This window comes from Callospermophilus lateralis, chromosome 7 (assembly GCF_048772815.1).
Source record: "Callospermophilus lateralis isolate mCalLat2 chromosome 7, mCalLat2.hap1, whole genome shotgun sequence".
NCBI classification, from domain to species: domain Eukaryota; kingdom Metazoa; phylum Chordata; class Mammalia; order Rodentia; family Sciuridae; genus Callospermophilus; species Callospermophilus lateralis.
In genome coordinates, this window is record NC_135311.1 from 60594226 (window position 1) to 60666314 (window position 72089).

Consider the following 72089-nt stretch of genomic DNA (forward strand, 5'->3'; position numbering starts at 1 on the left):
CCCAAACTGGCAGAAAGAAATAATAAAGATTAGAGCAGAGGTAAATGAAATAGATAAATAAAAATTGATAGAGAAATATATGTGAAACTAAGAGTCATTCCTGAAGATAAACAAAACTGACAAACCCTGAGATAAAGAAAATAGAGAAGACTCAAATACATATAATTATAAATGAAAAAGAAGACATTATGACTGATCCCACAGAAATACATGGCATCTTAAGAGGTTACTATAAATAATTATATATCACCAAATTCAATAACCTAGAAAACATGGAGAAATTTCTAGAAACATACAACCAAGATTGAATCATGAACAGAAAGCCTATACATACTTATTATAAGTAAGGAAATTGAATCAGTAATCCAACAAACAAAGAAAATCCAGACCCAATGAATACATTTATTAATTCTAAAAGCCTATTGACAGTAAAATTAACCCCAATATTCTTAAGAGTTCTCAAATTCTTCCAAAATAATCAGAGAGGAGGGAACACACCAAAACATACCACAGATATACAAAGACAATACAAGAATGTAAACTGTAGGCCAGTATTTCTGATGAACATGGACACAAAACTCCTCAACAAAATACCAGCAGCACAAATTCAATAGCACATGAAAAGGATCATTCAACATCAAGTGGGACTTATCCCTGGGGTACAAGAATAGTTAAATATGTGCAAATCAATAAATGTGATATATCACAATAACATAATGAAGGATAAAAATCATTAAATCACCTTAATAGATTATAGAAAACAATTTGATAAACTTTGACTTTTTCAAGACGAAAAGATTTGACTCCAGATAAAAAGACAAAGTCAACACACAAAATTCAGTTGCATTTCTATACACTGACAATGAACAACTTGAAAAGAAAATTACAAAAACACGTTTCTCAAAGCAATATCTTTATTTTATTTTTATGTGGTGCTGAGGATCGAACCCAGTGCCTCACGCATGCTAGGCGAGTACTATACCTCTGAGCCACCTCCCCAGCCCCATCAAAGCAATATCAAAAAGAATAAAATACTTAGGAATTAACCAAAGATGTGAAAGACTTGTTCAATGAAAACCACACAAAAATTGTTTTAAAAAATAAGGACATAAATTACTGAAAATACAGTCCATGATCATGGATGAGAAGACTCATTATTGTTAAAATGTCAATAGTACCCACAATAATCTCCAGATTCAATAAAATTCCTATCAAAATTATAATGATGCTGGGAAAGATGGTGCAGACCTATAATCTCACTGATTCAGGAAGTTGAAGTAGGAGGACTGCAAGTTTGAAGCAAACCTCAACAACTTAGTGAGACCCTATTTCAAAATAAAAAGTGCCAGGGAGGCGGCTCAGTGATAAACTACTCTTGCATTCAATCCCCAGAATCCCCCCAAAATAAATCCTAAAATCTGAATAATACGTTTTTACAAAATCAGGAAAACACAGCTTAAAATTCACATGAAATCTCAAGAGAGCCTGAATAGCCAGAACAAGTCTGGAGGACACACACTTCCTTATTTCATTCTATAAAGCTACAATAATCAAAACAGTTTGGTACTGGCATAAGGGCAAATGAACCAAAGAAGTAGAATAGAGATTTCAGACACAAACACTTTCCTGTATGTTCAAATAATTTTTAGAAGATGTTAAGACCATTCTATGGAGATATGAGAGTTCTTTCAACAGATAGTGTTGAGAAGAGTGAATATCCATATGCAAAAGAATTAAGTTAGAACTTAATCGTACATACAAAATTTAACTCAAAATGAATCAAAGTCCAGAGATAAAGAAAGAGAGAGAAGGGAAAAAAGAGAGGGGAAAAAATCTCTTAGAAAAACACAAAGAACAAAATCTCCACAGCATTGAATTTGGCAAAAATTTCTTGGATATGGGCAATGAAAAACAAAATAGACAAAATGTTCTTCATAAAATTTTTAAAAATTAAAAAAAATTCCCATCAAAGATAGTATCAACAGAGTAACAAGGCAACCTACAGAATGATAAAAATATTTGCAAATCATGACTCTTAGACGGAATTAATATGTATTATATAGAGAGAATCCTTAAAAGTCAGCAGCAACAATAACAGCAACAAAACCCAAAACCAAATAATACAATTCAAAAATGGGCAAAGGAATTTAGACGTTTCTCCAAATAGTTTACACAAATGGCAAATAAGTACATGCAAAGTTGCTCAACATCCCTAATCATCAGGGAAGTGCAAATGGAAAGTACAATAAGATACCACCTCATACCCATTTAGATGCATGGATGAATGGATGGATAGACATACAGACAGAAACAGAAAATAACAAGTGTTAATGAGGATGTGGAGAAAATGGACCCCAGTGACTCTTGGAGGGAATGTAAAATCATACAACCATTGTGGAAAACAGTATGAACCATTCCTTAGAAAATCAAAAATATAATTACCACAATATTCAGCAGTTCCACTTCTAGGTATATGCCAAACAGAAATGAAAGTAAAGTCTCAAAGAGATATCTTATTTACCCATGTTTACATTATCCCAATAGCTAAAAAATGGAAGAAACACAGTTGGATGAATAGATAAGCAAAACATGCCATATCTATGCTATGGAATATTCGGGCTTGAGAAGAAGTGAAATTCTGATACATGTTACCACATGGATTTGTCCTGAGGACATAATGATATGTGAAATCAGTGAGTCACAAAATGACAAATCCCATCAAGATACTTAAGAGTGATTAGATCACAAAGATAGAAAGTACAATAAAGATGATTGCTTGCAAAGGGTGGTGGGAGGGGCAAATGAGGAGTTATTTTTAAACATATAGACGTTCAGTTTTATAAGATTTAAAGAGTTATGGACATGGATGGTGGCAATGATTGCACAAAATTATAAATGGATTTTATAATAGTAAATAGTATACATAAAAATGGTTGTGATGCTAAGTTTTATATGTTATGCATTTTACTACAATGAAAAAATGGAAAAAAAATCAGTACGTCACTACCATTTAATGACAATAATATAATACTGTAACATTTGGTGGGGGGAACAATGCATGTTGAATGACAATCTATATCAATTAAAGACCATTTTTATTTAATGTCCTTTCATGCTGGAAAGCATGCTAAGATATACCAGACTTCAGTCTAAATACCAAATGTGTCATGATTATATTTCTGTTGCTCTCCATAAAGATCATGAACCCCGGCAGTTTGTCCAAGGCTTCAGGAAAGAATCAGAAACGAGCTTTGTGCACTCCTCAGATTACTTTCATGTTACTCACACCCAGCCTCTGGCTATCTGCAACCTTTATTTCTCCAAAATTAAAACCTTGGACCTGAATGAATGGCTTTCATATTTCATAAGTCTAACCATGTTGATTTGTCCTTCACCTCAAGACATACATGATATATCACACTTTATAACGTTAGGTCTGGTTTCCCAAGCCATCACCAATAGGCTGGATCACTCAACTCGAGATGATATAGTTGACAATGGAATTTGACCATGGGAAACAGAGGATGGAATGCAGCCAGGTAAATTAGTTTTTCTTCCTTTCATCTTTCTAATGATCTACTTCAATATTCTTGTTTGTAATATGTTAGAAACATTCATATGTTGAGCTAATACAACTATTAACTGAGTCATTTCTGTTCACAGCTGGTGATAAGCAATAACCAGTATGGTCAAAGATCATACACTGCTTCAAGTTACTCAATACCTCACTTTCCTTTTTCCTTACCTTGCTTGTTCCTCCTACAAGAATATCTATACTATCTTCTAGAGATCTCTTTTCTAGAGAATATGAATGTAGTTATTAACATTTATTTACAGGATTCCATATGTATCAGTTTCTTGTGACTGCTGTAACAAATTACCATAAACAGGGTCTCTCAATACAACAGAAATGTACTCTTTCAGAGCACTGGAGGTCAAATATCCAAAATCAATGTGTCAACATGGTAATGTTCCATCTGAAGGATGTAGAGGAGAATCTCTTCCTTGCCTCTTTCAGCTACTGGCTATAAGAGTTCCTTGGCTTATAGACACATCACTAATCTCTGTCTCCATGGTCATATTGCTCCTTCTTCAAAAATGTCTCTACCTCTTTCTTACAAGGACACATGTGATAGCATTTGAACTCACCTGGACAATCCAGGGCAAGTTTCTCTCTCAAGGTCCTTAACTTATTCCCACTATTTACCATATAAGATCACATTCACAAGCCTGGGGGTTAAGACATGGACATATCTTTTTGAAAGGCAATGTTTAGTTCACTACACCATGAGGGAAAAAAAAGGAATCTCTTAGTTACAAGTCAACGATATAATAAGAAATTGGAGATTTTTTTCTGTTCTACATGATTTTTGTACATTTTTCAGAGCATGATAAACTGGTGGCAGCATAATTAGATAGACATTTATTCAAACAAAATGCAAAAATCAAGCACAAGAGAAAAAAGATTAACCAATGCAAAAATTTTTATCCTGTTATTCATCCACTTACACATTAGGGTCATATCAACTGCTCTAACATGCACAGAAGACAATGGCTGCCTTTGAAATGCAGAATAAGTGTTTTGAAGTGGTACTGGTTTGAAGGGAAAGAGTTTCTAATTTTTAAAGTAAAATCATGTTTTTAAAAAAATAACTGCTTAGGGTTTGCCTTCGCCTTTATAGTGTTTTTCTTTACACAAAAGGTTTTGGCTTCATTTCTGCATTCTCAAAAAAAGGAGGAAATCTAGTGTGAAGGGTTAGTGGAGGGAAAGGGAAAAGAGGAGGAGGCAGGCTCTGTAAAGGGAGCAGCTGGGGTGTGCCTGATCTGAGGGTGGCTGCTAATATTACATTGTCTAAGATCCCAGTGTGAATTCCAGCTGTGATCATGTAACTCAGTTCTTCCCTCTACAGTGTGTACAAAAGAAATAGTTACCATTTGCATATTTGAATTCCACATGTATTTTTATTCATTTCTGAGTGTCTTCAATTTTTCTTCCTCAATTTGCTTTATAAGAATAGTCCCCCTTTTCTGGGCTGGGAGGTGGGGGGGAATCTCAGCACAAAATAATATGATGTGTTTATATTTGAGTTTCTAAATATAATTCATACCATGCTCATCTATCATTGTCTCATTTATCATTTATTCTTTGTGTTGTAGTTACAGCTACAACATCTAGAAGAACGTCAGGTTTCTGACTCCTAAATGCCCCTGGGTCTTTCCTTGATCACTGAGCAGTTATATATGAAATAAGTTAAATTCACTGGATTGTACAGTTCTTCAATGCAATTTTCAGTTTACAGGTAGAGCCAGTTATCATTAGAAGCTGGTAACAAACTGTGCTAGCAGAGTCATTTAGGAAGAAAATGCTTCTATTTTGGAAATCTTTGCATTAACTTCTATTTCAGTAAATATGTTTTACAACTTAAGTTTCTCATATTACCCAAGATGACTGTGACCATAGCTTACTCTTTCATAACTACTGGAACTCAAACAAGTTTAGCTTTATAAAGTAGATTTGTCTTTGATTCTCATTGTTACCATTTAACAGCCCCATTACATATTGATTGAGAGTGCACCTAAGTGCCCTGGACCTATCTCACACATCCCTTGTGAATATTTGGAGATAATGCTTACCAGAAGCCTGCAAAGTGTTACAGAGCAATATTGAAGGTCCCAATCTCCTTGGTAAAGGCTCATACTTTTAGAAGTTCGCAAACTTCTACTTTTCAGGTTTTTTGATTGAAAGACAAAAATCATGTGTATTATTATCCTGTACAACATGATGTCAAAGTAAAAATACACAGTAGGATGGGTAAGTCTAGCTATTTAACAAATACATTATGCATATCTTATGCACAATTTTACCAGCATTTCCCAATCCTCCTCCCCTGTAACCATTCCTACCTCTAGTATTCACCATTGTGGCTCTACTTCTATGAGATCAACTTTTTTAGATTTCACTTATGAGTGAGATCATATGGTACTTATCTTTCTGTGCCTGGCTTATTTTGCTTAACATCATGTCTTCCAGGTTTATCTATGTTGTTGCAAATGACCATATTTCCTTCTTTTTTAAGACTAAATAATATTGTATTGGGTATAAATACAAAACATTTTCTTTATCCATTTATCTATCGATGGATACTTTCATATCCTGACTATTATGAATACTGCTATAGTAAAAATGGAAGTACAGATACTTATTTGACAAGTCTGATTTCATTTCCTTTAGATACATACCCAGTAATAGGATTGCTATATCATAAAGTAGTATTTTTTTAATTTTAAGAAGCTTGCATCCTGTTTTCTATGACCATACTAATTTACATTTCTATCAACACTGAGTAAGAGTTACCAAGGGGCCACCTTTGGTTATTGCAATAGTCATACCTTGATGTTTGGTGTCATGCATTGTTACACATACATATGTATATACCAATTGTTTTAGTTAGCTTTTTCACAGCTGTCACTAAAGGATCTGATCAGAAAAACTGTAGAGGAGAAAAAGTTTATTTGAGGGCTCACGGTTTCAGAGGTCTTAGTCCATAGAAGGCTGGCTCCATTTCTCGGAGTTTGAGATAAGGCTGAACATCATGGCATAGTGTGTGGCAGAGAGAAGCAACTCACATCATTGTGATCAAGAAGCAGAGAAGAAAACTCCACTCTCCGGATACAAATATATACTCAAAGTCACACCCCAATTCCCACCTCCAGTCACACTCTACTACTTTAGTTAGTACCATCAGGGATTAACTCACTGAGTAGGCTAAGGCAATAGCCCAATCATTTCTCCTCCAAACTTTTTGCATTGTCTCACATGTGAGCTTTTGAAGGACATCTCACATTCAAACCATAACACCAATCTTATACAAGAAAATATAAACCACTGGAAGACAAGGATTATATCTTATTCAGATAATTCACTACAATATGGTTGGTACTTGAATATTTTATGAGTGACCACAGGGTTAGTAGCTACACAGAAAAGGCTGGTTAAGAATAAAAATTGGAATGTTCAATTAACTTTCTTAAAAAAGACATTAGTAATGATTAGAATTCATGTATCTTTTTTGTTATTGTTGCAGTGCCTCAAACATGCACTGTACCACTGAGCTACATTCCTGGGCCTCTTATATCATTTCTGAAAGATAATTTCTAGCAGTGTAACTCAAAACTCTAAATTTTCTCTATTATTTGATGTAAATATTTTGTTATAAATTAATCCTAAAAATTAACAGATATGACAAAAATACAAATGTGTAAAGATGTTCAGTACAGAATTATTTATAATAATGAAACATTATTAAAAAACTAATAGTTCATTAATAAGAGACTGTTTAAACTGTGGTGCATAATATCAATAGAGTACTAGTACTATAACAAAAATGATATACAAAGTATTTGTTCACATAGAAAGCAATTTGAGATCTAACTATGAAAGACAATTGACTACAGAACAAGGATTAACTTCCACACTAGATGAGAAGATTAAGGATCTATGTGTGAAAACTGGATTAATTAAGTCAATCAATGAAATCACATTGACATGCTGAGGAAGAAAAATCATATGATCCTGCCTTAGGAAAAACGTATTTGAAAATTCCAAAACCAATTCAACATGAAAACTCTTAGAAAAATAAAAATAGACTATTTTTCAGTTTAATGAAGAATATATACCAAAGATCTACAGCTGACATTGTACTTACTAGTAAAAACAATAGTCTTTTCCTTCCTAATACCAAAAATAAGGTGAGGATAGCCCTTCTCATGAGTCATATTCAATACCTTGGTTAATATAATTATACAACAAAAAAGGAAATAAAACATATAGACTAGAAAGAAAATAAAGCTGACTTTGTTCCTAGAGGACTTAAATTTTTACATAGAAAATCCCAGCCGGCATGATGGCTCATACCTGTAATCCCAGTAGCTCAGAAGGCTGAGGCAGGAAAATTGCAAGTTCAAAGCCAACCTCAGTAATGGCAGAGGCACTAAGCAACTCAGTGAGATGCTGTCTCTAAATAAAATACAAAAAAGGGCTGGGGATGTGGCTGAGTGCTTGAGTGCTCCTGATTTCACTCCCCAATACAAAAAAAAAAAAAAAATCCAAAGAATCAATTTAAGAAAACCTCCTAAAATAATGATCAATTAAAGGAAAGTTGCAGGATTCTTTTATTCTGCAATTTTTATACTTTTATTCTTTTTAATACATAAAAGAAAACTGCTTACTTACATACCTGCAATGAACAATTATAATTTGAATTAAAACATAACACCTTTCATATTACTACAAAAGGTAAATAAGGTAATAAGTGGAATTCGTATGTGTTTAACAAAGTACATGCATGATCCATATAAAGAAAACTCTGATGAAAGCAATCAAATACCAACTAAATAAATTAAGAAATGTTCCATGTTCATGGATAGGGAAACTCAATATTGTTAAGATGTGAATTCATCCAAACTTGATCTATACATTTAATTTTAGTTAAAAATCTCAGCATGTTATTTTATGGATATTGGCAAATTGATTCTAAACAATATTGAAGGAGAAGAATCAATTCAGAGACCCTAGCCAATGGATCTTTGAAAAGGTAAGAAAGATAGTTCAATTTAAAAAAAAGAATAATCTTTTCAACAAATATTGCTGGAATAACAATTGTATTCACATACAAAAATATGAATGTGGATATATATCTTTCACCTTTCATAAGAACTAACTCAAAATAGATCATACACCTAAATATTAGTACAAAACAATATGAAAACCTAAAACGATAAAATCTATTTAAGGGAATTATATCATAGTTATGAGAATTATTTTAGTTTCAAGATGAAATTTAAAATGAAAAGCCAATCATTTATTTTACAAGTGAGACAATTGGGGTTTATTTCCACCTCTATAGGCTAACTGGACATGCTTTCTCACTGTAAACCACCAGAAAATGAAACAAAATATATAAAACAACTCTTTGCAGAATTGGAAAACAGCAGAGCAGGTCAATAATCCCAGGGAGAAGGGAAAGAAAGTAAATGTTAAGATTGCCCTCCCTGTATGACTAGGATCACTTCCTGGACCCCAGTGCAAGAAGGAAGTTACCAAGCAGAGTATGACAGGATGACTGACTTGAGATTAGGAGAGATTGAGAAGTCTGAAGCAGGTGGAATTGCAGAGCAAAATAATGGAGAGGAGGCAGATACACAGAAAAAAGATTTCCTAAGTATGCATGGGTTCCCTTGTGTCTGTTGCTGAATTTTAAGCTGTGTATGTATGAATGTGTAAGTTGAAACAAAGCCTGACAAAACATAAGCTGAAAAATTCCACCAACTAAAACAGGGCTAGGAAATATCTGAGTTCAGACCAATCAGAGAACTCACTGAACCAAAAGGGCACTCAGCACAGATCTCATGGTAGTTATAGTTCAGAAATATGGCCAACCAGCCCTATCGTAAAGGATATGCTAGATCCACCAAGTCAAGTGAAAAAACAAAACAAAACAAACAACAATTAAAAACCCAACAGAACAAAAACAAACAAACAAACAACAACAACAACAAAACAGCAGCAGAGTAATCAAGCTAATTTGTAAGAAGCTTAACTGGACATTCAAATAAATCTCACACTCACTGATAGAAGACAAAAAAATACAGATACATAACAACCTGTTATCCATAGTATATAATATTCAATCTCTTTTAAAAAGATAAATTTAAAAATAAATAAATAAGACATATGCAAAGAAACAGAAAAAATGTCCGTAATTGGGTGATAATATATTAATAGAAGCAGACTCAGAAATGACAGATCAGATGCAACTAACAAAGACATTAAACAGCTATTATAAATACATTAAAGAATTTGCAGGAAAGTATTACCATGGTGAGGAAATACATAAAAATACATATTTAAAAAGTAAGTTGAATTTATAAAGATGAAAAAAAAGTCTCCAAAATATCACTAAATGAGATTAACAGAAGATTGCATACAGAAGAAAATATCAGTAAATTTAAATGCAGGAGCAATAAGAATAGAAAAAGTAGCACAGAGAGAGAAAAGAAAGATTCACAAAATGAGCAGAGCATCGGTGACATATGGGATCATATCACACATTCTAAAATGTGTGATTTTTATCCCAGAAGGAGAAAGTCAGCAAAATATTTGGAGAGATAGTGACAAAAATCTTTTAAAATTTGATGAAAAATATAAACCCACAGATCTAAGAAGCTCAAAGAATCCCAAGCAAGATAAACATAAAAACAAATCTACAACAAAGCACACCACAATCAGAATGTTGAAATCCAATGATCAAGAGAAAATCTTTTAAAGGCAGCCAAGCAAAGAAGACACATTAAAAGAATAATAAACATAAGATTGATGACAGAATTTTAAAAATTAATGCAACCTCAAACATAACAGGATGGAACCTAGTCAGTGTTCAAGAAAAGAAGAGCCAACCTAGAATTCAGTACTCAGTGAAAATATCCTCCAATAGTAAAATTCAGAAAAAAAACTTTTTTAAGGAAATAAAAACCTAGAATTATCACTAGCAGACAGGCACTATAATAATGTTAGAGAAGTGTTTTTCAAGCTAAGAAAAAAAAAGTGATATCAGATGCAAATTCAGATCTACAGAATTTGGATCCCTAGAATTGATAAGCATTTGGTAAACATAAAAGACTAATATTTAGTGGCAGAAAACAGACCCATTGATTACTGGGCATGAGGGGAGGGAGAGACTACAAATGCATATGAGGAAACTTTTGGAGCAATGGATATGTTTGTTATCTTGAGCCTGGTCACATTTCCATAGATACGTAGGTAAGTCTCAAATCCATCAATTGTATAATCTCTATATATGCAACATACTTTCCATTGATTATATTCCATAAATCTGTAGCAAAATAAAAATCAACACAGCTTACATGGAATATTTAACATTGAGGAAAAATAGTCTCATATTCAACCAGAAAAACTCCAAACACACATAAACTGTGCCGTTATAGCATTCTAATAACATGGTAACTTGGGAATGACCAATTAGGGCTATTTAAGTTTAAAATCTGGTTTTCAAGATCTGGGGCACTTATCATCAAATAGAAATTTCTACTACAGGTTGCTAAATTTAATAGTTGATTTTCTATTTTCACTTTGCATGAGCTCTTGGTGGTACTTGATAAGCTGATCATTCCTTTATCCTAGAAGATTCATCCTCACTTAGCTTGAGTATTTACCTTTATTTTACTTACCACTTCTCCTTAGCCTCCTTTGCACTGGCCAATCTGATATCTAAATGATAGGGTGTCCTGATTCTTGGGTCACTTTTCTTTATCTAAATCCACATCTATTGTTGTCTTACACAGTATGATTGCTGGAAATATCATCCAAATGTCCACTCTGGATCTCACCCTTGGATTCTAGAGATGGACATCCAAATAAATTATTTCACATCATGATTTGTTTATTTAACAGAGATTTCAAACTTAATATGCCCCTAAATCTCTCTTTCCTTTCCTAGATGCTCCATTCAGTTTTCCTCATTTTAGTTAATGGCAACTCCATTATTTCATGGAACATCTTACCCGATCCTGCATCCAATGTCAAAAAACCTGCTTGTTCTATGCTCAAGTACGCTCTTATACAGGACCCCACTTCTATTGACCAGCACCATCATCTGTCACCCAGGTTGTTGCAATAGGTTCTTGACTAGCATTCCTATTTTCATTATTATCCCTCCATTCTGTCCTTTACATGCATAAAACTGTGCATGATCTGCCTGATTTTTCTGAACTGGTATTCTATTTTCCCATTTGCCCAAATTCCATTCCTTTCTGGTCATACTGGATGACTAGCTTTTTTCACACACATCAGGAGCATTCAATTTTGGGGGATTTGCTCTTAACTTCAGATATCTGTATGATTTGCTCTCTCATGTTGTTCTGTAATCAAATCTCATTCAGGCCTTTCCTGCTGTCTGTCTGTAAAGCTGGAGCTGGACTCCAGGCCCCCACAATCCCTAAGTACCCTCTCTAACTCTCATTTTAGTTCTTTCTAAAGCACTCACCACCCTCATATATATTTTCAATTTACTGGTTTTATTTGTTATTTATCTCCCCTCTTGAGAATCTAAACTCCATTATTGAAGTTCTTTTTCTTTTCTTCTACTGTGTTTGCCATATCCTAGACACCTTGAAGGCTCATTGTAAACATTCAATAAATAACTTTTTAAATGAATATATGAAGAAGAGAGTGAAGCTATTGCCAACACAATAGAGTAATACTTTTTTCAATTCTTAACGAAGTACCATAAATGCACCTGCTACAAATAGGTTTATGTTTTAGTTCTCATATCATTGCAAAATGATTTGAAAGAGCATTAATTATAAAGGTTTGAAGATGCCACTTGTGTGGTTATTAGGTCTTAAATTCTGATAAAAGATGTAGAAAAGCACTTCTGCTGAGTTCAACACTTAGAAAAGAAAAGACAATTTCCTAATTGGAAGCACCACTAGTCTTCACACCATCGGGACACAAGTGACTTTTGCCACAATAAAACAACACAGCAGTTCCTTGTCTAGTCCGCTGTTGTTACTTTTTCCCCTTATTTTGAACCTAACATATAAAGTAAAATGTGGCTCCAAGGATATTTTTTCCATGAGTACACGGCAGACAGGAGTACAATAAGACAGAAAGCGGACTGACAGATAACAGTCAAGGGATGTATCTCTGCTCCACAGACTTCATTTTTTTAACCCCAAAATTATATTTAGAGATGTACTTTCAATTCCATACAATAAAAAGAAAAACTTTGCAAACAAAAGCATGTCAATATTCCACAGATTGCTTTAATCATAGTTATTAGCACATCTTCAAATGCACCCTTTGCTTTACTTATTGCAATTTACTAATTGAGGGGTGGGAACTGTCTTCTAGTTCAAAATTTAAATACAAATGCATATTTTTATTATTCTATCTATGAGTCTCAGTGATGATATTTGTGTTTTCTGGGGTATAATAAGCAAGATAAAATCAGTAATTTTCCTCTTCCTCTCTGGAACAAATTGGGTCAACATTTCTCAGGTTGGCTTCAAAAATGCCATCTTTGTCCCTCAGGGTTTCCATATGCAAAGAGTAAACTTTTGTTTACTTGGCTTTTATTTTTTTCAGTATTGAGTATTGAACCCAGGATGTTCTACTTCTGAGATACATCTCCAGCCCTTTTTAATTTTTATTTTAATACAGGGTCTTGATAAGTTGCCCAAGCTAGCCTCAAACTCATGATCCTCCTACCTCAGGCTCCCAAGTCACTGGGATTAACAGGCTTGCACCACCAACCAAATCCAGCTTTACCTGAACTTTTAAAAAGCAGGCTTCAGTGTTATCTCAATATATCTGACTTTAGTCCTTAAAATATTTAATAAAAATAGTTTGTCTTAAAATAACATATCTATTCTACTTGAATACATGAAATAGTCTGTATTTTCTTTAAAAAAAAGAATTTTACATGTTTTCAGTAGTATTAAAGTTTACTTTTTTTTTCTAAGTAAAAGCCTATATCTCTTAGGATAATTAAGAATATCGTTCCTATAAAGTAATATGCAATACTTTCTACTTTTATCAATGACCTAATTTTATTTAAACCTTCCAGGCTATTTCCTTTACATATGTTTCTTCTTAAAAAATAGTCTTTAAACTGAAGTAGGAGTATAAAAGTCAAACTTCAATAAATTTGGTAGTAGTAAAGTACTGTTATCAATTTGTTAATTATCTGGACTGCAGTAGATTAGCTTTTTAAAAACTTCCAGGTGAAATATACATTAAACAAATGTTCATGGTATTGCATTTAGCTCTCCTTTCCCATGCAAGCTGTTTATTAAAACCAGGCTCCTGACTCAGTCTCAGACCTCTTGTTGCCGATCAACTGAGTGTTATCCCTTACTCCTATTCTACAAAATCTTCTTTCAGGGACCCTAGTTCATTGGTTAAGGGGCCAGGGTCATGCATAGGTTTTGCAAAGTTCCCCAGAGTTAGAAACTACTGTAAAGTCCCTCACTCCCTGGTGAGGTTTTTATCACATACAAACAAAATTCTCAAGAATAGTTACTAGATCACTTGATTCCTAAATATTTACTAATATCAGGATTTTTTTTTTTCTGGGTTGACCAATCCCACAGATTGAACACCATCTTCCAAATTAGTCCAGGGAATGTTCTTTCATTCATATTCTATCTTCAACACCCCTGTCTTCCTCTTCAGAGTTCTCTGTAATAGTTGTGTCAGTCTTCCCAATTTTTTTCTTGACTTAGTAAGTTCTTTTTCCTCCATGTTCCTCCCTTTGATGCTAGGATACAGCATTCCGGATGCTTCCTGTTATAATAAAGGGCAGTGCCTATTTGTAAGAGTTGCAGTACTCCTCAGTTCTACCCAGAAGCTTTTTGGGTGCTTCTGTTGCAACCACAGGCCCCTTAGTTGATGTCTATTCCTCTGCTTACCCATCCTGCTAATAGCCCTCAAGGTTCTGTCTTTGAACTCTTTTTGTCCCCCTTTCAGTAACTGGACTTCCTCCTACAATTTCAATGACATCATCAACTCCAACTCTTCACTTTGAGTACATATGTAGTTCAAATGTGTTTATTGCTGCAGTCACCTCTGCCTGGCTTTCTAATTCACCAAGACAGTTCCCTAAATTCAAAACTATTTCACTTTTCTGAGCCTTGGGCTGCTACCTCTGTTACAAAGCTGTCTTCCATTGTTTCAACATGGCATTCAAAGATCATCACTTTTGTGGAAACTTCCCTGAAGCTGACCATTCTGTATTCTCAGGCTGACAAAGAATGCTGATGTAGAGGATGAGTAATTATACACAATCATGGAATAAGGATGATTCTTAAATTACACATAGTAATTTAGTGTGGATGACTTTGTGGAACTACAATAAATACCAGGGCAAAGATAATTTTGTTCATATTTCACTATTGTTTTGAGTAATAATTATTAGAGGTTAGTAATAAAGTCAGTGATTAATAAGAATGTATTGAATTGAATTATAGGGAATTGAAGGGCAAGAAACCCAATCAGATACTAATGTTTTAAGAATGTAATTGTAGGTTTTATACTTTAATTTATTGAGTTTATAAAGATTACTTCAATTCTTTATAGTAATTTATGAAAATATGTGTAATAGGGCTCTCCAGAGATGGAAACAATAAGATATATAGAGAGAGGAATGTAAAAAGAGATTTATTTTGGAAATTGGTTTGTATGGTTGTGGAGGATGGTAAATCTTAGGATATACCATCTGTAATCTGGAGAAACACTGGAAAGTCAGTGGTGTAATCAGTCTGAGTCTGAAGAATTGAGAAGAACCAGTGAATCTGATGGTAACTCAGGCAAGAGTTTGTTGATAAAAGTCCTGAAGTTCAACAGCTGGGGAGCTAGGAACTCTGGTGTCTAAAGGCAGGATAAGATAAATGCCTCATTCATTGAGAGCATTTACCTGTCCTCCACCTTTTTGTTTTATCCATGCCTTCAATAGAGTAGATAATGCCCACATATATTGGGGAAGATTAATCTTCATTACTTAAATACTAATCCCTTCCAAAAAAACCACCACAAACAAAACCAGAAATAATGTTTTACCAGTAATCTGGGAATCTCTAAGCTTAGTCAAGTTGACCCATAAATTAACCATCACAGTATGCATTCATTAGAAGGAAGAAAAAATTATTTTAAATTTAGAAAGATCCTTCTAACAAAATATCTATTCAAACAAATGTTCAGACAACACTTGATAAACTGTGAAAACATCGGATCATATTCTTTGAGATATTTAGGACAGTAATGGAATCAGTTTGAACATCCAACCCTAGCTTGCCAAAGTACACTTTTATTTTCAGATTTAGTAGCAAAGAACACTGCTTTATTCTCTGGTCAGACAAAATTTTCTGTTAGCAATGAAAACTGGAATCCAGCAATAATTGTGGCCAAGCCGGGCATGATGTCACACACCTGTAATCCAAATGCCTCAGGAGGCTGAGGCAGGAAGATTGCAAATTCAAAGCCATCCTCAGCAATTTAGCAAGGCCCTCAGCAACTCAGTGAGATGCTGTCTCTAATAAAATATTTTAAAAAGGGCTGGGGATGTTGCTCAGTGGTTAAGCACTCTTGGTTTCAATCCCTGGAATTAATAATAATAATAATAATAATAATAATAATAATAATAATAATAATTGTGGCCAAAAGGAATGACACAGTGTCATGATGAAAAGATGTAGGTCTAGGTTTGATGTTTTCTTTGGAAATTGCAGCAGTTGGTGGTTCTAATACAAATGCAGTTGTTCGTGATTTCATAGTAATGTCTAAATTCAATGAATATACATATTGGTAGCAAACATGCATGAAGTAATATCTAATTCTAGCTGGCAGCAAGGTATTTTAGAATGAGTCAGATGTGAGAATTAGAAAACTGAGACACCAATTCCAACTTTGTTACTAAATATATGCTTGCTAGTCACTTAACTTTTCCATGTATAAAAATGAAGTGACAAGTATATTAGGTCACTTCTACTTCTAAATTTTTTAAGAGAGCATCAGCATGGAACTAAGGCATAAAGCAGAAAAATGGAAAGGCCAGCTTACAGTGGTTTTCTAAAATTATCTGTTCATCTCTTCTTTCATTTTCTGTAATCCCCTGAGGGATTAGGAAAACTGTAGCATCATGAGACTAAAGGAAGGAGAAACTCGGGAGAAGGCCTTAAAATGTTCTTTAATGTATTTGAAGCTTTAAGGGCTGAATCATATTTGATTGGACACATTATATGGAAAGCTACTATCACTGTCACAATACGCAAAGATGTGTATGCTCTAGTCACCCTGCCCACTTCCCCACCAGGGCACAGTGTTGATGTCCACAGGGATGATACTACAAACAGCTAGTTACTTCCATATAAATGATATGAATTGATTATTAATCTGTAATTTCTCAACTCTAGATCTACCTTTCCAGATCCTGTTTCATGATATTAGGGTTGGGGACTTTAACACTAAGTTTTTCTTTTGCTAGTAGGTCCCCTACAGGATTCCACCAATAAACAGCACTAGACACAGAATGGAAGACTGCAGCAAGAGGAAAGAAACTCCCCCGCCCCATTTTCTTGATATTTCTGTCAGCAGTCCCTCTGCAATGCATTTTATTTCAGTAGCACCAACAGAAACAGTTGAGTTTGCCTCTAGGTTCCTTCAGCAATCTCAGAACTAGACCCATACAGCTGCCTCCAGGGTAACCAAAACCTGTGTGCACCTCTCCGTGTCTGAAGTGGGAGCTCCAGTTCCTCTAAGTGGCTGGATGGGGGAGTTCTGTCTTCTTTCCCTCAGCCCAAGAGGGAACTGCTTCCTGCAATTGTCTTTCTTGTACATTCTTGATGCTTTATTTCACTCATTTATTTCTCCAATACCTACATTAAACCATCTCCCTGTATTAAATTCCTTCTCTTGAAATGCCTATTGAGAGGTCAGTGTTCAAGATTTGGCTTTTGCTGATCTGAAAGTTATCTTCACTTCTCCCTGATTTTTCACAAGTACCACTCAGCAGAGAGGAAGAATGGACATTCACACTACCAACTCTCTAGGATCAATAAAGGTTTATGATCAGACTCATTAGCTGTTGTGACCATTTATCATTATTTATTTTTCCCAATTATTAACATTCATGACGAACAGATTGGGATTTCTTCACATCTTCATTTCTCAAGACCTACTAAAATCATCCTGATCTAGTACGGGAAGAAGGAAGGACCAATTGTATGCAGGGGAAAAGGTGAAGGCACAGGAATAGCTAAGGTTTCAGACCAACTCAGCTGGAGAGTAAGAAATTTAACTCAAGTTTCTGGAATTCTAGATCAGCCCAGATCAAATGGCTTCAAATGATTGATTCTTTGAAATTTTATAATAAAATTCAGGGAAGTATTTCCAAGTTTTCTGTTATTGTAGAAATAAATTTCAGCATAGATTTTCATAATGTTAATTTGCATGTGTATGGTACTGAATTGCTAACAATGCCTTTTCACAAGCCTAGTCCTACTAACTTCATCCAACAACTACTCTAAGATGTTAAAATGTGAGTTTTATCCACATTGTACAGGTGAGGAAACTGATATTACAAAGGTTTCATTGACTTACTCGAGACTACCCACCTGACAAGTAGATAGTTTCTAACCCATATAAAAAAAGCAGGTAGAAAACCACAACTACTCCAAGTCTAACAGTCTCTCCAGTTTTTATTGAACTGCCTGGTTAATATTATGTATACTGATGTTGATAACATTAAAATGATAATTTGTGACATTCTCTTTATAAAAGAGAAGACTCACCAACAATTAGCGTGAGTCATAAGAAGAGAATTATATATTTAACTTATTTTATAAGCAATATTTTAACTTACCAAAGGAAGAAAAGCATCAAGTGAGTTCAAATTGCCATAATGGACAATAAGGAAAAAAGTTTCTCTGCTACTCTAAGAAACCATTATTAAGCAAAACAAATAATGAAAGTAAACCAAGTCTTATCAATTCCTTTTAGAGAATAACCTTACTTTGCCTGGATAGTACATTATTAGCATCTGAAAGAAAATCAGAATTTTGCTCTAAGCAGCAGATTCAAAGTTAATGTGCAAAGGATACTGCCTCTTTGTAATTCACTCAATAATACAATACTTTATTGAATAAAGAGAGCCGTTTAGACTTTACATATTGAGCAATTGTTCATCTACAAAATGTCAGAATGCCAAAAAAGCAAAGAAGCAAGTTACAAAGGATTTCTAGTTTCTTAGATAAGACCTTAAAGCAATATAATATTATTCAGATTAATAGTTATATATTAATAGCAATGGCAAAGGCATACTGCACCCAATTCAACAGTGAAGTCTAAATCTGGAAGGCACTTTTGTTTATAATTTTCAGGAATTCAGTTGGACTGTTTCAAAGTAGATTCAAGTCAAGTAACAGCTGTAATATTTTATTTTATGCCTTTGTCCATGATTTTTAAAAGGTATCAGGAGGAACAAAACTTATTAAACTTATTATTTAAACCATGTTGATAATTTAAGTAAATAAGAGTAAAAGTTAACATTTTGGGTACCTACAGGTACAGCCAAGAGTTTGAGTTAACATTGTATATTTTATCAGTTTCAGTTGATCTTGTGAAGCAAAGACAGTGTGTACTACGCATGAAATATCCAGTCTTGAATGAATCCAGGGGCCTAAGGGGCTCTGGGTCCTCATTTCTGAGTATATGTTAAAGGATCTGTCACTGTATTTCTTACCTTTCCCATTGCAGTATGCAGATATTCAATCCAGGAAGGGAGAGTTACCTACCAACACTCAAATTAGGTAGATAACTGTGGGGAATCCACCTTTTGCATAACTTACTGATTTTAAGACCTCTGCTAACTGCAAATTGAGAAGAAGCTTCTTTTCTCCAAATTATGTGGGAGGAAGACATTGTAAAGGAAACTAGGGAAAACCCCCATAAGATTCTAGCAAATCTGCATATGGATTTGACCATAAATACTGAAAGTGTTGGGTTTCTGCTCAGAAGGTCATGACAGCAGGGTGTGGAGGTCAATGGGTGCAGGGAATGCAGTATAGACTTGGGTTTCCTGATAACCCAGAGAAACCTGAGCTTCTCAGAGAACCCAAGGCTTACCAGTTACTGTTTCTGTGTCTTTGCTCCAGATTCTGGACAAAGCTTTACTCATATTCTGTGCAGTAGGCTCCCTTCAAATCCTAATAGGGATTCATTAGGGTTCAGAAAACAACACCCCAAAGACTGGAACTCTGACCTGCTGAGAAGCCTTAGCAGTTGCCTCAGATTTACTGTCCCTCTTTCCATGAAGTTCCCTTGTCCACCTGACTGGTTCCACCCAAACAACAAAATGACAAAATTGCCATGACAATTCTTATTGAAATTTCATTAACCAGGGAAAACTAAACTCAATCTTCCTGAAAATCCCCTCATCCCCTCTTTCCTCTCCCTTATGAAAAGGGTATTTAAGCTTCAACTATGTGACATTTTCTTTGAGTCATACTGTGCCATAACAGTAGATGACTACTGTATTTGTGTATATTAATAAATTTGTGTGTCTTTTATCCTATTTAATCCTATTGCCAATTTATTTTCCTGAACCTTAAGAGGACAAAGAGAAGGCTTTACCTTTGTCCTTACAGCTTCAAAAGCTTTTGGAGTGAGGGGAAGTAATCCCTCTCTATACATACATTTTCCAAAAGTGAAACTTTCTGAAAAATAAGGCAGTAAGCTGGCTTGATTAGAATTCATGAGAAAAGATGTTTGACAAAAAACAGATTGGATGATTCACAATGATATTGAAAAATTGCTACCATTTTTAATTTGGTCACTTCACACCAATCTGTAGGGACAGTCTTGCTTAAACCTGTCCCCAGGAGCCCACCTTCTGATGTTACAATCAAGCTGTCCTACAAGAATACCCAATGCTCAAAGACCTGGTCCCAGAACAAAACGCATGGTGCCAATTTCTTAGGGTTAGTGTGTGGGTAATGTAGGAAGTGAGCAGTGATTAGAGAGTGGGGAGCGATTTATCACTTGCTTAGATCACATGCAAAACATTCAGATCTAGATGAGCCAACTGCAACTCTAGGATGACTACTCTCACTATGGTGAAAGATTCACTGCCACAGGATTCAGCAACTCTACATTTACTGCCCTGACTGGATCACTGGGTAGGAGTTTTCCTGTGGAAGGCACGTTTTCACCAAGTGAGGAACCTGAAGATGGATATGAGCTAATTTCTGTTACCAGGTTCAGAAAGCCTAGGGACAATGGAGTAAGAGGTTTTGTGATCAGATCCAACCAGAAAAGCTGGGGTGGGGCAGGGGAAAAGATATGAAAAGGAAGGCTATGGAACTCAGGTCACGTAAGGCAACAGGAATAGCTATGGAAAAAGTCACTCTGGTTTCTCCTCCTCCAGTCCCCACCCTTGTCCAGCAATGGTACCAAGCATTTGATGTGTGTTTTTTAATATCATCTAATCCTCACACCCCAAAGGAAGACTTTTTTAAAAAAAATTTCTGTCCCATCGATGAAGGAACAGTGGCAGAGGTTCTTCAAAGTCACATCAAGAGCCACTGGCATAATGGTGCATGCCTATAATCCTAGTGGCTTGGGAGGCTAAGGCAGGAGGATCTCAAGTTCAAAGCCACCCTCAGCAAAAGCAAGGTGCTAAGTAACTCAGTGAGTCCCTGTCTCTAAATAAAATACAAAATAGGCCTGGAGATGTAGCTTAGTGGTTGAGTGCCCCTGAGTTCAATCCCTGGTACCCGCCTCCCCCCCGCAAAAAAGAAAGCCAGTGGCAGCGCTGAGGTTTGGACTGGCTTCTCTCCACCCTTAACCTGAGCTTCTTCTCCCTCCTTGCCACTTGGATGGGGAGAAAATCAAGATGAAAGAGGGAAGCATTGCCTGGAAAAAAGTTGAAGCCATCCATTAAGACAGCTGAAATGGATCCTGACAACTGAATTAGTATCAAGGTTGATGATCAGGGATCCAGAGAGGTGAAAAGAGAACTGAATGTAAATTACATTCAGACAAGACACAAATTTGGCAAAGCTTGGTCTTTAGTAAGGAACCGGCTCCTGTTAGAGCAAAGCTCAGTTTATACAGCCATGGTGAGCTCTTAGCTACCACGGTACACCAGACTGAGGAAGCAGGATTCACAATGACTCAAATCACAAACAAAAATGACTTCCAGCAAGTCTCCAATCAGAGAGCAGTATTTGCAAATAATTGTCCTGAGATACCTTTATGAGAGAGCCTGATTTGTTCCTATTTGTGGTTTATAAAAGTGCAGGTTGTTAATGCTTCCATGACTCTGTTCAAACACTTTGACTCCTATTCTTAAAGAAGAATTAAACTCTACTAGACCCTGTTTTGTTCTAGGCATCTTGTTTTTGTCATTAACCATAACATCTTTCTGCTTAGAGGAAATATTATGACTTATGGGCCATTAAAGGATAAAGTCCTGCCTTTTTTTGTTTGTTTGCAATTCTGAAATCTTATAGAAGCATAATAAAAAGGTTTTACTAATATTATTTATTATATCTTTATTCATTGTAACCTTGGGATTTGTTTCTAATTCTTCCTGTCACTTCAGCTTTTGATAATCATCATGTTTCTTTCTTCAATCACCCATCGATTGCATTTTTGGAGTGGATTCAGAAAGTTTGCAACCACTAACACCTGGAGCTTTCAAACATTCAAAAAACAAAAATTCTAGAAATTCTAGGCTTTTCACTCTTGAGATAGCCCACATTTTCCCTTGAATGTGCGTTTACTTCCTAAATAAACCTCAGTCTATGCCTTAAAAAAAAAAAATCTATACCAAAAGCTATAGGTATTTTGGGATTAATTCTATCCTTTCTTCTCTGATGACTTCTTGGCCTAAGGCCCTCAGGCTACACACTGTGATGGAGTTCAGAGGACAAGCAGCTGCAAGTACCATGTTCAGACATGATTCACTCAGGGCACGAGGTAACGTTTACTCCAGGTATTAATGGTCACAATCCACAAAAGCAAAAAATGGTTCTACTTTATCTCTCCTTAGATACAATGCACACACAAAAAAATGACTGGAAGAAGTAGCCACTTTCAAATAACAGCTTCCAGAGGTCACAGAGAGATGAAGTTTGTACTGTGATGTGCATACTGTGGGGGCCAGGCCTCTCTCAGAGACAGAGGTGTTTTCTTTTCTTAGTATTATAGAAAAACCCACATCCCAATTGAAAGCCTTTCCAGAAAAAAAAAATAATAGTAAGTTTTCTCTGTGCCTCTGAGTAAAGAATGAAACAATGGTACAATGTTATACATTCCAGAACAATATCTTTGAGAGTAATGTCTTTGGACTGCAGCATAAAGCTACCAGTTCAATTTAAATTTTCTCTGCTACCACATTTGTAGAATTAACTGAGATATAATTAAGGTAACTGGCTATTTGGGCTCTTTTCTAGATTTTCTCACAAAAATGTCAGGAAAAAGAAATAAGCCAGCCACCATATCCAGAGAGTTTTAGGCCTGGTCTCCTGACTATATTGGTGTGCAGGAAGCAGGGTCCAGTTGAAGAAATTTTAACAATGACCCACATTTGAAGTTTTGTTTGCACCAGCCTTTTATCAACATGAACCAGTATATGACTTATTGAAAAATTTCTTTGTTTCATAGAGATGTAAGAATAATACTTGAAATGTCATTTGCCTATGACACTTAAGCTGGAAGAGAAGGGAATTGAAAGAGGTGAGCCCACCCAGTAAGGTTCAGGACTTTCTAAACTTCTGGACAAGTGAGAGCTCTAGTAGTGATTTGATGAAAACAATAGGCTTATCATTCCATTACATGGATCTTATGCTAGGAATGAAACTTGAAAGATAAGAAGAAAAAATTCTTCTGGGCCTTTGATTGTTCAAGAGAAAATCCTGAGATTAGAGAAGTATAGGGGAGAATACAAAAAGATTTAGGAATTCCAAGGGCACATTCTGGAGAAGAGTTCTTCAAGTTCAGTCCTTTCCCCCAAGGTCATATAGTAATGCTCTCCTCCCCATTTTCTAATTTAAACATGTTAAGGGGTTAGAATCCACTTAAAACTAAAAGTAAACTAATAACCTAAGAGGTCTTTCTTTCCCTCTCTCATACATACATACCCTCAAATATACCACATCTGTAAAGCCATATGCTGCAACAGGAAAACTCTTATGGTAGAAGCTACAGCGATCAAGTTCTATGGTAGAATTAGTTATTAAAAAGAAATAACAGAATTATTGTATATGTCATGGTAGAGGCTGGTAAGAGAGAAGGAGGAGCACAGAAATCACATTAGATTACCTCTGGCTTTTAGAAAGTACTTTCAGATAATAATAAAGTCACCTGACAAGCTTATTTCAGTTGTGAGTCGTTTTTCTTCACTTCACAAGTATCTGCACCAATATTTACTTTTACTCCTGATCTGTACAACCTGTGAGGACAGGGAAACAGGTCTGTCACAGTCCCTATACCCCAACAATTAGGGCAAAGTTAGAACTGTGTTATGCTCAAATTCGGGATGCCCAAAAGACCACCAGAGACCCAAGATCTATGTAAGCAGCAAAGTCCTCTGTGCGCACACACAGCAACAGGTGACTTTGAGAGGCCCCAAGCCCAGGGTTTGCAGCAGTTTTATACATTCTTTGGAGAAGGCAGGGACCCCCACATACATCATAGCGTCTCTTAGCATATCATCACACACCGCGGGAAAATCAAATAACAACTCTAAAACATGATTAGCATATTCACTGGCAAGAACAAGTTGGGTAGGGGTGATTGGTTACTACAAGAGGGAGATTCTTTTGAACTGATTGGTTTAAACCAAGAGGGGTGTACGTGCTGAACTACATGGTTTCCCAACACATTATCAACCACCATAAACTACTGGGAGGGTCATCTGGCATCCCAGGTATTTCCCTGTCTCATGCTGATTGGTGGTTGCTAAGGGGTTGCTATGGATCCCCACCTAGCCTGACTGAGTCAGGGACACCTGGCACAGCAGATCTCTCCTGTTATTTGTAGATAAACAACTTAGCAGGGTGGGAATGTGCCTAGGAGTGCTCTGTTGGTCTTTCCAAGGACAAAGGTGATGTCCCTTCCTTGGACAGGCTTTGCTCTGAGGTAGAGGCTGGTTTTTCAACTGAATTAGGCCATAATAAAATTTTGTAGGTTAAATGACCAAATTAAATTTTTAGTTAAATATTACTATCAGAAATAATAAGAAAATGATTCTTAGCCCATCGAGTATTAAGTGACATTATTTTTCTGTATTTTCTTTGTTTATTTTTATTGTAGTGTTCCAGGATCTACCATCTGACTGCTTGTCATAATGTAGATAGGCTACTGCAAAAGGAAGAGGAGGAGAAAACATTTGGGAGAACATTCACCACAGTTCAAAGATTAGACTAAGATCTAGTTAGATCCACTTGTCTTATTCATGGGAATCATCTTTGGTGTCCAGTCACCTGGCAAAATACACTCTGCTCATTCATCTAGTAGGAGATCAAATTCTACATAAGTACATTACGTATGTGTGTACATCTAGAGACCCAGAATCTGTGCTCACAGCAACATTTAGGTCACCATGATGAGCTGTCTGCATAAACACATTTAAAAAAAACCAAAACTATAGCTCAACATGACAGTGAATAAGAGAGCCTACAAGAAAAAGAAAAAAAATAATTTAGAAGCAATTATGAAAATAATGCTATTGACTCACATTTGAAGAACTTGTTTTGTCTGATTAAAATTGAAAATGGCACTAAAAATCAGGAACATAACTTCTGTTGCCTCAGGAGTCCCAATTGCCTGGCCTCTTTATCTCAATTTCCATTTCCTCTTTGTACAGACAAGCTACTGGAAACTTCCAGTTTTATTCCCCATGGTTTGAAACACTTCAAAAGCTGTGGGTTTTTGAACCTTCAGTGTAAAATGTTGACATTCACCACAACATTTTGCAAACTCACAACTGAATAGCACTAAAATAAAATCATGGATTGCACATTGCACTTCATTTATATCTGAGCTCATTAGGTTTTGCTGTTTTTAGAAAGGATTTTAGGCTTTGACTCTGATGCAAACAGTGGCTCTGCTGAGGCAGATACAACACAGTTCTAGAGATGAGCATTGTCTGGCATTGAGCAGTTCACCCTGCCATGGAAAGAGGCCAGGAGGACCCTGCTTTCCTCTGTGGGAAGAGAGGAGCTACTTCCGGGGTTCTCCTGGAAGAGTCTTAGCCTTTCTGAAAACCTGAGACCACAGAGGAAAATAATAGAGCCACCCGATAAAAGTTAAAATAGAACCAAGTAGAATTTCACTCTGCTCCTCTTTGTGCTTGGGGGAAGTGAATCTTAACTATAGAGGCTAATGAGATCCAATGCACCCAAGAAAAAACCCCAAGACAATTAAACTGCTCCAGTAACATCTGGCATATCTGTCTGCAGGGGGAGTATGTACGCGGTGCAGGAGCTTTGTGAATATACCACTCACTTCCTTGCTCAAACGGATAGAATCATTTTTGATCATAATTACTTCATTTTGTCACCATCTAGGGGTCTCCCATCCCTTGTCTCTACTCTGGAAAGAATTGAAGAACGGGACACAAAGACAACAAGCCAGCAGAAGGTTTAGTGCAACAGAGAAAGTAACAGACTAAAAGACTTCTCCCAAGAGAAGGGGCCTGGAGCCAGGAGTCCCATAGGAAAATACTGACTGGTTCTATTTATAATTTGGGGGCCTTCCTCCTTTTCCTGTCTCCTTCTCTCTCCATGTGCTTCACATTATTACTCAATGGTACACCCTGTGTTCATGCATCTATTTTAGTTCTTCTGTTGGATCCCTGCTATGTCAACCAGTATAGAAGTATATCTGATTGGGTCCCAGCTCACATCCATGATCACTGTCATCAACTAGGAAGTTGACTTTATTGGGGGACTCTTCTTGTGCTCCTGCTGTCTGGACCTGCCCCTAACTTCCTCCTTCACCACCTTGTCCTGACTTCCTACAGAGTTCTAAATTCCCCTCAATACAGTAGCTTAAAACTCTAAACACTCTACATAATTTGCACAGAAAATACACAGAGAAGTCTGTTTTCATGGGCTTCAGAGCCTCTTTCCAACAATCAAGTGTGATTGGGAGAACTCACAGAATTGTTCACAGGAGCAACATCATCTCAGCTCATCCTAGAGATTTCTGGTGATAGTCTTAAATCTGCCATGAGTCATAAGCCCAAAGTTGTTTCAAAATAAAACTGTATAGATTGCTTGTGAGTTTAGGTGTATTGTTATTTGTTAATAAAATACAAAATGATAGCTCTGTTGTGAATGATGATGAGAGCTATGTGCCTCTATCATGTACTCAGATTGCTCTTTGCTCTCTGAATTATTCTACACAACAAACCTATGAAGTAGTTTATTTTATTATCCTTCCTATTTAATAGAAGAAAATAACACAAATAAAGAGGTCAAGCAACTTGCCCAAGGTCACACAGCTGGCAAATCATGACTCTAACTTAGAAATGATCCTGTGGATCATCAAGTTCAGGGATCAGCAAATGTTTTCTCCAAAATGTAAGTATTTCAGGCTTCATGCTAGATGTGGTGCATGCACCTGTAATAACAGCTACTTGGGAGGCTAAGGCCAGAGGATGACTTGAACCCATGAGTTTGAGACCAGCCTGGGCAACATAACGAGATCTTTTATGAAAAAATAAAATAAAAATAAATAGATAAATATTTCAGGCTTTGTGTTGCAACTATTCAACTCTGCTCTTGTAGAGTGAAAGGAGTCATAGACAATAGATAAACAAAGAAAGCACTATTCACAATAGTGGCCAGGATTTTAATTTGATCCATAGCCTATAGTTTGTTGACTCCTCCTCTAGTCCACATCACTGATTTTACATGTGAAAAATCCAAGACCCAGAAAAGTGAGGCTATTTGTGCTTCTATATAGTCTCAGAAACAAATGAAAGCCTAATCTTTTACTTATACCAAATCTTTACTTACATAATCTTTTACTTATACCAAATTCAAGAGGTTTTATGAATAATATGGTAATAAATTTTAACATCCTCTATTAAAACAAACATAAATTTCACTTGAAACTCTGACAGTGATTTGCAGATCTTTATGGTCAATAAAGGTTAATTCTGAACTAAAACTTTTCTACTTTACCTGATTCATGTTGATGTAACATGCACAGCTCTGATACCAAGCAGAAAAACCCAAAACACATCTCATTAGGTCAAATCAAGAATTAAAGGAGTGCTTTAATGCAAATCAAAACTACTTTAAGATATCATCTCACTCTAGTCAAAATGGAGGCTATTATGAAGACAAACAACAATAAATGTTGGCTAGGATGTGGAGAAAAAGGCACACTCATACATTGCTGGTGGGACTGTAAATTGGTGCAGCCAATATGGGAAGCAGTATGGAGATTCCTTGGAAATCTTGGAATGGAACTACCATTTGACCCAGCTATCTTTCCTCAGACTATACCCAAAGGACTTAAAAATAGCATACTCCAGGGACACAGCCACATGAATGTTTATAGCAGCACAATTCACAATAGCTAAACAGTGGAGCCAACCTAGATTCCCTTTTGTGGATGAATGGATAAAAAAAATGTGGCATATATACACAATGGAATTTTACTCAGCAATAAAAGAGAATAAAATCATGGCATTTGCAGGTAAATGGGTGACGTTGGAGAAGATAATGCTAAGTGAAGTTAGCCAATCCCCAAAAAACAAATGCCAAATGTTTTCTCTGATATAAGGAGGCTGATTCATAGTGGGGTAGGAAGGGGGAGCATGGGAGGAATAGATGAATTCTAGATAGGGAAGAGGGGAGGGAGGAGTAGGGAGAAGGCAGGGGATTAGCAAGGATGGTGGAATGTGATGGACATCATTATCCAAAGTACATGTATGAAGACACGAATTGGGTGTCAACATACTTTATTTACAGAGATATGAAAAATCATTGTATATATGTGTAATAGAATTGTTATGCATTCCACTGTCATGTATTTAAAAATAAAATCAATTAAAAGAGAGAGAAAAAAAGAACTAAAGGAGGCCACTTTTCAGGTTGTCACAGACAAAATTATGAAGCTACCTGAATAGTTCCAACAACACATGTGAAAAATTCAATTGTGGTGAGAGCAAGATATTCAGTCCCCTCCCCCTGTAGCTGCTGTCCAGATTTTTCTCTAAGGCTCCATGTAGACCTGTTAATAAATTCCCTAATTGAAAAAGACACGTTGCCCTCTCTCCATCTCTGTGACCAAAATGAACAGTCTCAGAAATTTCACTTGAAATGCAATTCTCCATAAAATTGAGTAATGATTGTTGCAGATTCTGACTGCTTGGTGCCATTATTTCATCAAATTTAACTTAAAAATTGATCAAATAATAAAACCACTAGGAAAAGAATATTATGTTGTATTAAAACGGCAACAAGGAATTGATGGTTGATGGAATAAGAACTTTTAACAGTAGTAATAACTAACAAAAAGACATTAGCAACTTGTATTTATTGTGCCAGGATTTGTTCTAAGGATTTTGTAATTAATCCTCAAAACCACAAACGGGGACACAGATGCTCAAAGAGGTAAAGTAACCTGCCCAAAATTGTGCAAATTGTCAATAGCAGGACTGGAATCTTGGCAGTCAACCTGAGAGTCCAAGCAACTGACCCATTTCTGAGCCTGAAACTTATATCAGGTTGCTGAGATTCACATACAGGGGATCCCTTTATTAGCTAGGTGGCTCCAGACCAAATTTTCTGAGCTTCAGTTTGTTTATCCATGAGATGAGCATGACTATTGTTTCTCCTTTATAGCATAATGAGTTAATCCATGCAAAGTTCTTGGCAACACACCAACTCATTTTTAAAATATTATTATAATTATTAATACTATCACTTAAAATATATATAAATATTTAAAATATTTAAATATATATAAATTTAAAATATTTATGTATGAATATAAACATGTGTGTGTGTGTGTGTGTGTGTGTGTGTATCCTCAGAGCCATATAGTCCTAGATTTTTATTCTGGGTCCTCAATTGATCAATGATGTGATTTCAAGTTAGATATTTAAGCATTCTGATCCTAAACCAATTTTTTCTCTTGTAAAACAGTCATTAAAACACTAATTTTGCAGAGTTCACATGAGAAACAAGAGTTGACGCTTTTAGGTACCCATCACAGAACCAGTTTATTAGTTGGTTCTTAATTAATATTAAAAAAAAAATAGCTGAGGTAGACTACTTATGAGGGAAAAAAAAGTTTTGTCTAACTCACAGTTTGAGGCTCAAAATTCAACTCTGGGCAGCCACATTTGTCTGGCTTCTGATAAGGTTGGCAGAGGGCATCTGTTATGGCAGGAGTGCACATAGGAGCAAACCATTCCATCTTCAGTCAGGAGGCAGAGAGAGGAGGGCAGGCCAGGCTTGCTTGGTTTTCTAACAACATCCTCTTGAGAATTACCAAGGGTTTGCACAAGAATTGCCTCATTTCCTCAGTGACCCAAGGACATCCCACTCTGCTCCACCTCTTAAAGGTTACACCAATGCCCATTACTGCTACCCTGGGGGCAAAGCCTCCAATCACATGGACCCTTGGGGTCACCCAAACCGTATCCAAGCCATAGCAACTGAGGAGTGTGTTGAGGAAACATGAGCTCTCTCCAGCCATGATCCAACCACTTCCAGCTGTGAGAATTCCACAGCACTCCAAAATCTCTGCTCAACTAGAGCTCGGGCACTGTCCTGGGAAGACTTTTAAAGAACTAATGGGGTCCTCACTCCCCATGGAGCTTCAAGTCTCCTGGGGAATATCATCAGAAAATTACAGCAGTTACAGGTATATCAAGTAGGCCTGGAAGGCTCCTATCTTCCTAATGGGCCCAAGGAACAAACAAAACAACAACAACAACAAAAACAACTCAGAGAATTAGTAAGAATTTGCAAGTCAAGAGAAGAAATTTAAATATTCCAAGCAGAAGGAATAACGTTAAGAAAAAGCTCTGTGGCACACAAAGTAGAGTTTTATGACAAAATAGTTTTCAGCCTGACCAGAGAATCCCAATAAACTAAGAGATGACGCTGAAGAATAGGCCTAAAAAATCGTCAATGAAGGTGTCTTCTATGAGTTGGGGTAGGCTAACCCCTTCAGACGGTCATTTTAACAAAATTACTCTGGGTATACTTTCTTGGGACCTATTCTGTCTTACAATGTTTTCTCCTCATTCTAAATAACCACAGTTCTGATCATTTGCCATTATTAGCCGGAAGTCATATACAGTTTATCATTTTAATTATAAACAGTCTTTGTTTACTTCTTTATGTCTTTCATAGCACTTTACACTCAATAAGTGCTCAATAATTGCTGGCCTGTCTCTTTACTCCCAAAGCCAGGGCTCTATCTTATTATGGTCATTTTGTATCCCCCATATTGTCTAGGAGAATTCTACCTAATTGATTAATAAATAGTTTTATTATTGGGGGAAAAAAACTGAGAAATTATTCTTCTTGTCTTCTTCAATTAAAACTGCTCTCAGCACACATTGTTTCTCATAGTTGTGAATATATCATCTAACAGGAAAACATAAGCAAACAGATACTTTGTTAACACACAAAGTATCTTCTCTGCCAACTAAGATGACCTTATTCAACTATCTGTCATTGCTGTGATTGAGGACTATCCTAAAAAATGTGGAGCCTTTTTAAAAATGTGGTCAGGAAGTCAAGAAAAGAAGGGAGGGAAATTGGAGGCAGGTGGGAAGCCTTCTGAGCAAGAATAAAGAGTGTGACATGTCAGAGTCTGCCGGTGAGCGCCTGAACCACACATCTGGATGGAAGCAGCATGCTCTGTGCTGAGCACGCTCCTCTGACAGCTCAATGAGCAAAATGGCCAATTTCATCACCGATTAGAGAAACATTTCCCAGGAAGGCAGGTGAAAGGCTGATCGTTTACCAATGAAGGGGTTAATTAAAACATTCCATGGAGATGGGAACAGCAGTTGACATTTGGTTGCTTGCTTGAAACCATATAAAAACAATGTCAAAGGAAGGAATTTCATCCTTTGCAAGAGTCATGAATTGCCCAATTCTGGTGCCCCTGTGACATTTCCTAAAGCAGTTCAATGGAGTAAACATAAAATGATGCTTTTGTAACTCGGCTCTTCAATGAGGTATAAAATTCCTATTTTCCCCCAAATAGTTCTCTGATTTAATAGGTAACTTGAATTTCTTTTCGATGACTCATAACAGTGCTAATAGTAAGTCACTCTGAATGGAGCCGCAAAGGTAGGAGCTTTGGCTGTGGAAGACTGAAAACAAGACAGTTTAGCTGCAGATAGTGTAAAAGAGTCAGATAAAAAACAGTCCAAGTTCTGTGTTCAGAAGGAAGAAACTCATTAAACTACTTCACATTAATATGGCATTAATATGGATGTAATGAAAGGAACATTCCCTTAGAACAGGGACCCACAAAATAGTCTATGCAGATCTTTACCAAAGTCTTCCCACTTGAAAAAGACATTCCTAGGAGCAATCAACAATCAGAAGCTCTAGGACCACAATCTGAAACTGCTATTACTAGCACATTTGTCCTGTGGCAGTTGCCTTTGCTGTGGTAAACACTGCCATGAAGTTTGCAAGTGGGTCAGTTGGGCACCTTGGAACCCAGAAGTGACCTCTGGGAGATGAGAAGAGCCATATGGGTTTAATGTAATAGGAAGACTAGATTCAGTTTTCAATAACTTCATGAATGAAAGAAAGAGGAAGCTTGGGCTGGTGCAGGTAAGAATGTACTGAACCTCTGAGTATATGCCTTCCACTCAGGCAGTGTGTCTTATAATGGAGGTGGGGATTAAAGGATAGAAACATAAGGAAAATGGTACTCACAAAAATTATCAAAGTCAGAGCACCAGTCACCTACTGGCCATATGCTATGTGCCAGACTCTTTGCTCCTAATATCTTGTGTGAGGACCTTCAAATTAAGTGACACCGCCTTCACTGACAGAGCCAAGAATCCATCAATTCCTCAGTCTAACCTGTTTCTTTCTAAAAATACATGCTCTAAAAATTGCAAGAGAATTTCACAGGTCTGGCAGGGATCTGAATAGCTTCATGCAAACCAAGAAGACTTCAGTAACATCCTTGGAGTATTGACAAGTGGTTGATAGCTGGATGGACTTCCCATTTGCATTTAAACTTCAACCACAAATGCAGCTTCCGTCACTCATGTGGCAACAAATGGGACACCATTCCTTTCTTCCTGCCTTATCCACAAATCAAAGTAGAAATAAGGTAAAAAATTATATACTCCTAGTAGGGATTTAGTTAGAACATAAGTCCTACTGGGCTTCCTTACAAAGCTTTGAATTTGGGATATCACTAACTTCTGAACAAGCAAAGGCCAGCAAATACACTCTGGTCTGAAACCACACCATTTCTTGGCAAATCTTACTTAGCCTTTTATGCCAGTCTTCCTGCCATTTCCTCCTATATGTCCTTTGATCTTTGTTTCCCCTTCTGGTAGTCCCATGGCCCCTATTATCTATATCTGTTCTATCCAATGTATAGGCACCAGCCACATGTGGCTATTGAGCACTTGAAATATGGCCAGTCTGCATAGGGATGCTCCATAACTATAAAACTACATTGGATTTTGAAGACTTAAAGTGAAAAGAATGTAAAAAAAAATCAGCAGTTTTTATATTGATTATAGTTTAAAATAAAATGTTTTAACATATTGACTTAAATTAAAATAGTATTTAATTTATTTCACCTTCTTCTTTTTATTTTTTTTTTTATGATCACCAGGAGATTTTAAATTACATATGTGGCTCACATTTCTGGATCAAATTATATTTCTGTTGGATAATGCTGGTCCACAGGCCTTCATCCTTCTACCTGAAAATCTGTTAGAAATGCAAATGTCAGGCCCTGTCTCTGACCTACAGAATCAAATCTGCATTTTAACAAGAGCCCCTGGTGATTCGTTATTAGTTTCACATTTGGGGGGTATAGTCTGCTAGTTTTGACACTTTTAGCATCTGTAGTTGTAGGGCATCTATTTCGTGTGTACATGTTACATTTTAACAAGACCCACTTATGAGTAAAAAACCACAATTTATGTACCTAATGTAATTCCATAGTACCTAGCGTAGAAGTGGATGCCAAAAAGACACTAAACAAATTACTTGACAATTTAAAGATTATTATCTATGAAGTCAGATGGTTTTACCATTTTTCTTTACATGCATGTAATTTACATCTGTGTTCACATATATTCAAATAAAAATAAATGGAAAATAGTGTGGTTTATTTTTGATGTTAAGCTCATTGATGTAGCTCTCCTAAAATTAACTTCGGATTGTGGAAAGAATTTACTAAAATCTTTTATGGTCACAACCAACTTCCCTGTATGAGAAGCCATATGGTTATATTAACAAACAAAATTATTACATTCTTCCTCCCTTAGAGCTTCCTTCTGAAATTGAATCTGTTCCTGTCCTATTACCAGGAAAATCATTATACATGTGCTTTAAAAATCTACAGTAATTGTAAATATAACAGTTGCTCTGGAATTTAGTATAGGTGATAAGAAAACAAAGTTATGTCAGTGATTTTTTAAAAAATGAAAGAGGTGAAAAAATGGAAGAGGTGAAGCTATAGACCTGAATATATTCAGAGCAATGTTTTTATCTGTTATTGGGCTATAAAGAACTGCCCTAACCTCACTGGCCATCAATAGAGGTAGAAGAAATTCTCTTTGAAAGGATACAATTATGCTTCTACAGTATCCCCAGTGATGAAGGATGCTCATAATTATTACTCCGAGACCTTGAACTACAATTAATTGTCAAGTCAAGATTCTGTTATGGATGCTGAGCTTAAGGAAAGACATTCACCTATCATTTGCTTGAAATGATGAGTGAGAAGTGACCCATGTATTAGAATACTCTTGTTCTCTCAACATTTTTTTTATTTGAAGTTTTCTATGAAAAAGTCCCCCAAGTTGGACCTCAGACTCTACCAGAGGTTAGGTGTCCAAAATTTTATTATTGGAGTCTTCATGTTAAATCCGTTCTGAAGTGAGCCCTTCTAGTGACCTCAAAGGTAGTTTTGATGTATAGCTATTAGGGTTGTTAGATTTCAGAACAGCTAATCCTCCCTGGAGCCTGTAATGTGTCATTTTAATTCTACATTCATTATTTTAATCTCTCTATGGTGTCAGGATAATGAACTGAAGACACCCCAAATCCTTTGTTGCATGGAGACTCAAATAGTTTGGAAGTTTTTTAACTACCTCACAATTTCTACTGCCACCACTCTGTATCACGTCCTGCTCAGTTTAAGAAGGAAACTTTTCCTAAGGATCACAAAACCAAGGAGACCCCTTCCAAATAGAGTACCTCCTCTTTTCCTTTATCCAGGACAAGAGAGAGAAAGCAAAGAGTGAGGTGACAATTTGGTAATTGTCTTTATAGGGCCCCTATATTATTTTCTACTGGTATCACAGTATTTTGCTACAAACATTTCCAAAAGAAGTCTTTTCAATTCTTGGTGCCAAGAGGACCATTTATGTGTGTATATTTGTTCTTAACAGAGTAAGATGAGCAAAAGAAAAGAGCAAAAGAAAAAGAAAAGAAAAAAAATATAGAATAATTTCCTCTAACACATAGGTAAAAGGCAAAGACTCTCATTCTTAACTACCTACCTGTGCCCTAATCACAATGGAACCAGTCAAAGTACTCTGAAAGAAGAGGAAATACAACTACCTCTACTTGCGATGAGTAAATGTAGAATTTTACAGAAGGTGTCACCTGCCCCCGAGCTCTCTCCAAAGAAGCAAAATGCAGAGTCTCTAGCACCATCCCACATCTAAGGCAAGTCCGACCTTGGAACTCACCCAAATTTTATTTTCACATACTCCACTTTGGACTTCTGGACAAAATAAAGAACGAAAATAGGAATAAAGTACTGGGAGGGAGTTATCCCTGCATGGACTTTGGAAGGTGGGGATAGTGTATTTCAGCTAGAGGCAAATGAACTGGGGGTAGGATGAAAGAAATCATGCACAAGTCACTTAGAGGCCTGGACTGCAGGACACGGGAAGGGCAGGGATGTCGCCTACTCTTTTCCAGCATTGTACTTTCTTCAAAATTCTTAGCACAGTGGAGCCAAAAAATTTGGAGCACATTATGTAGCTTATAAATACCAATTGCCATTTTGGTAGTAAGGGAGGCAAGCTAAGAGTTGTAGGCCAACATTATCTGTTTTAATGTTGACTGTAATTCTGGTCTTTGGTAATTATTGCTTTTTTTCCCCTTTAACTGGTTTGTTTGTAGGAGCACTGTGTATAATTTATTGCCCGTGGCCTGTCAATTGAAAGAAAGCTAAAACTTTAAATACTGGCTAACAAAATGAAAGCCATTTTATTACACAAAGGAAATTAACAAAAATAAACAAATACCCACAATTTGAAAGGCTAGTTTTTTCCTTTTGTTTTGTTCATTTGGAAACTACTTTCAACAGCTCAGGAAACTCTCCTAGGTTTATAAGACCATTACTCCTTCACAATTTCTATTTCTGACATTGGTAATGATAAGTAATCTACAAGCTTTAGTTTTCTCCCCCACTAACACCTCCCAAATATATAAGCCTATAAAGTCTTAGCCCAGCATGCGTATTGCTTTCCCTACTTTTGATCTATCGAAGCCAATTAAGTAGTTAAAGATCATTTGCACAGTCAAAATCTTAGCTAAATAAACAGCATTTTTCCACGGCCCATTTCAGCCAGAATGTGTAAGAAGAAAATGTCCTAAGGATATTCTCTTGCATCTAATATTATGAATACAGACAAAACAGTAGATGAAATATCCAATTTTTTGGATGATAGCCTTGTAAGTGCATTGATAATGCTGAACGTTTTACTTGGATACTATGGGAAAGTCACCAGGAAAACTAGTTAGCAATCATAACCTGTTTTCTGAAAAGTCTCTTCACATTCCTACTCTAACTAGAATCTGGCCCATCCCAGAGAGAGGCTGCCTCTCCTACAGACCTCTCAAATGGTGTCCACATGACAGGACCTTTACCCCTATAGTCCACTGGCAACCCCCAACACTCCCACCCAGTACATTTCTCCTCGTTTCTAAAAAATGTCATCCTTGGCTCACACTCACTCTAGAATTTACCCTGCCTTGCTTTCAGTGCTTATGTGAACAATCCCTCTGTAATGGGATTTGTGGTCCACATTATGCTTTGGATATATCCCTTGCTACTCAGCCACTGGCAACTTATTTTTTAAACGGACATGTTTCTTTCTCTACCTTTCTCTCTGCTCCTCCCTAATCTCTCTCACTCCCTCATTTCAAGAGAAACAAGATTACCTTTCTTCCCCAGTTTAAGCAAATTTATCTGCTCTTGAGCACACACCCATTATGGGAATAAAGTAACCCAGAATTTGGGGATGGTACCAGAAGAATCTAAAAAATGACTACCTTCCAAATTAACAAGGGAACTAGAACTCAAGCAGAGAACTCATAAAATGCAGCCTTTGAATCACCTTTTTAAAAGCCCCAAATTCCTGCTGATGGGCAGAATCACAGCCTTTGAGACAGGAGTCCCCTGTGTTTCTTCTCTGCTAGCAAAGCAATAAAACTTCTTTTTTTCTTTTCCTTAGGACTGGGTCCTCCTGACTGAAGTGGTATCATGTACAAGGACCAAAGTTTTGGTAACACCACCAATAAATTAATCTTTCAGTGTTTTGAATTTTCCAGTACTACTTGTATTCTACCCCAACTCACTAATCTCTCTTATGGTCACACTCTAAATAAAGTCTAAATAAATAAAGTCTTTCAGTGATACCAGTCACCTTTACCTCCTTCTGCTGACCATCTGCAATCTCTCCAGTTCATTCTTTTTGGCATGTCAACCCCAACAAGACCTCTAACCCTTATCCTCCTACAATCTTTCAATGACCATCAACTCTTCACATTCTCACTCTCCTCCTTGCCCACTTTGAATTCCCTGGTCCTTTGTAAATCACCCAGACTCCTTTCCTTTTCATTTGCTTTGCTATAAATCCCTACCCAAACCACAATCCTGGTTAAAGTCAGCTCTCCCGCCTACACACCCCTATATTCCTGCAGTTGAAGCAAACTTTACTAACACTTTAAAAAAGGTCTTGCTATTAACTCATTAAGCCTCAGTATTAAGCATTCTTTATTGCAGTTTCTCTAGGAGCTACGACTTCATAAAGCAAAATTCATTCAAACAACTGTAAATGCCTGTCTCTGATTTTTCTTTCTCCTTTCATTCTTGAGGTCACTACAATCAACGTTTGCCCTACAAACTTCCCCAAAAAATGTATCTATAATTATCATCCATGATATCCACATCCTTTCATCAAGTGGTAAAAACTGGTCTTCACTTATTATGCCCATGAAGCAACATTTAGAGAGATAATCACTTCCTCCTCAATACAGTCTCTCCTCTTGGCCTACATAAAATCAAGGTTTCCTGGATGCCCCTCCTACACTGCTACCTTTCAGTATCCTGTGCACTTTCCTCTCTCTTCCCTAGGGCTCAGTCCCTAGACTTCCTCTTCTTTTCTTTTAGTACAATTATTCCTCTGGCAATTTCATCTATCTCCCAGACTTAAACAAAATGTACTTGCCACCAAGTTTCAAAAAATAGGACTGCAGCCAAAACTTCTGCCCTCTTTCCAGATGTGCATATCCAGATATCAGATCAGATTTCATATATCTGAAATGGAACTCTGATCTTCCCCTATACACACACACCCCATCTACCCATGTGAATCCCCCCACTCTCTGCACTGATCCAACCACAGCTTTTCCTGTACTGGTTGGTGGCAATGCCACCCTTCCAGCCTCTCAGCCCAGAACCTTGAAGTTATTCTTAACTGATTTTTCCCTCATATGCAATGACATCCATATGTACCCTGAATAGTCACAGCTGTTCACTCCAGTCCTTCACTCTTGTATGAAACATGAACATCGCTCAATTGGATTGCTGCAGGACTCACTTAATAAGTCTTCATTTAAAAATACATAAGATTGGATGGGAATGTGGCTCGGAGAGTGCTTGCCTGGCATGCATGAAGCTCTGGGTTCCATCAACAGCACTGCAAAAAAAAAAAAAAAAATCAATTGATCAGCAATGCAGATGGAATTGAAAGATGGTTGGAAGTCAGGAAACTTAGGAAGATAGCAAAGGACATTCTTATCATCAAGTATTAGCCCTCATATTTTAAGCTGAGACTATGGTCTCATCTGAGATTTCAGGGTCAGTCCTCTTGTAAGTGCTTGTGGTTATTGGCAGAATTGATTTCCTTGAAAAAATCATGCTAGCTTGCTTCTTCTAGACAAGCAGATCATCTCTATTCTACCCTGAAGATTCTCCTTAAAGATCTCTTTGAGGCCTGATTCATTCAGGCCAACTCAGGAAGAGCACTCTTCAGTTGGTACAAAGTCAGCTGATGAAGCACAGTAATCTGCAAAATCCCTTCACTTTTCTGCCATACAATATCACCTTATCATAAGAATGACATCTCATCCTATCCTCCAGATCCTGCTCATACTCAGAGAAGTCCCTATATATGAATTATATACCTTGGAGCAAAAATACTGAGGGCCATAAGAAAAGTGTCCTCTTCGTGTTCTAAGCACATAAGATGGAAAAAGAGCAATTGAGAAGGTGATGTAATAAAAACAACAATTTATTCCCATTCCTGGCATAAAAACTCCTAGAACACTTGATATATCCTGAGTGACAGGAATGGTTTTGTAATGCTAATGATGTGACTTCCTCTATAACTTGGGCCCCACCCCTACTCTGAGGAAGAGGAGAAAAGGGCTGGAGTTTGAGTTCAATCACCAATCTCTCAATTACTAGCACCAATGATTTCATTCATCACGCCTGGGTACTAAAACCTCTATAGAAACTTGTGAACTATGAGGATGGAAATTCTGTGCTCTTCTAACAACTCCATACCTTGCCATGTGCATCTCTTCCACATGGTGCTCCTGAGATGTACCTTTTATAATAAAACTGTAAGTATAGCATTTTCCCAAGCTCTGCAAATACTCGCGGTGAATTATCAAACCTCAGTGGGGTCATGGAAACCCCTGAATTTGTAGTCATCTGGAAACAAGCACAGATGCCTTGCAGACATCTGGGACACACATCCCATCAGAAGTGGGGTAAATCTGGCGAAATTGAACACCTTGACCTGTGTAGTATGCTCTATTTTCAGGTAATTAGTGTCAAAATTAAATCATGGGACACCTAATTGGTATAGGATATTGATATTGGAATATGAGGGAAAGAAAGAAAGATAGAGAGGAATTCAGTTCTCTATTTAGCTTTTAATGACCACCTAATGTAGATTTTGAGAACTATTTAAAAACAGTAATGAAGGCATTGAAATGGAGAGGCAACAAATTTCAGCAAAATATATAAAGGTACCCACAAAAAAGATTACCAAACTCTAGAAAAAGAATAATCACAAAGTTGGACCAGAACAAATGCTATTTATTCCCTTAGTCACAAAGATACACTTTCATATCACATTTCTAGTAAGAAGGAAGTGAAATTTGAAACAGCTTCACCATGATGCTTTTCATTTTGTTATGTATATGTTTTTGCCTAATTTAACTTGATAGCAAAATGGCATGATATTCTGCTATCAGGATTTGAGTCTCGTTCTCAACATCATTTTGTAATTTTCATAAAGCTTTGTCCTTGAGAATCCCTTCGACCTTTGATAGATAGTGGACAGAAGTGAAGGAAGGAAGGGAGCAGATAACATAGATGTTAATTGTACGATCCTTGGGCCCAACAGTAGGAGATTTTGAAGGAAGTCATAGTCAACAGTGCCAAAACATTGGGGAGAAAAGCAAAAATGACTGTCACTTAATTACTACACAGTCCTCTTCAAGAGGCATCATTTACCTATCTCTTCTTCAAATATAGATCTAAACATTCACACAGAATTTTGGACACTGTAGGCTCTGCAGAGTGTGGGGAACCAATCATATCCAAAGTGTGCTTTAGTGACCCTGAGGATTGCTTCTGATGGTTGATCTTGAGCCAGGTTTCCAGTATCACCACCAGAAGCCCCTTACTCTTCTGTAGAGATCACTAGGCTGTTCCCAGACAAAGGAAACACAGATGGAACCAAAGGAGATTTTGATTAGATAAAAATATTGGGTAGCCTGTAGGGTAGGAGATCTGAAATTCACAGTTAGTCACAAGTACTTATTTTTAATATAGTTCTGTTTTGAGATTCAGGATTTCCAGGATAGGGAAAACTGCTTAGGCTGAAGTCATCAAGTGGCTCCCAGGTGAGGGGACAAAAGAACAGAATGACCCATGTAGCATAACTGTCTCATGACATAAAACTGATATCTTGAACTTCCTAGTTGGATTCTATAACCTCAGGTCCACTAGATTAGAAAATAGAAGTTAATAATTCTAGGGCTCCACTCAGCTATTCTCTGTCACTTTGAACAAGATACTTGACCTTTCAGCAGCATACTTTTTTCTCCTCTATAAAGTGATGATAATAACATTTTGCCACCTACCTCTCAGCAATTTTTATATTGCTGAGTTGTGTGTATATGTGTGTGTGTGTGTGTGTGTGTGTGTGCGTGCGCGCAATCCCACAATATGCTGGTGAATGTGTGTGAGTGAGCTAATACACACACAGCATATGTATCATAGGGATCTGTATGACTATTTATATCTATTGAGTTTACATTCCCTGAACCTGCTCCTAACAACTTGGTGCTAAGCACAACATCACATAAATACTATAATAAGTGGTAGCTATTGGCTAGTTGTATAATGCATTTTGTTTTCATTTGAACTCTTCATTTTGAACTGATTACCCTAAGGAAATATATGCCTAGAAAATGATTTGAATAGAAACCTCTTTCCCATGTGTGGTCTGGTTTAGTGTTTGGATATTAGTTATCTTGGGCTACCATAACAAAATAGTAAAACACCAGAATTTTTTTATCTTCTGGAGGTAAAAGCCCAATATCAAAATTCAGTTTCCAGTGAAGGCTTCATTCTTCCTGGCTCATAGACAGCTAACTTCTCACTGTGTCTTCACATAGATGCTCCTTGGTACAAGAACACACACACACACACACACACACGCGTGCGCGCACACACACATACACACTCGCACACACATAGTCAGTTTTTCAATGTCTTTTTGTTTAAAATATTTAAGGATACTATTTATATTGAATCAGGGTACCACTCTTATGACTTTATTTAATCTTAATTACATCCTTGAAAGATCTTTATAATGAAAAATACAGATCATTGTTGAAAGACATAGTAGATGGTACAAATAAATGGAGAGGTATCAAGTGTTCATGAATTGGAAGAATTAATATTGTTACATTTACATACTACCCAAGTTAATCTACAAATTTCATATAATCTCTATTAAAATTTCAATGTCATTTTATAAGAAAATAGAAATAAAATCCTAACTTTTTAATGGAAATACAAAAACTCTTAATAGCCATATTAGTCTTGAGTGAAATGAACAAAGCTATAGATTGTTATACTACCTAGCTTCAAAATCTATTACAAAGCTATAATAACATCAACAATGTGGCACTGGTATAAACAATACACACATTGACCCATGGAACATGAGAAAGAGGTCAGATACAAACTTACACATTGATGATCAATTGATTTTTGATAAAGATGCCAAGAATGTACAACAGAGGATAGTCTCTTCGACAAACGAGGCTGAAAAAACTGGGTATCTACATGCAAAAGAGTAAAATTGGATCTTTTCCTTATACCATATATAAAAGTCAATTTGAAACAAATTAAAGGCTTAAATATAAGGCCTATAGGTCCTACATTTAATTAATAAAAAATAATATAATTAAGCATAGGGGAAACCTCTATGATATAGGTCTAGGCAAAGATTTCTTGACTATATCTCCCAAGTCAAAAGTAACAATAGGAAAAAAAATGGATTGCATCAAACTGAAAAGCTTCTGCACAGGAGACTGTAAAGAGGCAACCTAAGAAATAGGGGAAAACATTTGCAAACCAAACATTTGATAAGGGACTAATATTCAAAATATATAAGGAAAACAACTTAGTAGCTAGAACAAAGAACCCAATTTTAAAAATTGTCAAAGATCCAAAATAATAATTTCTTGAAAGAGGATATATACAAAGGGTCAAGAGAGAGATGAAAACTGCTTGTGATCCATCATTAATGATTAGAGAAGTGTAAGGTAAATCCACGATGAGCTATCACTTCACACATATTAATATATAAGCCAAATTTTAAATATTGGGGAGGATGTAGAGAAAAGATAAACTTGATGGACTTTGATGGGAATGTAAATTAGTACAGCTATTATGGAAACTGTATGGAGATTCCTCCGAATACTTGAAGCAGCATCACTATATGACATAGGAATTCCATTTCTGGATATATATTCAAAGGAAGTGAAATCAGTATGCCACAAGAGAGACCTGCACTTCCATGTTCATTACAGCAGTATTAACAGTAGCCAAGATATGGAAGCAAACTAAGTGTCCATAATCAGATAAATGGATGAAGAAAATGTGATACATATGTACACAACAGAATGCTGGTCAGCCTTGTAAAGAAATTGTGACTTATGACAACATGGATGAAACTGAGAACATTATGCTAAACAAAATAAGCCAAGCACATAAAGAGCATGTGACCTTACATATGTGTGAAATCAAAAAAGGTAATATGTAAAATGCTGATTACTTGATAATAGAGGAGAAGAGAGGACACAAAAATTTGAATTATATAAGGAGGAATAAGCTCTAGTAATCTATTACATAGAATAGGGGCTATAATAAGTAATGCTATAGAGGATATAATAAGTATTTTAAAATTACTAAACAAATTCATTTTAAATGTCTTTACCACAAAGAAATGATAAGCATGTGAATTATGTGAGGCAATGGGTCTGTTAGTGTGTTTGCTTTAATCATTCCACAATGTAAATATGTGTTGAAAATCTCATTGTGCCTCATAAATATGAGGTTATTTTCTTAATTTGTTTATTTTAATAGTTTGTTGTTACATATAGATAATCTACTGAGTTTTGCATGTTGATTTTTTAAACTGTAACATCCCCAAAGTATTTTATTAGTTCTTAGAGTTTTTGGTATAGTCTTTTTTATTTTTTGAAAATGGATTATTGGAATCAGCCACTATTATTATATGACAGTCTGTTTTTTTTTTTCCTTCAGATCCACCAGTATTTGCTTTATATATTTTGTTTCTCCAACTTTGGGTGCACATATACATATAATTATATGTATATCATTATTTGACAGTGTTCTTTGCTTCTTTTCAGTTTTTGACTTAAAGTTAATTTTCTCTGAAATAAGTATAATCCCTCTTCTGGCTTTTGATTTCTATTTTGATGGATTTCTTTACATTTTTTCACTTTCAATAGCTGTGTGTCCTTAAAGGTGAAGTGAACCTCTTGTCAGTTGCATAAAATTGGGTCTTTTTTTGTGTGTGTATGTGTTTTGTTGATATTGTTGGAGCTGTCTGTTTTTAATCCATTCAGCCACTCTATACCTTTTTTTTTTTTAAAGACAGACAGAGAGAAAGAGAGAGAGAGAGAGAGAGAGAGAGAGAGAGAGAGAGAGAGAGAGAAAGAGAATTCTTTTTAATTTTAATTTTATTTTTTTTTTTAGTTATCGGCGGACAAACATGTTTGTTTGTATGTGGTGCTGAGGCTCGAACCCGGGCCGCATGCATGCCAGACGAGCAGCGCTACCACTTGAGCCACATCCCCAGCCCCAAACTCTGTACCTTTTGATTGGAGAATTTAATCCATTTACATTCAAGGCAATTATCAATAGATATGGATTTACTACTGCCATTTTGTTAATTATTTTCTGGTTGTTTTGTGACTTCTTTCTTCCTTTCTTTCTCCCTTGCTGTCTTCCTTTGTGATTAGGTGATTTTTCTCTAGTGATGTGCTTTGATTCCTTACATAATTTTTTGTGTACCTACTATAAATTTTCCTTTGCAATTCCCATGAGGCTTAGTTATAGAGACTATTTTAAACTGATAAAAACTTGACTTGTATTAAAAAAAAACTCAAAAATTTTACTCCACACTTTTTGATTTTGATGTCACAAAGTGTATCTTTATATTGTTTATCCCTTAACAAATTATTGTACTTATTTATTACTTATTTATTATTCTTAATGTTTTGTCATTTAACATACATACTGAAGATATATGTAATTTATACCCCACCATTACAGTATTGATTTATTCTGAATTTGACCATGTACTTACTTCTACTAATGAGTTTTAAATTTAAATGAGTGTTACTAATTAGCGTCTTTTTCTTTGAACTTAAAAAATTCCCTTTAGCATTTTTTGTAAGACAAGTCTGATGGTGAGAACTTTCTCAGCTTTGCTTTTCTGGGAAAGACTTTATCTCTTCTCCATTTCTGAAGGAAAGTTTTGCTGGATAAAACATTCTAGGTTGACTGGTGGTGGGGGTGAGGTGTGTGATTTTTTTGTTGTTGTTGTTTAGTTTAATTGAGTTTTGGCTTTGTTTCTGTTTTTCAGCATGTTGAATATGTGATCCTACTCTCTACTGGTCTGAAAGATTTTTGCTAAGAAGTTTAGCAATAGCCTTATTGGAACTTCCTGATAGATGGCATGCTTCTTTTCTTCTTTCTGTTTTCATTGTCATCTCCTTGTCTTTGATTTTGACAGACTTTCATGTATCTTGCTGTAGTCCTGTTTGCATTGAATCTGATTAAAGACCTCTGAACTTCCTGTACCTGGATATTTATATCTTTCTTGAGGTCTTGTAACATTTTCTGCTATTATTTCTCTAATAAGCTTTCCAATCCTTTGTCTCCTTCTTATACTCCTATAATTAAAATATTTGCTTTCTTGATGCTGTCCCACAAGTTCTAAAACCATTCTCCATTCCTTTTCATCTTTTTTCTTTTTCTTCTCTGTGTATTTTTACATAACCTGTTTTGGAATTCACAGACTCTTTCTTCTGCTTGATCAGTTCTTCTATAGATATTCCCTTATGTAGTTTTTCATTTCGTTAATTGCCTTTTGCAGATCCAGAATTTGTTTTTCATGGATTTAATCTCTCTGTTAAATTTTATCACTTTTAATTTTTGTTTACCTGATTTTTTTGAATTCTTTTTCCGAATGTCCTTGAAGTATCTTTAGCTTCCTTTAGAATGATTATTTTGTACCCTTTGGTCAGGTTTCATAAATCTCAATTTCTTTTCAGCTGAATGGTGGTACTTTATTGTTCCTTTGGTGATTCCATGTCTCTCTGATTATTTTTGATTCTTGTGGCTGTTGGTGCCAACACATTTGAAAAAGCAGGGACTTGTTCAAGACTTTGTAGTCTGCCCTTTTATAGAAAAGCCCTTCACCAGTCATCCTGTCCAGGGATCCTGGGTGGGATTGCTGCTGGAGGCCTCAGGCAAGCTAGCTGGAACCTGGGGCCACTGAGACAAGATACAACTCCAAACCCACCCTGGGGCAGATGTGGAGCCTGGGTCTGGAGGATCAAGTATGGAGATGGATCATAGATGCTGGCATGTCCTGGTACCCGGATTCAGAGGAACTGGCCTAGATCTTAGGGCCATTGGGACTGGTTGAGACTGAGTACACAAAGTCTGACCAAGATGCTTTATAGGTGGTTATTGGTCTAGATGATAGGTCCATAAGAGCTAGCATTGGCTCTGGGGTTTTGGAAGCTGGCTGAAATGCTATGTCAACAGAGGTGGTCACAAAGCCTGGGTCTGTGGGAGCTGGCCCACTGCAGGGTCTTCTTTGTGTTCATAGGTCAGGATTGGCCTGTGGGGTCTGCTGGGGCATAGGGCTACACAGGCTTGCCTAGAGGATAGGATTCCAAGGACTGACTTGGTACTGGGTAGATCTGGAGCATGTTGTCTGTGTATACTGGCCTGGTGTCCTGTGGACACTCTCTTGCTGATATCTAGACTCTCTAGAGAAGTAGGACTATCTTCTAATTAAAGTTGACAAGTGCTTATGTCCTTATAAATTTGTATGTTAAAACCTAATCCCTGAAGCAATATTATTAAGAAATGAGACCTTTTGGAAGGTGATTAATTCATGAGGCCAGGGACTACACGAATGTGATTAACACCATTATATAAAAGGCCCAAAGAAGTTTATTCACCCCTTTCACCTTTCTTATCCCTTGCTGAGGACCTAAGAGTGAGCCCTTACCAAACATGACCTCTCCTGACACCTTCATCTTGCATCTCTCAGCCTCCCAAACTATGAGAAACAAATTTCTGTTGTTTAAGCCACCCAGTCTGTGGTACTTTGCTATAGCCTGAAATAACTAAGACAACAAGGAAGCCCAACACATTAGAGAGAAAACAGTGGAGTAGTCCTCCTGACGCTGGGGTGAGAGGCTCTTCACTCCACTTCAAAAGTACAACTCCACAATATCTCATCAGAGAGAGTCATGAGAGTCCATGAAGCTCTTTATGGAAAATAGGCCTAAATATTTGTGATCATAAATCATCTTGTGAAGTACCAACCAAGTACCCCATCTCTTTTTAATTTCTTCTGGGAAAATGCCTAAATTTAAAGTAAAAGTAGATTCCCACTTATCCTTGTATATATCTATCCTCTTCTCTCAAATATGCTGTGATTTCTTGCCTGTAGATGACATATTTTGAATTTCTTTGGTCCTCAAAACCATATCCAATATCTTATATCTGAAAAGTTGGAGTACAATAACTATGATAATTAACTTCAACCTGGTCATATATTCATGTACAAACACAGAATCTTAGAACAGGCTAGGATCTAGTTAAATCTGCTCATTTTACAGGAGAAACTGAGGCCAAGAAACTCTCTTAATCAGTATGGAACAGAACAGGGTGGAGAATTCACATCTCTGTATCCCTAGATCAGCCATCTTTTCCCTAAGGTTTGTGCCCTCTCAGAATCCATTTCTTATAATCCCCGATTTTGAACACAGAGACTCATATTTGGAAAAAAATTTTGTGTTAAATTTGACTGGAGGGCCAGACCCTCAGCAAATTCAAAGTAAACCTGGGATGCTCATCCAGTGATTTTCATTAAACATCTGACATTTATCTTATAGAGGTGAGTTTATCTTACCACAATTCTTCATTGCAGTCATGGGAAAATAGCAGCACTTACCATGTGAAGGTAAATATTATGGCAAGATAAATATTAACTTTTGAAGGAAACCACTCTAGCTGGTTAAAAATCACAAATGACATCAATTGTTTAATGTTTACGCTTTCATCGTGTCTCTACGGGCAATAGTGTTTCGTGAACTAAATCGGTTTTTCTCAGAGATTTAATATTAGGGTAAAGGTATCAGGAATTCTATGCAATACAAAGGAACTTAGTAGCAATGGACAATGTGCAGCATAGAATGAATTCATCCAAGAATATCTGACCTTTCCTCATCCAGCTACACTTCTCCTATTACTAGGCTCATCCCTTCCATATCTCCAAGTATTGAATCTGAGGTGCATAGGAATCCCTCCTGACTTAATCTCTGGCTCAGCAATTTATGACAGTGAGAGATTTTCGGAGTTTTAGTCAGAAGATGACTTGGCAATGCCTACAAATCACCTATATGAGTCTTGTTCCTTCTTGTAGCTAAGGGGGGGTAATAATCATACTCGGATGAATAATTAATTTGCCCCTCCTCCCTTACCAAACCCTAGAGGAAAAAATAGAGGAAGATCATGTTATACTTTATGCATTAGCTAGAAGAGTCTGTTAAGTATTTGGAGAATGCTTTATAAGCCATTGCCTCACATAATGAAGCCTGTTCCACCTTGCTATTCTCCCTCTCAAAAAAGAGCAGATTGTACTGTCTTCAAGCTACCACTTATTAAAAAGGACCATAAAATGTCTTAAACGATAAAGGCTCATTTTGCAAATGTGTACACAAAGCTTCTTGAACAGGAAGAATCCTTCAATGATAAACATGCTGTTTGCTGATTGCTACATTACTTGTACACAGAAATCTCCTTCCAGAACAGAGAAAGGCCACAGTAAATCAAAGACACAAGGTGTTAGCTCCATGAAAATGAAAAAATTGGCTGAAAAATGTATCAGAGAGTTTGTGGATGAATAGAACATTTTAGAAAATGAGTGAGTGATTGTAGTGTATGTCTGTATGTTTCTTTGGACCTATTTAACGAGCAAATGGTTCATGGAAGACATTTACAATGAAACTGAGAAAATCAGGCAATCGTAATGTCCTAACATCTTTGAGTAATAACTGAAAAGTAAAAAATAAAAATGACCAATCAAGGAAAAATATATTGTATTGCATATGAATTGCAAGTCAGTTACTAAATGACTATACAAAGTTTATCTAATAATTTACACAATTTTAGACTCAAGAAGAACCATTAAATGTAATGCTCCTATTCTGATGATTATCCCATACATTAAAATAATTTTGAATCACTTTCAGAATTGCATGTGGAGACAGAAATTTATTATTTTAACAATTCATAAGAGAATCATTCTTTTTCTTCAGTGTCAGGTTTTACCATTTAGAAATGAATAGACACTTGCACAGTCAGTAGCAAAGGATAATAGTGATAACAATATTGGCAAACAGTGGTAAGTAACTACAAATTAGTAAGTTGATAACTTCAAAACATTGAAACATTCAAATAGAGAAGTATTTAGAAAAGTTTGAGCAATGGTAAATATCTGAAATCAGTACATAGCTTCTCAAAGAGATTACTTTTTAAAGGCAACACTGGGTTGTAGAAAAAAAATGCTAGTTATTTAAAAGAAAAAAAAATCCCCATAACTTTATATTTTTAGCTTATGCAAGTTGAATAAATATAGACCAAAGCAATGACAATTTCACAGACTCTTGTAAGACTCTGTTCATAGAAAGACTTATGGAAAAAAAAAAAAAAAAGTTGTAAAACCCACTGTTTATGTAGACTTTTGCAAAGAAATCTAGCTACACATACACAGAAGCAAATGCAAAGAGAAGTGTTCATCCCAGAGGCCAGGCTTCTTGAAAATGAGAACAATATGAGACATGAGTCTCCTGAGATTAATGAGTTCAGGAGGGTTCACTTTTGTTACAAACTGCAAATCGGGTCTGCTGTAAGGTAGTTTCAGGTTTGGAATTTAGAGCTCCCCAAGGGTTCTGTTTCAAAGAGTGAACCATCTATAATGACGAATGGTTGAAGGTAATACATCACATAATATCTTTATGTGCATGGTTGAGTTTTAAATCACTCTTTCTTGAGGAGAAAAATAAAATGACAAATTTTAATTCAAATGCCATCAAAAAAATGTTTAAATAGTAGTGCTAATAAAAATAAAGCAGGCACACACACACACACACACACACACAAAATAAAACCAAAATCATACTTATGTTCTATTTCAGAGTGTATGTAGAAAATACAAGATGTCTTTAGGTACTGGGAGTTCTGTTCAGGAAAGAGAGAACTTTGTCACATTTAAGATTGTGAACATGCTCAAAATGTTAATTTTGATGGTACAGCTTTTGCTTTGTTGGTAAAACAAACCCTTTATTTTTGTGGAAGTAGTACAAATTTAAACTTAAAGTAACTAAGGATTACCAGGATATCTGTAGCTTTTAGCAATGAAACAGTGACACTAACTACAGGTTGACTGGGTAAATATTAACTTTCACATCCAAATGCACACTGGTCATCTAGAAGCTAATGCAGAACATTTACAAAGAAACTTTTAAAACACATTTTTATGTTTTTAAATTCAGTGGGTCAGCACATCTGAATGATTTTATGATCCCTCAACATCATTGATTTCTGACTTTATTTTTCATTAGATACAGCAGTGTAGCTCTACTTGGTCTCTGACTATAAAAGTGATACACTATGGCTTATTAGTCTGCTAAAAAATTACTAGTTAGTTGAATTTGTTTGAAATATTCGAGGAAATATTGGCTAGGGGAAAATAAAATGACAAAAGACGCTATGTGTGTTTTGAAAATATCATCTCTTCTCCCAAAGAAATCCGACTTCTTTTCTGAAATCTTCCCAGTAGGAACCATAGAAAAATGACAGGAAGCTGCTGGTTGGTTTTTCTTGCTGCTAAAACATATGTTGTTATGTCATGTCCTAAACAGAAAACTGAAGCATCCCTTTCAAATTCTCAGCACCACTGACACTTCCAACAAGTGCTCTCGTATTGGTTTTGGTCTTATCTGTTCCTAACAGACAGCCTCATGCCTTGGAAATTTGACCTGAAATAAAAATTCAGCCCCAAGTATCTGCTGTCAATTGCACAGAAAATAGGAGATGACAGCAAAGTCACTTCTGCATGCTGAATTAGATCTCTTTCCAACATCTTCTAATGTCATTATTAGCACTCAAATACACTGTGTCAAAATGTGTCTGTGTAGAGAGATGGACCAAGCAACATTGAATTTTTCTCTTAGTCAATTTGACAAGCTATTTTTAATGCATACTTTTGCATAGGAAATTATTTAGGAAAGGTACCTAACCCATCCCAGTGATTGATAGATACAGATATTCAAAATAGACGTTTACAGTCATCAAGGAGTCTGCTTTTACAATCCGGTTGAATTGACCACTTCCAATTTGGGGCAAGGCATTTATAAGTTTCCGTCTTATGGAATCTAATCCAAAGAAGTAAATTCCATTTGGAAATTCCCTGAATTTCAACAGCTCACAAATGTTAGTTGTTTTGAGTCAGGATCTTTCATGATGGTTCCATTAAAGAAGAAGTTTCCATCTTCCACATGAATCTCTTTTATGTATATAGAATTATTCTGAAGTAATGAAACTAATTTAGAAGTAACCAATATCCATAAATTAATATAGGAATACCACTTATGGGATGATAGGTGCATTTGGATTTTAACTTAGTTTCCTTTCCCCATCTCCAAAGACCCACTTAAAAGAAGCTGATGAAGTAAACTTCATGAAACTTTCTGAGAGTTTCCAAACATGATGACACAGATGTGTTCTCATGACTACAAAGTGGAAGTTGAAGATAAGTAGATGAAAACATTGCTCAATAGAATTAGATGCAATATGAAATGGAAGATTCTCATTTTAGTGCCAGAGAAAGATAAAATATTTTATGTTAAGCGGAAATGAGTTCTCTATTACTTAAGATATCAAGTTGTTAGGGATTCTCAAGGGTGGATTGAACATTAGCAATAGTTACTTTAATTGAACTTGATGTCCCTTCCTTTGACCCTAGGGGCCTACGATTAAATTATTCCTTGACTTGAAGTAAGTTTCAGTCACTTCTATCCAATAAAAGTACAATTGTCATTTCCAAAATTTCAGAGAAAACATTTTAAAACTCTAATTTCCACATGAACCAGTAACCCCACTTCGGGGTATATATATATCCAAAGGATAGGAACTCATATGTCAAGGAGATACCTGCATGTCCCTGCTCATTGCAGTAGTCACAACAGCCAAGCTATGGAATTAACCTTGGTGTCTGTGAAGAGATGAATGAAGAAAAAGGGATATATTTATAAATATAAGGGACTACCATTTCAAGTGACAGAAGGAAGTCCTGTCACTTGAAACACTTGGACGGAACCTGCATGACATTATGTTAAGTGTTATAAGCCAGGCACAGAAAGACAAATGCTGTATGAGCTCACTTACATGTAGTATCTAAAAAAACAAATGTGTAGAAGCAGCAGGTAAAATGGGGGTAAGTGTGGGTAGATTGGAAAAATTTGATCCAAGTATACAAAATTTCAGTTGGACAATTATCAGTATCACTCTTTATCTCTCCCTCTTTTATAGCTTTCCCTTATCCAGTACTCTACCCACTTACCTGCCTACCTACCTTCTTTCTTACTCTCTCTCTCTCTCATGAAACCATTAAAGAATGTGAAATTACTATTTGTCTGGTCGTCTAGGCATGTTCTAGAGGCCAGATCTGAATGGCACGATGGTAGGAATCTCCTGTGACTTCTGGGAACAACTGAGTTTCTGTGACAGAAGCTGCCTTTCAAAGGACTCAAGACCGAAGACAACATTCATAGAATATTATGTGCCAGGAAGTCCAGGGTATAATTACATATTCCTCTTCTTTTCAACTTCACCCCTTTAAATTTACTATAGGTCAAGCAAAATATAAAATCCTGAAACTTCCCAGCGAGGAAGGGGAACAGTGTTGCCATATTAGCTCATAATTCTTTTTCTCCCCCCTTCTTTATTCTTTAATGCCCAAACTGAAACGTACCCCTTGTACCGTCTCTACCAGTACTTAACTCATCATGTCATCATTGTACAACTCTCTACATTCGGAGCTCCTATTGAAGGAACCATAAGCCACCTCATTCACAGTCCTGAAGATTGCATGCCAAGCACTCAGTCAATAGCTATTGAACAAAAGAATACATGCATACAAAACTTTAGATTCAGTCTGTATACAAATGCAGCATGCGCTAATGGTTTCCCTGTAACAAATCATACTTCAACTTTTAGGTTCATGTTTGTGTTGAACATCTTAACACTCTTGAAATTAGAAATGCTATATATTTTAGTGTATAAGGGCTCTCCTTCCTTCTCCTGCCACCCATACACACAAGCTATGTTTAAAAGAATGGCATACCTTCTTTATTTTAGAGCCAAAGAAAAAGAAAGTATACTTTTCTGAGAGGAGAGAGTCTCACAGATGTGAAACCATTTTCCAAAGAACTATCTTTTTTGTACATAGGTTCATCGTGTGTGATTATGGAGCACAAATGAGGTTCTGATACATGAATGTACTGTGTCATGATCATATCAGGGCAATTAGCATATCCATTGTCTTAAATATTTATCATTTAATTTGTTGTATAAACCTCAAAATCCTCTTGTAATGATTTGAAATATATAATGTGATATTATTAGCTATCTTTTTAATGGCGAAGTGCTTGGGTCCTTGGGAAGATGAAACCTGCACTCTTCCAAATATCCCTGCCCTCACCACCTCCTGCCTATGATAAACAGAACAGAATGACCAGGGAAGTTAAAGGAGGAGCCGGTTGGCATGCTACTCCCAAGCGCACACCAAGGAATATCTTCTCATATGCCTCTGGTGGACAAGAAGAAAAGGACAACATAAAGCTATCAGAAAGTAGACCACTAGAGGACTGGTCAAAGGTCAATGGCACAACACTAAATTGAAAACATGCAGAGCTGAAGTCCCAGTTTCTTATCTGTGCTGCTGTCACTACAATAGCACTTTTCTTTCCTGCATAATAACCATGTTGCTTACGGGCCTCATCTCCAAGCTGTTTTTCTTAAGGGCTGGGACCATGCCTCCTTCAGTTTCACAGCATTGTCAGGTGAATGTTAGAACAGCGGATAATAGCAAAGTGCTTGTTACAAACCCTGTCCTAAGACTTTGCTGATTTTATTTCCACTAATTTGATAAATCTTCACATAGACTTACGATTGTTCCCATTTGACAGATAAAGAAACTGAGGTCTATGGGGGTTATATATCTTGTTCCCCCCAAAACTAATAAATGGTAAATTAATGATATAAACTTAGGTGTGACCGGCACAACTGCCTTATTTTATTGGAAGGAGCCAAATCAAGTTCATGTTGTGAAGCTGCAACCTCAGTAGTTCTCTGGGCTGAACTATGAGAGGCTGGGGCTATTACATTTTACAAGCCATGTTTAAAATAAGACTTAATTCAAAAATATTACAGGCAGTGAAAGAATGTGTTATTTTCTTCATGAAAGAATATTAAATTCTCAACCTTGAGCGTCTTTGTACAGCTAGTATACCATGGAAGAGGAAGGTGAGAGTCGAGAAAACAGACCAAATATCATTTTTGCAAATCAAGAAAAAAATACATCATCCTAATCAAATAACTAGTTAGTGAAAGAGGCATCCAAGCATTCTGTCACCTCCCTAACTTCCTATCTGAGAGAAAACTTGGTTTTTATGCTGGCATCTTGTAGCTTTCCTAAAGAGATTTCTATGTGTAAGAAACTTTTTGGTTGAAAATAAAAATCTCTCTGCACTCTGACTATGTCATGTGTGGCTAAAAATAAATAGTGGTTCCAAATGATTACTTATTCATCACAAAGTATTAGTGGTTGTAAATCATTTAGAGAGTGTAAAATGCAATTAATATATGAATGAATACAATAAAGCCCATCTTTCACAGTTTTAGGGGTGCTAAGAGGAAATGAAAAAAATAATGGGAAAGTTTAAATTGAGAGGAACTAATAAATTACCTTGGGAAACCTTTGTTGTATTTTAACAGTAACAACAATAATGAAAAGGCACACTAGGAGTTCACCAAATACCCTTGGAGGTTGGGCCTCTGTGCTGCGCCCTTTCTAACATGGGGTTTTCAAGATTTTCCTCCCCTAAATGCAGGGGACATTCAGCCTTCATCATTTGTCAGTATCTTTCTATCTTATATCATTTTAGTTTGGGACCCTCAACTTTGAGATCGGTCCCTCAATCCCTCCACAAAGAGAACCTGATCCACTTCCTGGGATACTCTGGATGCAAGGCCTCCTGCAGGGAGCCTCTCTTGACCTTTGCAGCTGTGTTTTCCAAAAGCACTTTGCTTCTTCCCTGAACCCTATTGCTCCAGCTTTTGTTCTGTTTGTTTTCTACCTGACATGCCTTTTCATATAATGTTTTCCTTCCGTATTTAGCTATATTTAATGATGACTTAAAATCCTACCTTGTCCATTAAGTAATCCAAGTTTTCCTTAGCTGAAATTAATTTCTCAACCTGAAATACTCTATCACTTTGGACTCCCTTTATAGTTCAATTACATCCTACTTTATATTACCAGAAGCATTTTTGTTTGTCTCTTCTATGCGACCAAATGTTTTATTTATTTTTAATATTCACTCCAAACCCCCTCAAAATGCCTAGAAGAGTGTATGTTTGTGGGTTACAGTAAATACTCTCTCGGTATTTGTTTTATTGAACGAAATGACCTTTTAAAATTTTACATCCTAAACAATCAAAAAGAAAAAAGAGAAAGCGTTTTTCCAGTCTCAGATTATTCAGATTATTTTTGTTTTACTTCTTGACTTTCCTCTTTGTAGCAGGCTTCTGCCCAGAAGGAAATCTAAATTTATGGCCATTGTATAGCAAGATCTCAGCTACTTAGATTGCCTATAATTGGCACTCAACATGATATTTTCTAATTGTCTTTTGCCAGGATCCTTTACTGAGTAAGTAAGTAAACATCCTTCATTAGTCGATGCACCTTCTGAAGATCTCCCAAACATCATGTTACCTCCTTTACTTCCAGAGAGAAGGTGTGTTTGATGTTTGGGCCAGGATAACATGAAGACAGGATGGAATTCTTTTATGCAATAAATATTTCTCAAGTGTCAATATGTTTTAGGCAGTCAGGGGAGTACAAAGTAAAATCCCTGGCTGTCCTGAATATGTTAAGATGGAGCTTGGATTATGGGTTCACATGGACTAAGTTCCAATCCTAGCTCTACTGCCTGCTGCATGTCGGTGGGTGTGACTAAAATATTAGCCATGTACAGCCCCTGTACTGACTGCCACCCTTATCCACTATGACACATGCCACCACTTGCTGGTGTTGTCAGTTATGTGAATATTTTGGGTAGTCCAAAGTAAGGAACTGTGTATCTTACAAGTTCATATTCATCACAGAAAATAATAAAGTCTCTGGCATGCAGTGAACGCTTCACAAAAAGTTCATTGACTGAATGAAACCAACTGTCAAAATAGGAGATAAGAATAGTAATACTGATGAAATTCAGAGGAAAGTCATTCATTGTGAACTGAGAAAGCAAAGGTACCAAAGGCCTCACGCAGGTAAATAGAGCTCAATGTCTGAATAGGATCAAAACTGATGAGAGAAGGAAATGAGTCACAAACTTCCTGGGAGCAGAGTGTATCTGTCTGGCTCACTGGGTTCTTAGCCTTTAATATAACGCCTGTGGAGTGAAGGCATTTAATAAACATTGGCTTATGAACAAATGGCTTCTGTTTGTAGGATATGGTTAGTAAAGATGAATCAAGATTGACCACACTATAAGCTAAGAGAAAGTGGGATGAGGAGGAGTTAGTCTGATGATCTTATGAACAGGGAGCAGGGAAATGAGGTCAGCAAGAAAAAGTGAGGGATGTTGGGAGCCTGCAATGTCAAGTTGAATATGGGGAACAGGAAGCCATAGTGGTTCTGTGTGCAGAAATATGACATGTGAAACTGGCAAAGAGTCTGGAAACAAAGATATTATGTGGCACAAGGTGGTCAAAAATGGATTGCACAGTGGCAGAGTTACTAAACTCAATGACTGATTAGACAAGCAGAATGAGGAGAAAGTATGCCAGACTGATATTTTAACCCTTTGACGCTGAGAGATTGGTGGTGCCTGGTCATGAAAAATGTGGGAGGTCCTGATGATCTCCCCGAAGGCCTATGCACTCATTTTTTGCATGTTGCATATGGGCTGGGGGCGGGTATCTAGTGCACTTACTGTCTTATTCAAGAACATTTTTCAGATGTAAATAATTTGGGGTCACTTGTGGGGCTACAAAGAAATGAAATAGTCTCTCAGTGGCACTGAATATGATAAATAGGAGGATGGTTTTGGAGTCGGGGAGACATATTCATGGGTAACCATATTTCTCAGACCTAAGTTAGTAATTCAGATTTTAGATATTATGTCATAGCTGAATCCTGACATAAATCAGATCCACTTCCCCAAGAAAGACTATGGAGAGAGGTAACACAGAACGGTGACCAGAAAACAGGGAATGGCTTTCCATAGCTATAGCCTGGTGGTCCCTGAGATAATACCTTTGCTCACCTGAATGCTTCTCCTCTTTTGTGTTTTAGCTTAAACATTTCCAGAGAAAGATTTTCTCCCTTCTATCCCTTTATTCTCTTTCTATAACATCTATGTATTTCTTTTCTACTACAATATAAGTATTTATGTCTTGTCTTTGAGAAAAAAAAAGTCTTCCTCCACTACTGTACTTTAGGACATAAAATATGATTTTTTTTATTCATCATTAAGTTCAGAACAATGTGACTCAATAGAACTTTCTGCAGTGATGGAAATGCTACATATCTGTTTTGTCTGGGATGGTAGCCACTAGCCATAGTGACTACTTAGCACTATAAATGCAGTTATTGCAACTAATTAAATTTTTTAAAATTAAATTTAAATAGCCTCATATGGTTACTGGCTATCATATTAGTTCTCACAGCTTTAAGGTATAGCCTAGAGCTGGATCCATAATAACAATCATACCATAATAAGTATTTTAAGCCAGGCATATCATAAATATAATTTAAATAAATGAATTAATGGAATACAGAGTAACTTAGCTTGGTTATCTCAAGAATAATAATTATTATTACTATAATATAAAATTACATTATTATGTTATAATAATAATTGTTGTTATTATTATTTGTTTATTTAGTATTGGGGATTGAACACCAGGGGCACCCTTTATCACTGAGCCTCATCCCCAGATCTTTTTTTTTAATTTATTTCTTATTCTGAGACCAAGCTTTGCTAAATTTCCCAGGCTCACCTCAAACTTGTGATCCTTCTGCCTCAGCTTTTTGAGTTACTGGGATTATAGGTTCACACCACCATGCATAGCAAATTATTTTTTATTTTTTGTGTATAATAGTATTGAAGTCAGAGCAGACTTGTCTTAATTATCTAAAAGTAAATAAGTATTTGTGATATTTCATATGTCTATTAATTATAATGTCTATAATGTCTATTACTTATAGAGTCAGATTATGTCTCTATTTGTCCTTATCAAAAAACGTCAGTGAATGTCCTATTTTCATATGTTAGTATTTCTGCCATTTGAACTGACAATGTTTATTCCAATGGTTGGTCCTTTCTCCACATCTAGCATAAGTGGGTTAATATTTAAGAGTTACCTAGTTGATATGTAAGGAAATCAGCACCTAAGAAAATGAGAATGTACCTTATGCTCAGGTTAGCTCTGTTTAATAGTTACAGAAATGCTGATTACTCCCCAGAAAACACACTGGCGCACGCGTGCGCACATGCGCGCGCGCGCACACACACACACACACACACACACACACACACTTTAGAACAGGAAATAGAATAATTTCTGGTTGAAACCTCAAGATTTACAGAACCAGAATAACAGAAATTAGCAAAGAGGAGGAAAAATATAGAAAATATAACTTTTTTGTTTGTTTTCACTACTGAGAATTGAACCCAGGACCCTGAACACTTTAGGTAACTGCTCTACCACTGAGCTATACCCTCAGCCCAAGAAAAGGCACCTGTAAGGTATGTAATATTCTAAAGACTATTTTATTATTTTATAACCAATCTACTCCATATCATCACAGTTAAAACAATAATTGATACTAAAACAATGGATGGAGAATTTTACTATTTATATCTTACTATAAGTTTACCATAGTAAATGTACTCTTAACAATTACAGAAAAAAATATTTTTGATTCTGAAAAAAATATTTCACTATATGGCAAAGACAAAAAATGAAAACGTTATTTCTAACTTTATTTTTCTAACTTTTCTGCCATACGTCTGTTATTCTGCATCCACAATTCCTTACCACAAATATAAATAAAAATACCAAATACAAAAGAAGAAAGATTTGGAATAAAGTTTCCCTGCTATTGCTGGTTCCTCCTTGCATTGTTCCATGTAGGACCAGGGCATGACGGAGCACTGAGATGGTAAAATAAGTCTCATTGTTTAATAAAAGTCAGACAAAGAGTCCAGTGAGAGTTAGGCAGTAGTAATTCTAAAGAAAACTCACACAAACTTGAGATCTTCCTTCCTCCTCTCAGATTAGAGTCCCCTAAGCATATCACTGAGTGCTTCAGCTGTAGGCAGATTTCTTGCGTTAGGCCAGAAAGAGGGGAGGAGAGGGGAAGGGATGTGAGAGGAATGATCTGGGTAAATTTGAGTGAGAATTCTACAAATTTGGACCCTGAAAAGGCCAAGCTGTCATTTAGATATCTCTGCCCTGCTCTCCTGAAAACCAGTCCTCTTTATCAGACAGCCATAGTTTCCCATCCAGGTTCCGATAGGACCACAGCTAAGGGGTTATGAGTATGTTCTGGTCCATGAGTCATCAGGGCAGCCCGGCAGGGCCTAGAATAGCGGAAGAGAAGCAGGGTGGGAGGTGGAGGCAGTCTACAAATAGTATCCTTTTCTCTGTTGTGCCTTGCTTTGAAAGTCTGAAACATACTTCAGTAGACAAAAAAAGAAAAAAAAATGTCTTTGAAATGTTCCTGTATCCATCAGGTACCTCTAAAGCTCTCAAACATCAATACCTTCCTTGGACATCTTTAAATAACTGTTTTACACCTTGCCTAATATCAGCAGTATTTCAGGGCCTACTGAAAAGGTGAGCCAAATGCCTTTTTCCTCAGTGAAAAAAAAAAAAAAATGGTGATTGAAAAGCTTTTCAGAGAAGAGCAAGCAGGAAGACAATCTGACTCAGATTTGGAATGTAGTTAACATTTCCCTTATCCACATGTGTGTATTTAAGATAGCTCCTTTAATCTTACATAAACGATCTTTTAAGTTTTAATTTCCTGTTTCTTGTTTAAATATGTATCAAACTCTACAATGGACTCATCCTCAAAATAAGGCAAGCTACAAAATGTCAGAAAAGAAGTTCCAAGACCACAGACATAGTAATGTAAACCCCCAGTGTGACGCCTGTTATATCAACCCACTGAAACCCCAAATCAGGACCTTCTGCTACCTGTCACATTCAGACTACTTTGAATACATACCAAACCAATGGAAAGGCTTTTTAATCAGCTGTGATGACAGATGAATCATCAAAATTCTCCTAGCTTAAGTTACTACATATGCAAAAGGGGAAACATATATCTGGGTGGTCTGTTGAGAGAGTACCAATGTTAATAAATTTCTTTGTACTAATACTGATAGTGTGTAAGAAGTACTCAAAAATGGCAACCATAAAAATTAAAAAATAAATAAATAAAAAGCTCTTGAAAACAAGATAAAAACTCTTCATACTTGAGTAAATAAGGAATTGGAATCTTAGTTTCAAAAATCCCCTCACATTTTAAATTTTAGCAATGCATATTGATGTGAAAATTCTCTTTTCTTTTGAGTGCTATAGATGGGGTAAGAATCTGCCACCATGAAGCTGTTTCTGAAACTTTCAGTGATTACTCCAGCATCCCTACATGTCAGAACAAAGCATATTTCCACTGTGAAATGAACTGCCATCAAGGGTACTAGGACTTCTGCATTCATCGGAAATGGTTTTTATGTTTCATTTTGTTTGTTTGGATTTGTATGGAGTCCTGGCTACAATAGCAAATGTGAGTTTGCTGCACAAGAAGTCGAAATAAACCATTATAAAGAAACTTAATGGGAAGCCTAAGTGTCGGCGACATGATGTGATCTATATCTCAAAAAACAAATTAACACCACACACTTTCAGGACATATAGTCAGAGATCAATGAAAAGATGTTCTTGCAAATGGAATATTGAAAGGCAAGCAATTGTACATCTCTGCCTTCAGCATCTTTCCAGTGAAAAGCAAGTTTCAATGTAGCAGAGGCTCCTCTATCTCTATCTTTATCTCTATCTCTCTATCTCTCTTTTCCCTTTACATAGAGATAATTCAACTTTCAGGCATTACACAAATCTCTTTTCATGTAATTCCTCACCATTATGATTTACACATTTGAATACAGGGAATTTATTACAGCTAGTCCATTCCAAAAATGGAAGGAAACACTTTCTACCTGAGACAGGCCCTCCCCATTGTGTGTATGCATTCACTTGTGTGTGCACGCATGCACCTGTGAGTACACATGTCTGTGCAAGTGTTCATGTGCCCACACAACTCTCAGGCTCTCTGGGGGAGCAAAACTATTTCAACACCTGGATGCCATATAAAAATATAAGCTCTCTGGGTGGTGGTTGCTGGTCCATCTGCAGACAGATGCAATGTGTCTGGTGGGCAGGTGGGGGTCAGGAAGGTGAGAGGATGGAAGCTCATGCTCTGTGTACTCTTTTTTCTTTTAAATTCCCATCCTTCTACAAAGGGGCCTAATTTCTGCCTCAGATTGGTTCATTAAATGTATTTGTATCCTTTTCCTGTCATTTGAAGAAACATTATGCAATTTAGAAAATTCATAGGGATGTTATTTTTTCATCAGAACACAATGCTGCACCCCACGCCTGCTTTGTTGTTAAAAAAAAAAAAAGGGTCTCCTCACAGCAGTTTCTGGATATGCTGCAGGCACAGCAACCGAACATAAGAAAATCTGGAAACCAAGAAGAGTCTTAGGAAATAAATAGGTGTAATGAGAGGGACAATATTTCTGAAAGTGAAAGTCATGTCTCTGGTCTGGTATTGGGTCTATTTTTTCAGTTAAAAAAAAAAAAAAACTTTGTTCTTATGAAATGATTTTTTTAAACTACCATCTAATTAGCTAAGAAAGAAAAAAGAAAAAACTCTATTGGAAAAATTGATAAGTCACACTTTTCTAAAACTCTAAATTGCCATTTGATTGGTTTTCTGGTAATTGCTATTGGGTAATCAGAAGCTTTCAGCACATGTTTTCTCTTGTCAAACAGAAAACAAAACTACAGAATGAAAGCAACCATTATAAGTAGTTTCACATTTTTTAAAAAAGTCAGTTATAATTAAAGGGTGCGTAGCTGCTGTTATTTTGCTTGGGTTATTATCAACACGATCAATTTTGTGAGTCCCTTCTGTAGTTCCCCCCACTAATCATCGGAATAAATATTCATTTGTGGTACATACAAGTGATATGTCTTCAGAAAAACAAAGTTTATGAATCAAATGGGACTAAATCTTTATTATACTCAGAATGAAAACTGTCCTTTTCTCATCAGAAATTTCCTTGAACACATCTGTCCTTGGGGCATTGTCCTATTTTCTCCCACTCTACAGTCAGCCAACATCAAAAGTATCTTTAATTACAAAAGCTAATTACAGAAATCATTTTTTTTTCTGATTTTACACAACCTTCAAATTTTCCATCTTATGAGCCCTCTTATTTTAAAATCCCTCGATGACACTTTATTCTTTGAATCTAAGAGATGGTGCCTTTGATATGTTCTCTAACTATGGAAAGAGGATTCATCTTCCCAGCTTATTGCAGTATGTACTTTTTTGACTCCAAAGATGTCAACCTAGGTGAGGTCTGAAAATGTTTAGTGTTAGTTTGTTTTGTTTTTTTCAAAATAATAACAATAATAATAGTAATAATAGCAAGTATGAACAAAAAATAGAGAAATTAGTTAATTGCTTAAATACCCCAGCAGGATGCCAGATGTGAAGCAATGGTTTTCCCAACTTAAGAGTTAAGTTCTGCACTTTACAGTGATGAGTTTGAAGTGATAATAGAGGATGCGAAAGGATTTGTGGTTCCTGGGATAAAGTGCTAATCTGTACCACAGAACCTACTACATCCATCCCCTAACATTTACTCTAAAATGCTTTCAGCTTTTAAATCCACCCTCCAAAATTAGTAGGGGGTTAAAGTAGAACCCATTGGGAGGTTACATTTATTTAATATTCAGTCCTTTCTTGGATGAAATATTGCAGTCTATCCTCATAGGTATTTGTCAAACCATTAGAGTAATGGTTTATAGCTATTAAATGAAATTGCAGTTCTGTTTGTAAGTTCCATTTACACAGGATAAGCAAAGTGCCTTCATTTAGATTTAAAATACCTGAAATCTTAGCAGCAGCCCAGGAAGATTATGTAGACTGTTAACTAATTCACAACCATGGTGTGAACACATCACAGACAAACCCACTCCAGTTGTCTGTGGTCCACAAAACCACAGTCAGCACCCAGAGTCACATCCTCACATGCTGTGCCATCTGCTTCTTGAGGGTTGGACAACTTGGGAGGAGTCAAAGTTGTTTTTCTTTGTTTCGTTTTGTTTTGTTTCGGTAACAGCTTACATGCTTAATGTTTTTTAGAATCAAATGGAAAGTGCTTTTCATCAGTGCTTCCAGTATAGGACTATTTGATATAGTTCCCTCTGATAATAAACGGAGAATCATGCCTAGGGTTAAAACAAAGCTTTCCTCAGAACCTTCCATGTGCCTTTCCCTCCTGCAATCCACTTGATAGGCAATTTGCACAGACACTGCTGAGTACAAAGGCACGGAGATAAACGAAGTCTTTAGAACTTCGCCCTTCTCACTAGGTGATGGGTTTGACTGCTTTCAATAAAAGAAATACTCTTACATTCAAATGATTAATTACAAAAACTCACAGTTTTGCTCAAAAGGGACCTTCCATATCCTTGCCTCTTCCTCCAGAGAATGAGTTAACGCTGTGCTAATTGGCCTCCTAGTTAACAGTATCAACTCCCAGTGGATTTCTATTGGAGCGCCCCCTGCCGTTCACTCTTTAAGGCACTCTACATGCGCCCATACAGACTACTATCCTGAAAGGTACGACTTCTTAATGAAGGATAAGGTGCCTTGGCCAGAGACCTCTTCCCAGATACACCTTTGTGTGTATTAGACAGGTATCTTCTAGGCACTGGCTCCATGGGTACATAGCTTTGCAAGGGGCAGGAATTGAATTCAGACTTTTCTACCCCTTGACCACTATTATATGCAAGATTCAGTCTGCCCAAATTATGGGAGACAGCTCTGACCTATCATGAGTAACAACAAAAACAACGTTGGTAAATATACTGTAAATATACTGCTCTGATCTGATCCAGTGAGAAACATAGTTTACTGACATCCTCAATTGACTCCTTCTGGATCCACCAGACTTGTTTCAGTCAAACCCGGATTTCCCTTGATTGCTCTGGGCTATGACTAAGCATGATAAGTACTAAGGCTAGCCCATTCACATGGAATAGAGCACTCTTCTGAAGGACAACTTTGGCTTGCAGAGTGTCCATCAGCCTGGCTAAAACTTTCTTAGGTGCAGTCTCATGAGTCTCCCTGCCCAACCCTCCTGGTTCCTGTCCTTTCTCAGTACTGATCAGAATTGAAGTCCAAAGTCACTCCCTGCCTTCACTTGCTTCCTGCCTCTATCCTTCACATGCATATCCCCCAATAACTTCATATTCGACCAATTTTGTCTTGACATCTCCTTCTTGAAAGACCCAACACAACTGATAAAATTTCAGAATCTTTCCTTGTACTAGACACCAGGCTGAATGTTCTACCTTTGATTTCTCACATGACCCTCTCAGCACCTTGAAGGAGCCGCTCTCAGCGCACTCTTCATTTTGTCACTGAAGCAATGGTGGCTGAGAGTGCCTAAATAACATCCCACCATCACACAAGCTGCATGAAGCAGAACTGAATGTCATCACAGGTCTTTTCCGGTGCTTGCTCTGAATGTCTCTGCTATAGTAGCTTTGCTGTATTTCCCACCTTGATAGGACTGATAGAAGGGCTCATTTCAAAGCTGGAGGAAAACATTTTTTTTTTTCTCATGAAAGAGGGCAAAGCTTCCTTTTTCTTGAGAAAAATCAATGGATGTGATCCACTTAGTAACACAAACATAATGCGATGGGTACTTGTTATTCTAAGAGAAAACTCTGCTGAAACAATTAACTCAGGTTTAGATGATTTCATATGGAGAAACTAAGCATTTTGTTTAGTGAAAATTGTTGTTTGAGAAGTTCTGATTTTGAGCAAAAAAAAAAAAAATAGGTATTGAAGGATAGTCTATTTGCACAGGCTAGAAGGCTTGTGGCCACCCTATAGCTCACAGCCATTGGGAAGGGCCAGAAGACTGCCCAGACTGCTTTCTATTCAGTCACAAAATAATAAAAATCACAGAAAAAAATAGTATCAATTTCTAACAGAAGAGCCTCATGAGTTCTAGGGAAAACTGAGATAGCTGTGGCCTTAGGGAAGAACAAACTACTCTATTTGTGGAGTTTTTGGCCTTGCAGTGGGTCTGTGGTAAACCTTCTGTTTGGAAGCAGAGGAGGAGACCTGAGGTACAGGCTAAGCTATGGAGGACACCCTGTTACTATAATCACATAGACATCCATGGCAAGCTGATTATGTGCCCAAAACACTGAATTCAAGGCCTTGCTCACAATACACATGCAGTATAGTACTTAGAAACCCTTCCACTAGTCCTGTGAGGTTAGCACATTCATTGTCATTTCAATGTCAAAATTTGTGAAACTGAATTTTAGATATTTTAAACAATTTACTCAAGGTCATAAAATTAGATGAAAGTAAAAACAGGACGTGAACAGATCTTTCTGATGCTGGGACTCCAGCTTATTATTGCAGCTCGGAGCTACTCCAGCTACAATTCAGAGAGGCAGAGATTTACCTCTCCTTAAGCAACATGTTCAGACAATCTGTACTCAAGGAAACCAAGTGGTATTTTAATAACATCATCTAAAATAAGAAAGGAGTCATATGCAATAGAGTTTTCCCAAATGATTCATACTGTGCCAAACAATATCCTCAGTATTAAAAAGTACAAAAAAAGTTTAAGTGCTAAAGTTGTGATACAGCTTAATAAAATGAGATTCTGTTGATCATCTATGATACTCCAACACTATCATGCAGCAGAATAATTTGGAGGGCTTATTAAATACAGGTTGCCGTTCTCAGCTCCAGATTTTTTTTTTTCAGTAAATCTGCAAATTTGCTGCTATAACCAGGTCATATTGATGATGCTGATCCTTCTGGCCCTGAGAACTCTTTAAAAATCTACTGAAGTCCAGTTCTCCATTTTCTTCTTTTAAATCTAGGTTTTAAGGTTATAGAAACAACAAATAGCTCAAGTTCCTGAATAAATTAGACTGACAAAGCATTGGGTAATAGAAGGAAACTTTGGAATTGTGACAATAGGTCACAGAGGGGCTGGGATTCAGAGTCTCTGGATTATCAGTGCATCAGACTTTGCATAAGTAAACTTCTTTCCAGAGAGATCTAGTTCAGTCCTCATCATATAGCAAAACAAAGCAAGGGAAGGAGGATGGGATTTGCCCCCTAATAATCTTTCTTTGAGCAAATTAAACACTACAATAATAAGAAAGGTACACTCAGGAAATGTCCTGGCTGACATTTTGTCTTAGCCTTGAAGAAATGTCAGCCAGGACCCCTAATTTTTCCTGATCACTCTTTCACAGTGTCTGTTAAGATGTTTGCTGGACGTTGAATCTCCAGGGTGCCCGCCTTCAGTAATTCATTTAGCAGGTTCCAGACACTATTCCACACTCAGTTCTACATGGAGACTTGAAGCATCTCCCTATTTCCTCAGCTCAGGTTGACTTCAGGTTAGAAGCTTTCAGTGGAGGAAAAGGGCATGGGTGACTTCCTTGCCTAGAAATTCTTCTGAGTACCCAGTGGCACACCAGGGTTAGGAGAAAAGGGACGCTGCAGGAAATCTTACTGACACTACTGTACTCTGATAGTGGTTTCTTCTGGCCCTGGCTGATGTTGGAAGCTCACTCTTCCAAATGCTCTGCTGAATGTGTCCTGTGGGCAACATGTCCCCTTTGGCTGGCTGCTCAGAGTTCTACCTCTGCTTCTGCATCTAAAGAACATGAAAGCTGCTTTAGACTGAGGTCCCTTCAGTCTTTGCAAGACAACCTCCTAGACAAGGGCCATTTATTATTTATTTATTTACTTACTTACTTACTTGGTATTGGGGATTGAACTCAGGGGCACTTGACCACTGAGCCACATCCCCAGCCCTATTTTGTATTTTATTTAGAGATAGGGTCTCACTAAGTTGCTTAGCGCCTTGCCATTACTGAGGCTGGCTTTGAACTTGCAATCTTCCTGTCTCAGCCTCCCCAGCTGCTGGGATTACAGGCAGGTGCCACTGCACTAGTCGACAAGGGCCATTTAAAAATGGCCCTATGCAGACTACAGCTAGCAGGATCCCAGAGTCTAAAATCCATTAATAAAATTCTCCAGGTAGTGTCTTTTATCTCCCCACCCCCACCCCAGACTTAAACAGAAAAAAAAGCATCTGAGCATTGTGTGACCCAGCCACACAAATCAAAACAGTCTCCTAGGCTACAAAGAAAACCCTCCATTTGCTAAACTGACAAAATTAATCATAAGTCATGGTCAATAGAACTTTCCTTGCAGTACCTCATGAAGATGACAGGTGTGGAATGGTGCAGCTTATTAACTGATGGAATCTCTAAGACCATGCACTAAATGATATTCCAGAGTTTACACCTGAGGGGCAAATGTTACCTTTGATAAATGTGAAAACAAGAGTTTCCTACCCTTTCTGCAATTAAAGCAAACTTTACTTTTTCATCAGTGGCTTAGGTTTTAAAGGGATCAGGGATATAAAGTAGACAACAGAATAGATAGTTGATAGCCAAACTAGACATATATTCACTCCTTCCACCTTGAACAATTCCAAGAAAGTCACAGAATCAACACACACACAAAAATGCATTCAAAGCAGCACTAGAAATCCAAGGAATATGTGAGGTAGAGAGAATAAAGGTGACCAAAACTGGGCTTTGTAGATGATAATAAAAAATAAAGTAAGTTGGAACAGATCATCAATAAAAGCCACACACAGAGACGAGACAATGATGGGGAGACTGCCAGAAAACTGTAGCTATTCCACACAGAATGTCTATTCTGCACATAGAACTGGTAGAAGGGTGCTACTGTTTGAACATAGTTTGCCCTGAATTCATGCTGGAGCTTAATCCCTCTAGGGTGGAACCTCAATCCAACTATGATGTTTGGAGGTGGGTCCTTTGAGGTGAGGAGGATTAGAAAATGTCATTATGGTACAAGCCCTTTGATTGATGCCAGCGTTACAAGAAAGCGAGAGAGATCAGACACACACAACTACACGTGACTCTCAGTCTCTTACCATATATAATGCTCTGTGTTACCTTGGGACTGTGCCAGATGTGTCCCCTTGACCTTGCACCTCCAGAACTGTAAGCCAAAATAAGCCTGTTTTTCTTTTCTTTAAAACATACCAAGTCTGTGGGATTGTGTTATTAGTCACAGAAAGTTAATAACAGAAAATAATAACTGCATGCTGTGGTTACAAGGAAAGAATGGAAACACCCTGGCCACACCCCCAACCTGCTCCCAGAGCAGCAGGTCCTGTTCAGTTCAAGTCCCACTCACCAATGTGGGGTCCTTTTTCATCCTTGGCACTGAAGATTTTTTTCTTGTTCATGAGCTCAGAAAGATACTTTTAAAACACTCCCTTTTTGTGGCTTGACTGGGAACTTCTTGTACATCAGCTCATTCTACCATCTTGAAGAGAATCTCTGAATTTATTTCCCATGCTTCATTTCTCACCGCAAGCTCTCCAACTTCACCAAGTTATTCACTACTTCCCAAATCATGTCTCATGCTTTTTTTTTTTTTTTTTTTGCTATTTCTTCCATTTTCTTTTCATATGGAATATATATAGTCATCTCTCTCAATGCTGTTCAACATCTCTTTTCCTGCGAAATCTTCTGCACATTCCCCCAGATAGCGTTATAATTTCCTCCGTGGGTCTCCCACACCCTGGCTTATCATACCTGCATGAGAGCACTTCATCATTTGTATTGTAATTACTTGTGTGTCTATGTTCTGTCCAGGTTATGGGTTCCTCTTCGAGATTGATAGAATCTAAATTATGTTTGTTGCACCACTAGCACCAGCATGGTATGAAAGTTGGTTAGCCACAAGCCATGCAGAATGAACGGATTACTCTCCAGGTACAAGAGGTACGTAGCTATGCAGAGGAAAGGCATGTCCTGTCCACTTGGCAGGAGTAGCAATCACTGGCAAACAATGAAAATTGGTTGGAAAAAACTCATATGCCTAGGGTCAAATTCACAGAAGTGTAGTGGAGAAGGCATTTTTATATTTTAGTCAAAGTAGAAACTCAGTAATATGGTTTTCTGTAGAAACAATAAATGTGAATTGAAGGGGAGAAAAGGCTGATAGTTAAAGGGGTCAGTGAGGAGTAGATGGCAAAGTTCAGTCCCTAAGAAAGGTGTAGAAGAAATCCCTTAGGTTATTTAATAAACTCAAATAGTCCTCCCAACCTCCTCACATAAGCCCCACAGGATAGGACCACCCTTCTGCCCATTCTACCTGGCATCTTTGAGATATCCACACAGTTTACCCAAGGGTTGTCAGGCTTTTGAAATGTGGTGGTAGCTTATAAAAGTCTGAGAAGAATTATTAAGTGTGAGCCCCTCCTTGTATTCAAGATCAGCCTGCCTTCTCCATGATCTGCCCCAGACTGCTCTTGATTCTCTATCTGAATGACATTTTTTGGGAACTCCCAATAAAGAGAAGTGTTCCCCTCCACCAATACAAATAATATCGAGTTACTTTTATAGAAAGATAATTACCTACCTGCTGCTCAAAATGTAGCAATTAGCTCATTGTTCTCTACCTAATTTCTAGATGCTGACATTGGAAAAATACCTTTGGCTAACTCGATTATTAAAAAAAATACTTGTAGGTGTCAATAAATGTTTACTTAATGAATGATTTAGTAATATATTTTGATGTTGTTGGATAGTCGCAAATTTCAGTTTAGACTATTCTCAGTTTTATACTCTATTCATTTTTCAGTATAATTCATACACAAAATACCAAACTTCTAATAAACAGTTGCTTCTAGCTACAACCAATTCAATCAAATATTATAAATTCTTTTTCAATACTAAAAATTATTTACCTTATTCCATATTCAAGCCAATTAGCAAGATCAGAAGTATACACAGGGGCTCTGAATGACTAAAAACAGATTATAAAAGCATACATAATAATTCCATGAACAAAATAATTCAACCATCTTTATCATTTTTTCAAGTTATAAATAATATGCATTAACCTAAAAAATACTCCTGCACTGAAACCTTGTATTTTCAGACTCTGAGAACTGGAATTTCTGGTTAATTGGCTATTCTAATTAATGAAAAATAATTATACCCATACCAAAACCAGAAAACCAATAATCAAAGAGAATAAAATACACTTATACTTGGCTTAGAATAAGTTGATCTCTACAGATGTTTAGGACATCATAGTACCTCAGGTTTGACAATATGAACTTCAATTATTAAGAAATATATTAAAGGGGCTGAGGATGTGGCTCAAGCGGTAGCGCGCTCGCCTGGCAGGCGTGCGGCCCGGGTTCGATCCTCAGCACCACATACAAAAAAAAGATGTTGTATCCGCCGATAACTAAAAAATAAATATTAAAATTCTCTCTCTCTCTCTCTCCCCCTCTCTCACTCTCTCTTTAAAAAGAAAAAAAGACATATATTAAATGGCAACTTGGGAGGCTAAGGCAGGAGGATCTCAAGTTCAAAGCCAGCCTCAGCAGCTTAGCAAGGCATTTAGTTACTCAGTGAGACCATGTCTCTAAATAAAATGTAATAAAGGGCTGGAGATGTGGCTCAGTGGTTAAGCACCTTTGGGTTCAAACCCCAGTACCCCCCCCAAAAAAAAGAAAGAAAGAAAGAGAAAAGAAAAAGAAATGTGAAATGTGTTAAAGAAAAATCTTCTTATATCTGTACATAAGGATGGATGATGATATTTTATTAACCATTCATCAATCCATAAAAATACATCCCCAAATTCAATCTAACCAGCCAACCTAAATGAAGAGAGTCAGAAAGAGGCATAATTGGGGGATTTAAAAGAAAATTAAGTGATTGGGATTTTTTTTTTTTTAAGCATAAAAGTTCCAAATGGTGCTGCATGTTCAGCAGGCACAGACAGCTTTAGAAGATGTGATGTATCTCTAACAACCTACACAATAAAGTGATTTAACATGTGCATTCAGCAGGCTTCCCTGGGTCACCATATTGCTAAAGTCAACCCTACTTGGGCCTGATGTTTCTAATCTTATTTTCTTGGTATTTTCTGCCTGGTGCTGTCTTTCTACTTCCCTGATTGGCTTTTATCTTCTTGACTCTGCTCTTACTAGGTGGTAAACAAATCCCTGCTGAGTGGTAAACAAACCTGAGGCTAGCAAGACCTCTGGGAGTTGAGCTGACACAGTTATAAAAAAGAAGTCTAAACTCTTAAAGAGATGAGGAACCTTTAAAGGAAGTGGAGAGCAAAGCATTGAAGTCTTTTCTTCACTTTCACCATTTGTACTCAAGATGGCTGGAAAGAAGTCAATAAGAGAGAGAGAGAGAGAGAGAGAGAGAGAGAGAGAGAGAGAGAGAAATAGCTACAGGGAAAGGAGCATGGATAAGAACTATTCAACGCAATGATCTTCAGAAATCTTTGAAAGCAATACAAAGTCCTAAGTCAAATATTATTTCACTGGCAGCTTATTATTCCACCACAGTTTATGGTATTATAATAACAGTT